Source organism: Pholis gunnellus, assembly GCF_910591455.1.
Source record: "Pholis gunnellus genome assembly, chromosome: 15".
In the NCBI taxonomy this organism is placed as follows: Eukaryota; Metazoa; Chordata; class Actinopteri; order Perciformes; family Pholidae; genus Pholis; species Pholis gunnellus.
The window spans coordinates 7,954,175-8,023,899 of record NC_136542.1 but is presented as its reverse complement, the minus strand read 5'-3'; the positions used below and the strand labels follow the sequence as shown (position 1 = coordinate 8,023,899).

General features: G+C 41.5%; 6 protein-coding genes across 9 annotated transcripts; 5 read left to right on the top strand and 1 right to left on the bottom strand.

Moving 5' to 3' along the window:
* Positions 1–2,143: 2,143 nt before the first annotated feature.
* On the top strand, positions 2,144–11,764 carry lbh (LBH regulator of WNT signaling pathway). The gene is made up of 3 exons (XM_079174125.1): positions 2,144–2,350; positions 7,109–7,211; positions 9,929–11,764. Exons 1-3 carry the CDS (start codon positions 2,322–2,324, stop codon positions 10,145–10,147), a joined length of 351 nt encoding a protein of 116 aa, XP_079030251.1. The 5' UTR covers positions 2,144–2,321; the 3' UTR covers positions 10,148–11,764.
* Positions 11,765–18,299: 6,535 nt separating this feature from the next.
* On the top strand, positions 18,300–28,016 carry lclat1 (lysocardiolipin acyltransferase 1). Of its 2 annotated transcripts, none has more exons than XM_079174602.1 (6): positions 18,300–18,332; positions 22,208–22,375; positions 22,838–23,036; positions 23,213–23,359; positions 24,664–24,780; positions 25,712–28,016. In XM_079174602.1, exons 2-6 carry the CDS (start codon positions 22,208–22,210, stop codon positions 26,236–26,238), a joined length of 1,158 nt encoding a protein of 385 aa, XP_079030728.1. In that variant the 5' UTR covers positions 18,300–18,332; the 3' UTR covers positions 26,239–28,016. The 2 variants fall into 2 exon arrangements, with proteins under 2 accessions (XP_079030728.1, XP_079030727.1); XM_079174601.1 differs by having other exon boundaries at positions 18,307–18,629.
* A 2,165-nt stretch (positions 28,017–30,181) lies between these two features.
* LOC306707799 (protein yippee-like 5) lies at positions 30,182–33,993 on the bottom strand. 2 transcript variants are annotated; one of them, XM_079175413.1, is made up of 3 exons: positions 33,942–33,993; positions 32,321–32,492; positions 30,182–32,206 (listed from the first exon to the last, which is right to left on the bottom strand). In XM_079175413.1, exons 2-3 carry the CDS (start codon positions 32,459–32,461, stop codon positions 31,982–31,984), a joined length of 366 nt encoding a protein of 121 aa, XP_079031539.1. In that variant the 5' UTR covers positions 32,462–32,492; positions 33,942–33,993; the 3' UTR covers positions 30,182–31,981. The 2 variants fall into 2 exon arrangements, with proteins under 2 accessions (XP_079031539.1, XP_079031538.1); XM_079175412.1 differs by having other exon boundaries at positions 33,846–33,987.
* Positions 33,994–35,648: 1,655 nt separating this feature from the next.
* Positions 35,649–51,333, top strand: LOC306706829 (phospholipase B1, membrane-associated-like). The gene is made up of 43 exons (XM_079174058.1): positions 35,649–35,776; positions 38,400–38,446; positions 38,535–38,598; positions 38,722–38,785; positions 38,932–38,966; positions 39,480–39,546; positions 39,702–39,750; positions 40,193–40,258; positions 40,369–40,434; positions 40,515–40,570; positions 40,756–40,825; positions 40,925–41,032; positions 41,162–41,215; positions 41,719–41,787; positions 41,916–42,002; positions 42,091–42,151; positions 42,235–42,293; positions 43,168–43,241; positions 43,406–43,449; positions 44,087–44,195; positions 44,297–44,348; positions 44,447–44,527; positions 44,929–44,994; positions 45,096–45,196; positions 45,278–45,359; positions 45,616–45,720; positions 45,827–45,922; positions 46,022–46,093; positions 46,185–46,262; positions 46,373–46,433; positions 46,515–46,573; positions 46,934–47,001; positions 47,101–47,144; positions 47,269–47,368; positions 47,463–47,514; positions 47,654–47,734; positions 48,614–48,679; positions 48,810–48,904; positions 49,192–49,273; positions 49,648–49,752; positions 49,862–49,957; positions 50,174–50,248; positions 50,395–51,333. The coding sequence occupies exons 1-43, from the start codon at positions 35,716–35,718 to the stop codon at positions 50,653–50,655; spliced, it is 3,288 nt and encodes a 1,095-aa protein (XP_079030184.1). The 5' UTR covers positions 35,649–35,715; the 3' UTR covers positions 50,656–51,333.
* Positions 51,334–52,458: 1,125 nt separating this feature from the next.
* Positions 52,459–63,693, top strand: LOC306707661 (serine/threonine-protein phosphatase PP1-beta catalytic subunit-like). The gene is made up of 8 exons (XM_079175223.1): positions 52,459–52,532; positions 55,775–55,906; positions 60,072–60,302; positions 60,400–60,504; positions 60,633–60,704; positions 60,996–61,147; positions 61,662–61,796; positions 61,933–63,693. The coding sequence occupies exons 1-8, from the start codon at positions 52,481–52,483 to the stop codon at positions 62,035–62,037; spliced, it is 984 nt and encodes a 327-aa protein (XP_079031349.1). The 5' UTR covers positions 52,459–52,480; the 3' UTR covers positions 62,038–63,693.
* Positions 63,694–65,017: 1,324 nt separating this feature from the next.
* Positions 65,018–68,327, top strand: manea (mannosidase, endo-alpha). 2 transcript variants are annotated; one of them, XM_079174253.1, is made up of 5 exons: positions 65,018–65,054; positions 65,845–66,463; positions 66,707–66,816; positions 66,953–67,029; positions 67,178–68,327. In XM_079174253.1, the coding sequence occupies exons 2-5, from the start codon at positions 65,953–65,955 to the stop codon at positions 67,809–67,811; spliced, it is 1,332 nt and encodes a 443-aa protein (XP_079030379.1). In that variant the 5' UTR covers positions 65,018–65,054; positions 65,845–65,952; the 3' UTR covers positions 67,812–68,327. The 2 variants fall into 2 exon arrangements, with proteins under 2 accessions (XP_079030379.1, XP_079030378.1); XM_079174252.1 differs by lacking the exon at positions 65,018–65,054 and adding an exon at positions 65,068–65,283.
* The last annotated feature ends 1,398 nt before the right edge of the window (positions 68,328–69,725 follow it).

Sequence of the window (69,725 nt, the reverse complement as noted above, 5' to 3'; positions counted from 1 at the left end):
GGTCACTTTATGTCAAGGAATCTTTCAAAATAAATGTTTTCTTGCTATGTGTCCATTTTTTGTTAGAGGGTGCCTAACCTGGAGACAGCTGCACACAACACAAGGGATCCAGGGAACTGTTATGTATTTTACTTGGACTTTATGTTTATGTCTACTAGATTAATTAATGTGTTGTACTTTCTATGTTGACTTAATGTAAATCTTTCACTAATGATACTTTGTTTCCAATTGGCAGCTTTTTAGTTTATACTTTTGTAAATTCAGTTTTCTTGTGACTGAAGCCGACTAATTTCTCTCTACTCTTTTGGTTTAACTCTTGTTTATAGTGTCATCAATCATCTTGAATAGACTGAAGACTTCAAAGGCAAACTCCTGTTTCCCTTGATCATGTTATTTTGCGTTTGCAAAAACACAATTTCTGGTACTAAGGCCCTCTGCACAAAAACATATGCACAAAATACAACATATCTTGCAGGAGCAAACACATCATTCAAAACTATATAAATTCTACTAAAATGATATTTCCACATCACAACTTTACATGCAAACACTAAATAAATAGCTCTTTCCACACGTCAACTGCACACAAAGGTGCATTCTGGGTGCATGTGATTGAGATCTGAGTGTGGTGTTTGAATGGCACGGTTTAGCAAACAACACACACAGGATTTGGATCGGTTTTGAATCATGTGTCTAATGTAGACAACTGTTTGTATTTAATTGCAAAAAGTGTGTTTTAGAATGTTAAACTTAGTTTAAAGCAGGCAATGCACTTATGATTTAGTTTACCTGGTCAATAAATTGCAAAAAAACAAACATGTATGTCCCCTTTGTTTTCCCTTTTTTCCCCCACACTGTCAGTTTGCTCTGATTGAAGCATTCAGACCCTGAACACCACGGGTTTACCATTCCAGCAAATGGAAGTATTCTAGATGTCACGTGCATCATTGTTATAGCCAGAATTTAGCCTGACATATTTGATGACTGTGGATAATGTCGGATCTTCATTTCTTTGGGTTTGACCAATATTTTAACAAAAACATTTGTTTTAATGACTGGTTGATTTTGAAGGGGTTAAAAAGAAAACTCTTTGTGCAGCATTTTAGAATAGGATTCACAACATGCTTGTTTCCTCACTGTCTGCCTCCCTGCCGGGCATGTGTGCCATCTGCCGTCACCCAGGAGATTTTATTAAAGGGCATTTGCAAACTGCCAGCTTCGCGGAAGCTGTGAGCTGCATTATGATGTTGTGCTTATGTCACCACAAAAATAATGAGGAGCTATATAAATATTTGCATTTGATCAAATGTCTTCTTCCAAAATGATACTCTCCGTTTACTCTTATGAATAAGACAACTATGGACTCGGTCACGAGGTGGCAGTAGAGGCCCACTGGCATTTTACCATCTACCCTTACAACTGCAGAGCCTGCCTGTGCACCTGCTTTCTCTGGGCCAAATGTACATAAAGTACGCTGCGTGCAGGGAAAAAGACAACTGGGCATTTTATAAGGTGTGAAAGTCAACGAGGTCAACTCTTTCCCAAAGGTCCCGACAATATCATAAACGCAGTGTGGTCCTGCAGGCCTATACTTTGAGCACATCATTTTGAAATTCATGAAACAGTCTGGTTGCATGTGTACTCTGCATTCTCTGTTTTATATGCCATGCTATATTGAAAGGCAAAACCCTGCAGGAGGACCATTCATTGCTGCTGAAACATGCAGACATTGACTTGCCCTTGGAATATATTTGTGAATGAACCGAGGCAGAGGAGCTCTATCTCCCTCTCTCTCCTCATTTGGATAAATGTCACGGATTACCTAACAGGCGAATCAGTGTGTTGTTGTTTTTTTGGTCATTCAAGAGGAGGTAAGGCTGTCGTTTTGTTGCCTTGGAGACTACAAATCAATAGCATCATGCAGTACCTTCTCGTCCACTCCCAATGAGAGGGTTCGGTCGCTGCTGTCGTCATCGTGACTGGGGCACGAGTCACCTGCGCTCTGATTGGCTCCCGCTGATAATGAGCTGCCATTGAGAATTTCTGGCCTGTGCAGAGAGGAGGTGTGTCTCCGGCTGAGCAAGCACACGCCTCTCGCTTAAATACTCAACTCAGCTGAGGTGATGAGCAGAGGCACCAAATTGCGGAGCAGCGCCTTGTACTCAGACTTGTAACACAGTTACTTTAGGTTTACGTAAGCGTGCTTGTGGCGCCTTAGAGAGAAAAATAAATAAATAAATACGAAGTCGGAGAAAGTAGAGAGAAGTCCGCTGCTGTAATTAGATCCCCTAATCAGCAGAATTGACAGCAGGTGTGAATTCATGTCTGTATTTTCCCCGCAGATATACTGGTGAGTACTCGCATCTTTTTCCACTTTTGTTTGTGAGCAGCAGTGTGCGTGATAGAAATTAGCCCACTAAGTCAGGTATCAAACACTACTTTTGTTTGCACCTGACGGGCAAGGACAATGAAGTACTGTATATGTGGTTTTGCTTTTGCTTGGTGAATTCCCTCAGAAGCAGACACCTTTTTTGTTACACCCACACTTGTTTCCTTTTGAGATTCTCTGTGCGGTGTTGCCCTTGAAATTGGAAATGTCATGACACAGATTTTAGGGGAAGAAACGAAAATTCTAGGTCTCAATTTTATTTATTTATTTTATTTTTGAGCAAATGGTAGCCAGATTCCAGCTTGATTGACGTTGCTGCATGTGCCAATTTAGAAAGGTCACCGTGATCACACTGTTGGCTATTCTATTTATTTTTTTTACCTCGCAGCATGCAGGCTTACTTTGCTGTATCCTAAAACATTTGACTGAACTAAGATGCTGCTTTCCCTCTTTGGTGTGTAATGCTGCAGGTGCAGTGTAATTGGAGAAGCACGGCTGCAGTCTGCTCCCATCAATTACTTATCGGTGACATTTTTCAAAATATCCATCTGGCAATCGGCACCCTAACTGGTTGATTTACTTCTTGACACAGGAATACATCTTCGGAGCCGTTCTCTTATCTGTCGACTGTTTTCCTGTCTGTAGAGAGGAGAGGATATGCAATTAGCTTTGAAACATTTGTTTTGTGAACACTGCTCAAACCTCAGCAGGCTTCTGGCTGTCTCTACCAGGAAGTTCAGAGTCGACCTCTTTACGGTAACCACACTTTCGCTCTCTCGTCTGTGCTTAACTTGCAGTAGATCTATGCTCCTCTGTTCTGTTATTGCTACTTCTATGAAGAATATGAAAACAGGCCTTTTTGTTTTGTTTCAAAGGGATGACTAGAAATGTTTGAGCATGGTTTGATTTGGATCTGTGGTTCCGCAGGTTCCACTAAGCCCTTTAAAAGTCTGCACTGTGGCTTTTGCTCTGTGTGAATATAGGAAGACATTTTTCTCGCAACAATAGCAGTATCTCACCTAACAGAGTATGTAGAAACCTTGGTGCATGCTGCTAGATGTATAAGGTTTAGATTTGCCCTCCCACAGCCCATCATTAAGATAAGGCAGTAGAGTGGTAACTGATCCATGATGTGTTTTCAGTGGCAGACTCAACCCAAAGGAATCTGCATACAACCCATTCATTCCAGCACACTACTCGGGGGTCCTACTCGGTCCCCCGCACCACCCACATACCTACAGAGCTGAATGAGTCGTTCAGCAGCTTTGCCCTGTAGCCACACAGGCTGAGATTTATGATAGTAGTAAGAACTGTGGGGTGCCAGAGGGGAAACAATGTTGATAACACAAGATGCATATTCCCCTCTTGTGCTTTGAGGTTGTCGTGGAGGCAGTTGGGCTCCTGTCAGCACCACTACAGTACAAACCGGAGCTAGCATGGCCGTGGCCTTTTTTTTTTTCCATAGTCTTGAGACAGGTGGATGAACCGGTGTCATGCTTAGTTAATGACTGTCAGTCGTTGGGCATCTTGACCTTATTTTGTTTTATAGATGATGTAGAGCCAGTGTGTCGGGTGGCGTTACTGACCGTAAGAACTAACTCTGTTAAAATGTGACTTCATGCCTACTATTGCATAAAAGGAGAGCTACTGGGAGTTATGGTCACTTATAATAAAGGGTAGGTCGATGTTTTACAAAGCAGGAGGAGACGTTGTCTTCTCATGTAGGGTGATTTCTTTTTTTTCTTTTTTTCTTTTTTCCTGCAACTTTATTGCAAAATACTCACGGGCTGCAATAAACGGTTGTTTTCATCATTTATAAATGTGCAATTAATCACGGTCTAAGACGACGTTTCCAAATTGCTTGTTTAGATTGATCAACGTTTCAATATCAAAGACTGCAAACTACAAAATATCCACACCTGAATATTTAAATTATCTGACAATCACCTAATAGACCCGCCGTTTCAACCCTAAAATCTTGTAATCCTTCATACATGTGTTGTGGAAGCACCCCACATGACTGACTGACTGTGTCTTGTACCTGCTGTCCGTCTGTGCCGTGGCATTAGGAAGCTGGCAGGAACAGGTATGCGCTATCTTGACTGGGTCAGGAGGTAAAGAGGCTGCAATCAATCAGTGGAGGCTATTTGACAGAACATGTGACCACCAGATGTGTGTTCTTGATGAAGACTCCAACTACCTGTGGTCCTTGCTGATCTCATGTCATTCATGTACTGATTGCTTACTTATAGAGCACTTAAAAACAAGTCTCTAGGAATCCACTCTGTGAGGGACTTGCTGTTCAGCTCTTCTGCTTGACACTAGATGTGGTGAGGGATGTGACTGTAATCCTTGTTTGTTTCCTCCCAGGTTGACTTACTTGTGCACCCCCACTTCCTCCTCATTGTGCCCCTTTATGTTTTATTAGGCCGATGTTCTGTTATTCTTAGCCGAGCAGGATGTTTATACGATCCCCGAACAGAAATATGACTGGCAAGGCCTGAGTGTTTATCTTTCTTTCCCTTCCCTCCCTCTCTTCCCTTGCTCAGGTCCTCACTGTCACTGTTCAGCCCTCCGTCCCCACCTCTGCTGCTTTTTTGCATGCCTGCCTCACCCTCTCTGCATCCCACTTAAAGATGAAATGAGTCCAAGAGCAGCCCCAGCTGACATTATGTTTTCCATGTCAAACCTTGCGTATCCTTCAAGCCTCCCTCCTTTTTAGTTTTGGGTATCCGTGTATTGTTTCGGCCAAGTACGCCGTGTAGTCGAACTGGTTACTATACGGCGATTCAGCCCAAAGCTTTTACATTTTCTGATTTGTAGTGCTGCCCCTACACCCTGTTGTGATGTCAGTGTTTCCTCATGAAAGAGATGAGGGATGTGTGTAAATGTAGGGATGGAAAAAGTGATTGATGAATGCCATTGCTATAGGGGTTAATGATCTTCTGGCTGTGAGTGACTCATGTCATGCGATTCTCTCCTCCTCAGGATGAATCTGTGTAAAATGTGCTTCTTTATTGAGTCTATACGACTACAACGGCTGTATTTCAGAACAGAACATGAAAGTGACCAACAATGCTTCAAAGAGTTGTAGATGCACAAAGTGGAAGCCTTAAAAATTCTGCAGGCTTTATTTAGAGATCAATGACTGGATCTCTAATCTCCACAGATTAGGGGAGACTCATTTAGTTCTTGTTCAGTTTAAAGTGAGACTGATTGAATGTTGTGTTTATAGTTGCACGAGTAAAGTGTTAAAATGCTAAACTGTAGAGCAGCACAAGTCTCAAGTTTGCTCACATTTGCCACCATTAAACTACTGGTCACACCAGATTTGATTGCTTATGAATTAAAGAGAATATGATTTCTTCTTTCAAAGGTTACATAGTCTTGCTTTTTAACAAAATGAAAGCTTAATTTATTTGTCCGTCACAGTTCGCTGTAATGTAAGCTGAACTTCCATGTGCAGTGTAAAAGAACTATTAACAGTAATCCTATTTTTAAATTTATAAATAACCTCATGAAGAGTATTCTCAGTATGGAGTTTTGTATGAGTCATAAATGCGGACAAAAATACCTAACTGGTTCTACTTGGAAATTCCAGAGACTATTTCATAATGTAATTGCAGATGAAGTTTATTTGTAAAGGGATGTCTGTTTGTTAGATAACTGTAGAAAAACTGAAAATACTTCATCATTTGAATGTTAAAAAGACTTTGAAGCAAGATGTTTTGATGGATTAGTAAAACTGGTGAATTGTGAAATGTGGAACATATGTTTACATAATCACTTTATTTTAAAACCATGTTTTAATCGCTACCAATTCTAAACCATTCTGCCGGCTTCAAGAAAATAGATATCTTATTTTTAAAGATTAAAAGTAGGTCGATCAAAGCCCCCACATCTCTTCCCCCAAAGAAGCCCAAGTCCACGAAACCAGATAATGTGAGTGAGCCTCTTGTTTAGCATTTTCTTTGTTCCACGTAGCTGGTGACCACACAAACCACATGCCTTTGGCCACTGACCACAAGGCACCAGGCTTTAAATAGAGAGCGTGAGAAGGCCCCAAAGCATCATGTCTCAAGACAGTCTATGTCAGTCCTGGGACCTGCTTCACATCATTCTTTAAAGCTTTACTGCGATAATGCTGGACAGCGAATGCTCTGAACATGGATAAACAACCTCTTGTTACTTTAATCTAAAATGGAAAGTTTGGCCTCGCTCTGATGGAACGGAGTGCATCATGTTCCACCCCAGTCAAATACCACAGCACGCCCCCAGCACGCTCTCACAATGACTGTGTTCTCTGGTTGCTAGTGCAAGGGAACATCCTCCTGTATTTAGAAACGGCCACCTTATGCAAGCCACATCATGAGCGGTGCAGCTTTGCAGTGCACTAGCATACAGAGCAAGAAGTGGATCCGTGGTGCGTTGTGGTCAAGATGTGCAGAGTATAAACAAAACTGTCTTAACGTGCAGCGAAAAACAGTCCCGACTTTCAAACTTTGACTGTGTATGAATATGAACAGCTTTACAGATGTGGTGGTTGCTGTTTTTTTTTTTTCAATTAGGAATCGGTCCCCTTGTATATTTAAATAGTACTTCAAAAGGTTGTGTACTGTACATTTTCTCTTGGGATGTCAGGCTCTCCCAATGTAGACCATGATCACCATTGTGCTGTATCTAATCACACAACCTATTCTTTTTCTGTCAACCCTGCAGCCCAGTGTTTGTGCCCGGCCGAGATATGACTGAGGTGATGATCAACAGCACCCCCATGGAGGACATGAGGCTCAGCCCCAGCAAGGACAGACTCTCCTTCCAGGTAGGACACACACACACACACGTACGTATATGACAATGAAACATCACTTCCATCCCAATTCTCTACCTGTACATATTCTATTTTAAAACATTACAAAAACAAATGTATAGTCCTTATTTTTCATACTCTATGCTGGAGACATTGGAGGTTACGGTTGGTCACAACATAAAAAAAGAGGATGTGTGTTTTTGGAAACTGTAATATACTGCAGCCTGTCGCAACAATCAACCCTGCAGATTCATAGAGATGAGAAGCAGCCATCAGGTGGTCTTGACAAGGTGTTGCCAGCGGCTTTGTTACACTGCCAGCTCAACAGGGCCGTCTTGGAAACAAAACTACTTAAACACACAGCCGCTTGTTTATTCTACTGTCACATTTGTATCTAGGGTGAAAGAAGAATTAAAGGGCCCTATGTTAATACTTAAACCATTTTATTGGAGAAGATGATTAAGCTGATTAAATCAAGACCATTTATGATTGTGACCAGGAAGTTGGCCTAATGGTTAGTAAAGCTGCATCTTAACTGGTGGGCCAGAGTTACTGCTGGTGTTGTAAGGTCACGACCTTACAACACCAGTCAGTGGCCACAAGGAAGCTTCACTCGCTGAGGCTTTTACAACTTGCAGGGCTAAAAGGCCATTTCCTTTTTAAAGATAATTGGGTAATGCAATTTATTTAAATGATCATTTATTAATATGAAAGCTGTGCATTCATAAACCTAATACAGTAGCCTATTGCCATGCTGTAGGTAGACGCAAGCTCTGAGAGGATGCACTGACCCAGAGGAAAAGCTGGCTTCCCCTCAACACAGTTCACACCCCAGCTGTGAGTCTGTCTGAGAGGATGAGAGCAGCGGATGGGGGGGGAGCAGGGGAGAAAAGAAGGCTGCCACTTCTCCACTCTTTCCATCCCCACTCTGTATTTCCTCACCGTGGCCTTATGCCCAAGGTCCCATCCTCTGCTTAGAGAAGCACTGTATGAAGCAGCGATGTAGCCGCCAGTCACTTCCTCCATTCTGTGTGCCGCCCGGGGGGCTGTGACACAAATTGTGTGACCATTAGATTACAGCTGCTCCTGTAAAAGGTATTGGAATGACTTTGACCTATAGTAGAGAAGGGAGAGCAAATGGTTACTGATTTATTGAATTATCTCAAAAGGCAATGTCATGATTCAGGCGTATAGTGTGCACCCACCGCGGAGCCCAGAAGATCCTAAAATAGCTCATATTCTGCCGCCTGGCTGATGCGTTGTCGCTTCCTGCCACTGGAAGTGAAACAAGTTCTGACATGTTGGCCAGGGGTCCAAAGGCAAGGTCATTTACTGCCCAACTCCCCTTGGTGCTGACGCACAGTGAGGATTGGTGATGCAAGCCAGGAAATGGATGCACGCAGGCATTAGACGTGAACAGACACGCACACAATCGCACCACTTGGTGCGGTTCTATACGCAGCTGTTTCGGAGAATGTAAAAGTCGCAGAAATACACATGCATCCTTTCATAACCTGACGAATTGTCCCAACCAGAAGCCATATTTATAGCTTTTTGTCATTTTCCTCCTTTCTCATCGGTCTCCGATGGAATTCATGGAGACTTGGACACAGCTGGATCCCCTCTATCTCTCCTCGTCTCAGTCTCTCTCCTGCCTCGTCTAATGCTTTCTTTCCACTCGGCTCTCTGCCCAGACAGCGACATAGCTCCCCCCCCCCCCCCCCTTCTTCCCAATGTCTTGGAAGTGAAATATGCAGGTCTAAAAATATTCATCCACTTTATCCAAACAGCAAAAAAAATGCTGTTCTTGGACCAGGAGTGTCAGGCTTTTTCCCCTGGGCCATTTCTCTGGTTCCTGAGAACAGGGAGTCTGAGGTTGATGTTCAATCTTACCAGGACAGGGAACGCATGTAATCCCTCTTGTCAGAATGTCTCTCATGCCATTCAGTTTAGATCCAAACATTTGAGTGTTGCACGCTGCATTTATGAGCAGAGATATTAGTCTGGATATGCAGATAATGCGGCTGATTTAATGTTCTTTCCTAAACCTTTTTTCTCTAACTCCATCTCTACAGGAATATAACATTTTCAGCACTAAATGCTGCCCGTTAAAGGGATGGATGTTTTTATTTGAACCGTAAACCTTTCACCTATTTTGTGTTTTTTTGCTGTTGAATTGAAATGTCCTGATTATGCTCTTGTATAATCTTCTGAGTAGTGGGTGATGTGGTACTGGATGAGTTTGTAAGCAGCTACAAGCTGGTTGGCACGATGCCCTCCTGAGCATTTAGATTAAACATGATTCAGCGTTTACTATAAGTCTCGCTAGACATGCCTCATTCACCCATACACAGCCACTGGTTTCTTGTGCGACCTGTTTTTGAGTGAGCACCTCTGTGGAAAGCTAGCTTGGCTGTTGGAGGAATGTAGGCTGGGCAAGAGCAGGTATGCCACTGTGATTTTAAGCAATGTCCCAGATGTTTAGTCTTCACATCATTTCCTTCACAGTTGTTTAGCCTTGTAGTGGTGCCTGCAACACTTCTACAAGACTAAGTTCTGGTATCCCGGAGCCTACTGCACACTTAGCACTGATCAGAAATATGCTCACAAATAATTTCTTGTCTCATGACAGCTGAATCTCCTAGCTGGGAACGGCATGGTAATGCGTCAAGTGTATTAATCAAGGAAAACTTAATATCCAGTATTTCACCCTTGTCCTTCCTCTTCAGATCTTCCCAGACCCCTCGGACTTTGACCGTTGCTGTAAACTCAAAGATCGTCTGCCGTCCATCGTGGTTGAGCCGACAGATGGAGAAGTCGAGAGCGGGGAGCTTCGCTGGCCTCCAGAGGAGTTTCTGGTCAGTGAGGAGGAGGAGGAGGAGGAGGAAGAGGAGCAGAATAATGGCAGCATCCAAAACGGACAGCCAACACAGAATTCTCAGCACTAGAGGCTGTGATGCAGCGCCCATACTCCCTTGTTTCCTCTTTCTCTCTGATGGACTCTCCGCTTCCCACACTGGTTACACTGCACCTCAGCACTAGCAGACACACATTCAGTGTCTCTTGATGCCATCTTGTTGCCCTTGACATCAAAGCAATACACACAGGCAACACAATTTCTCACACAATAATTTAACCACCTGGACTGCAAACCTGCCAAATCCCACTTGAAAAGAACAGACACGCACACACCTGCAACCTCCACTCATTTCCTTCCATGCCTACCACCGCGTGTGTCTCGGCCTAGACCGGATGTCCTGTTGGACAGCGGCAGCTCAGTGCTCCATGGACAGCTCTTAAACTGCAGGAGGCCAACACTGCGCTGTACTTTACTCCAAAATGGCTGGCGTCATGACCCCAGAGACTTTGTACTCTCATGCAGAACTACTGTGGTGCCCTTGGGGATTATCGCCTACAGTAACACTGTCCATACTTGTGCTCAGTTTCTGGATTTCTGTTTATTATTGTGGTCGCCACTGCTGTCTATAGATGTCCGTTTCTGAGAAGTGAATGTTTTGTGATTTGTCTGTTTTTGAGAAGTGGGTGTTTTGTGTAAAATGTTAACAGGATCCGAACCCTCGTCTAAAAGATTATTTGACTATATGTCAGGCATTCATAGATGGAATCATTTTAGAGAAATGAGCAGAAATTGAAAGATTAATAAACCAGCATGCCCTGCTATGCTTGTGCATACATTCATTGTACAAAGGCTTGTTGTGCAGTGAGGGCAACGTGATGCGATCCTCTCATCACATTGACCTCTTGTGAGCCGTGTGACAAACCAAAATAGTACAACATTGAGAACCTAATCTGACAAAAGCAGGTTTACTGTTCCATTGGGAAAAGCTGAGTTAAGGACTGCAAATTGTATTTTATTTTGAAAAAGCAGTTGATGAAGCAATGTACAGACCCAATGAAGGATGTGTAAATACTTGTTCCCAATGAGCCGACCCCTGAGGCCTTCTAGTGCGCTGATCTCGTGTGTACGATGGGTTTGGTTTACTTTTTAGAGAGACATAGTGGGAACTGTAAGTCTTTCCTAGTCTTCCTTTTTCTTTTTGAAAACGGCCATACTTTTGACACCGATAAGTTCACAAATAAGGTTATATCTGACAGTATTAAAAAATACTCTTTCACAATAAAATTAGTCGGGACGTTTTGCCGTAAGCTGTTTATTAGAAATTGTATTCGTTCTCTGGTAGCAATGTCTGTTTTATTTGTTTGCAATTTCAGAGGTCGATGTTCTTTTGTTCACTCTTTAAATCACCACTTATTTGTGGAACAAGTCTTGTCAGTCAATTTGTAGAAAATATTTCCCTTTTGTGTACACGATATGAACTCCTGTTGTACAAGCTTGATTGAGATGTTTGTTTGTTTTTTGTAAATTCTCATTTGAGTGGCGTTAGGGCTGTGTACGGAACATCTCTCTTCCTCTTGTCCCACATTGTTTTTGTAAAGCTCAGGGAGATTAGCCGCCATCTTTCTCTTGTTTTTTTTGTATTTAGACCACTTTTCTCTGTGACTATTGCAGAGGCTGTAAATAAACATTTGAATTTGCTATCCAACTGTGACTCTACTGTGAGAATAATTGACTGTGAAGACTTATTGCCATTTTATGGTTCAAGATGAAGTGAATGAATCTTTTACAGGGCTAATCCTTCAGTGCATTTAAAGTATGTTTTGAAGAGACTTTACTTCTGTTTTTACTTTCAATTTGATTTATGTGAACCCCCCCCCCCCCTCTCCCCCTCTCACTTCACCTTCAGTGGTTACAGAAAAGCAGCTTAACTTCCTGCCCCACATCTCACGCATACAGAATCTCTCTACGAATAGAGATCTGTGTATGAAATACCTCTATGTAGAAGCGAGAACAGGCCACATGCTACTTCCTGTCTTCAACTTGCACACACAATCTGACTCCTAGCAAAATCTACTTACTGAGCACCAAAGAGCTTTCATTTCCAGCTTCTTTAAAACACACTTTTTTTTTTTTTTAATATTTGAAAGAAGCTATTCAGCATTATGGAGAACATCGGTTTGACCTACCAATCTTTGGGAGCTTGTTTTTCTTTTTCTTTTTTTTTCTTTTTTTTTTTTTTTAAACTAACAAATATTGAGAGTACAGGGTGGAAACAACTCACGTTCTACCCATAAACACTCACCACAATGATACAAGACTAATAAAATGTGATCGAGTGGAAAAGCTCTAATGGGGAACTGGGGCATTCACAGGAATACACGGAAAGCTTTCTGCTCACTGTTGCAATGGAAACTTCTCAGGTGATTTGCTGCTGTGTACTGTATTAGTGACCCGACAGGTCAAGTTTGATTGCCAAGTACCCGGAACAGTCCACCAGAGTTGCTTAGGTAGGGCCTTTGGAGGGCCAAGAGCCTGACAGATTGTGCATGGTGGTGCTCTCAGGGCCTTATGGTCACTTCCTGAAAGGGGAACAATGAACTGACATTCTATCCTGCTTCCTCCTTCCTGGAAAAAAAAATGGAGCATAAAGAGTTATTAATAGCCCCCAGCTGATAATGGTGGTCAGCAGCAATGTGTGTGTTTGGCCCAGGGAGCCGGTGAGAGCCTTCAGAAAAGAATTGTCCTTTGTCCCTCTCTTTAAAAACTGCTCCTAGATCTCAGTGGGAAATGTCATGAGATCACGGAAAGAAGAAATTCTGAGAAGTTTAAAAAAGGAACAACTGCAGTCCTTGAGCAAGCATCCAGCTACGCAAACCATATGACGTCAGTCAGACACCTCTGAACTTTGCGCTGTCTTTCAAATATTGCTGGGAAGAATGGTGAAAAAGCAATAAACTTCAGTTTTAATAAAAGTGGTCCTGTGTTTCTGGGGCTTCTGGGAGATATGAAAGGAAGGCCCTGAAGCAGCTTTCCATAGCATGTTGACATTTGAGCAGCCCTTATCTTCTCAGCTGATTAAGTATGGAACCTTTGCAATAAAAAACATGTATTGCCATCATCTCAGTTCCAACCCACAGAGAGATCTCTCTTTAAAGGCCCTGGAGACCTATTTTCTCAATCAGCTTCCAATGAATGATGGAGTCTGGCATCAAAACATTTTCTGCAGTCTTTATTTTTTTCTGTGCTTTTCTCACTGGTTTGAAGTTTGGAAAAAGGTACTGTGACAAACAATTCATGCACCAAACAGGATTTAGCAACATGTGAATCATAATGACAGTTGTGGGATATGTTAGCACTATAAAAAAAACTGCTAAGCTAACTGGCTACCGGCTTCAGTTGCATATTTATATTTGCATATTCAGTGAAGTGCAATGTATTTCATATTAAGTGTGGAATCTATCTCCTGATCTAACTCTCTGCAATAAAGCGAATGAGGACTCCTGAAATATCCAACTATTAATAAATAACTATTAAAGATGTTTTCCCACTAACTTTACATGGTATTGCTCATTTAGACATGGCTATTCTATGTTATACAAAAAATGTTAGGATTTAAAATAAACTTTTCAGGGGTTTAATCTCACTTTGCCCTGTGAACATGCCCTCATGTTTTCCTGATTTTCTGAGTGCAGATTTTAATCATTTTATCTCTTGTGTGAAAGATTTTTTTTTTTCCTATCAACCACTCTGCTGGTGGTCAGAGGTGACAGCATTCATTTTGCAAACAGTGAGATGAGTGAGAGTCCCTGAGCACTCAGTGACATAGGGGAATGGAGTGTGTCTCGCACACCACTGTCGACGTGAGACACAGTATCTTTAAAAGTGTGTGTGTGTGTGTGAGAGCGTGTGTGCCTAGCTATGTATTAAAACTGCTGTGAGAGCCCTCTGAGTGAAGTCACTGATAGCTCTTCTAGCTCATTCTTGGAATTCTTTCCAATGGAAACAATCCCATCGCTGATCCCAGTGTGTCAGCAGAGACTGACCTGCCAACCCCTGAGTTCTCCCTGACTCCCATCTACAGTCCACATTAACGCTGCTTCACAGTCACCCCTCTACACATAAACTCACACCATGTACCCATAACATGAACCCTCCGTCTTCAATCTGGTATGTCATGAGGAGAGAAATAATGCTTATCCAGTGAACTCTATACGTTCACTCCCTCTCTTCACTTTTTTTTCCTCCAACGTCGTTGTTTTCTTGTTCTTTCTATTTTTCGCTCTCCCAGACTTTTATCCCATTCTGTTGTTTCAGCAAGTTTCCCATACTTACATGACGGTAGAAATGTACTCTGCATTCCCACAGTGCCTGTTATGTAAGTTAACATTTCATTATAAACAGTGCCCCTGTTCTTATAACCTTGCTATTTCAGTGCTGCAACCTTATTGTATAAGCCACCAAGGTTTCTGTGTTTGTGCAAAGCTTGCAAAGGGGCACATGTGCGTGGAGGTTTCATGTATAACCGTGTCTGTTATTATGATGAGTGCCATGCACGTAAGGGAAAGATTCTTTTCCCATGGTTCCTCAAGTGTGAGAAGAAAGTAGAGCTCTCAGGACATGAGGCAAAAACTCTAGCTAGTTATTTATAACTTGTCTGGAGACGGCCCACCAAGCGTAGACACATATTTGGCACTGTCAACAAGGGAAGAGCTAGAATAAGATACGCTGAGAGGCACACAAGGAGGGAGGATAAAAGGTGGCGGGGTCAGGGAAGGAAAATGAAGGATGAGGAGGTAAAAGAACTGCATGAAATGGATAAATCACAGGTTAGAGACCGGTCGTCTCTCGTGGTCTCCAACTTAGATAACACTTGAGATGAGATAAGGCTAAATGCAGCCATAGCAAAAATGACACTTGGGAACTTGCTTAGTGTCACTACCCTCATAAAATTTAACAAGTGTACTTTCCATATGACACTACAAACAGTCTGGATGGATGGAAAAAGAGAAATGCATGAGACCTCTAGAAGTCACTTTGTTGCAATCTGTCCTTTTCCAGAATGTACTATTTGACATTTGAAAACTCCACAGTGCCATGTGGGAGTAACTACTTACATGTAACAAAGATATATAATTAAATTACATGACAAACGGCATGTTATTGAATTACAGTTACTGAACAAAATGTTGGTGATTGCATCTGAATACATTATTTTTGGTAAGAAGCTTATATGTGGGATATAATGTTCAATCTTAATTTAAATTATATTGAAGAACTTTTAATAAAAGTTTGACAATAATCAGTGCTGAGTATTGTTGGGTGGTTTACACTGCCTGGTTTAAGTTGATGTTTTTAGGACTTTTTAGCTTTATTGCCCAGTTTAAAACATGTATTATAAAAGTAATCAAATTAAATAAGTTAATTGCTTTTCCCAAAGTAATTAAAATAGCTACATTACCTCAACTTTAACAGGGTAACTAGTGATCTTCTTCCCAACACTGGCCATGCGATACACCAATCGAGAACAGCGGACCACAAAGTAGTGATTGCTATTCAAAACAAAGCCTCCACAACATCCAAATTAATCAGAGTTGAGCATACTACAGACGCTGCCAAACTGCTGCATGTCAGCAGACCAGCCTTTGAAAACAGCACATATTTGTACAGACAAGTCTCAGCACCCAGGGACCTATTCTATATTTAACACTCCATCTCATCCTCAAGCCTTTAAAGCTTTGATCAATACAAGTCTGCTGGCGTCCACACTATACTGTAGTTGTGTGTTAACATGCTAAGCCACAGGCCGCTGCTCTTCTATAGGCTGTTGTTGATATAATAGACCCTTATGACCCTGCCACTTTAATCCTTATTGCCTAGAGACCACGATGGAAAAATGGAGAAAAGAGAAAGGAAATAGGATCAAGATATAGACGGAGATAGCGCAGAGAAATTAAGACGCAAAACTGGGATTACAGCTGCTGTTACAGGTGTGAGGCCGGGACGTGTTTTAAATGTGAGGAGGAAGTGAGGTGAAAGAGAAGAAGACTCGAGCTAAATCATCCATGTCCCCTCTTTGAACTACCACCAAAGCACAAGAGGTCACTAAAGGCAAGAATGTTTAAAAAAAACAAACTAGAAGAGTTTGTTCCCCAATAAAGCCTTGTTAAAGTGCTATCAATAGACTCCATTAACAACAAAACAAAACATAGTGTACAATGCCTGCAAAGCCACTCTGTTTCTCTCACATGGATTTTTGTGGAATGGAATGGCAAGTCTAACATGAATTAATGTTGCTGGTTATCTGCTGCATGTCTTGCCTCCCATGTCGCTTTTATCAGCAAACATAGCTTTAAGTGTACATGTTTTATGTTTTTAATGGATTGAAACATCTTCGTGATTCTTACCGGAGGGCTTAGATATTAGGAATTCTCAAAGGGAATATGATTCGGAGTACCTGATCGAATTGCTTTTGCTAAATTATCTTGGACAAGCGTCATTAATCATGTGAACGTGCTTTTCTTTTGAAGGTGAGTTGGCACTAAACCGAAAAAATGAGAGCTTGTTTCAAAGCAAAGTTTTTCCGTTCCACTTTTGAAGTGATGCGTTGACCCTTGAGAAGTTTATACTGACAAAGCTATACAGTTCACTCAGTCTCTCAGATAGAGTGCATGCCATAGGGAGCAGGTCATGGAAAAGTCTTGAGTTTGACTAAGTGTACTCGCTCTTTTACCTTGTCTGTCAGTCTGACTCAACCTCACACACACACACACACACACGCACACACGAGAGAAAATGTGCAGGCTCGGATATGCTCAGAAACATTGACCAATCTACGCACACACACATCACTGACTGCTGAGGTAATTTGTAACAGTAGAACACCTCATAACTGTGGGTAAAAGAAACAAATGACACATGCTAGGATTTATACTACTTTAAAAGGCATTGTTGGGGGGACTCAGTCGAGAAGTATATCATCAATACCACGCTTGAGATTTGAATGAGATCTGACATATTATAAACATGGGGATCTCGAGGAAGAACACCGCAATGTGAGCGAAATCTCGGAAAGGATTATTGAGAACAAAAATGATTACAAAAGTGGGCATACCTTTCCTTTCATTTGAGTGAAGCATGATTTAAAGACACGTATGTCTATGCAGAGGTTACATTTCCCGAAATTAAGCAGGCTATCAGGTAGAGTCTGTTCGAAACAATGTGAAGACTTCTGGGTATTTACTCTTAAACACTCCAACAAAAGGGCATGAAAGATTAACTTCTTAGTGTGTTGTAAACTATTCATGTTCATTGTTAAGATGTATTAATAGAAGAAGAAGAAGAAGAACAAGAAGAACAAGAAGGTGGTATGGGCTACTTTATTAATCCTGCAAGGGGACATTCAATTTGTTTTATACTTAAAAGAATGATATTTTGATAAGGTATTCCGATAATTCATTTTTTTAAAATTCTCACCCGATTATGAATGTTAACGCTAATTCAAATGACGATGCTGTGATAGATTAACTGTATTCATTAATTTTTGGGGGGACTGCCAACTTAATCTCGATGTCTAGGTACAACTTTGAGGAACTTGGTCTTGATTATTGTCATTTTATGCTACTTTATTCTTCTACTACTATCTACTATATTTTGAGGGAAAATATTGACAGCTATGGTTAAATGTTACTTTGAAGATTATGATCAGATTCTAAAATATGAAGCAACATTACAGATGGAACTATAAAGTAGCTACAAATAGCTCCACCAGCTACAACATTTAAAATCCTGCTAGGCATTAATCCAACTGTAGTTATTATAAGCAAATAATGTGACAATAATAATACAACACTCACAGGGCCCTTTTCCTGCATAATTAACACGTTATCAATACTTTAACTTTGGCAAGGTTGAAGTGCATGACTTTTATTTGTGATGGAGTGTTTTTACACTGTGGTATTATAATTTTACATTGTTAAAGATATGAATAGGCCTACTTCCACCACCACTGGGACTTGCACTAGCAGTGCAAGCATGGAGTCCCCCCAATTGTTTACCTCTCTTCCTCCTTTGCACCTCCTACAAAGACCTTGAGTGCAGGTAGTTTGACTGCAGCTTAAAATATAACTAATACCAACAACCATAGCCACTCCACATGCTGCAGTTTACTGTCATCTCCTCGACGAATGTAGCTTGCACAAACCGCACCCCCTGTTGGTGTCTGGGTGTAAGGACAGGTGAGAGGTAACAAGTTGAAAGGTCGTGTTAGCAAGACGGTAAGGCGGCTACACTTTTGCTGCAGTCATACTAAGTAAAGGCAATTAAAGAAAGCGAATTTTTCCGTGTGCTAATAACTTGCGAAAAACGAATCGATTGGGAAACGGTTCCAACAGGCGACAGCTTTCAGGACTAGTAACGCCTATGAGCGTTGCTCGCTAGTTAGCTAACGTTAGCAGGCTGCTAGCTGGCTTGCTTAGTTGCTATGTCGCAACCAAGTGCTTGGACTTATTGGAGCTAACATAGCTAGCTCACCTAACTGAAATTTACTTTGATTCTGGAGGAAAACAAGAAAGGTGGGTATTTTGTGTGTAATATCTATTAGACAGTAGTCAGCCCTGTTGACACGAGCAGGTTAACTATGGCTAACAGGAGCTAGCCTATGTTTCATGTTAGACGAGGTGAATTAGCATTCATAAAGGACTGTCATAGCGGAAACTATTCCACCAGCCATCTAGTATGAGTCCACAGAATCCTCACCATTGTTTGTCTTAAGTTATAGGGTTGTCACTTATTTGCATGTAGGGCTGGGGTTAAGTAATTATTTACGAAGCAACGTGCTAACCGAAGGGATTATTATTTACAGACAGAAACGTGACGCGTCTAGTGTCGGGCCTGCTTGTGTAATTGAAGCACTTATTTTAACGTTAACTCGTGTTGTCTTTCTGGTTTAAATCGTTATTGTCATGGTTGTTGGTGGATATATTGCATGTGTTTCCCCACCTGTGTGCAAATAGTATGCATACACAACACACATCACTCCCTAAAGACCTGCCTGTGAGGGCTCCTTGAAAGTGGTTGGACACTTTCTTTAGAAAGGGTACTCCAGAAAAACTGGAGTACCTTGAATATTGCCCAGTAATTTACATTATTTGTTGTTCTGCCATTCAGGCTGTCTGCTTGTCAAAGGATATCAAAAGGTTATGTAAGGATTTTTGGAAATTTGGTAGATATTGAGACACTTTATTATACACACACCTACATACTACGTGAATAAATCCTATCAATTTCTCATATGAGTGATGGGGACAATGTGTTTGGATATCACAGCAAGTTGGAGAGTTGGCCAGTTCTGGAGCAGCTTATGTTTCTCTCCAAGTAGACCTGCATTTAGTTTTTGCAATTAATTTTGCAGCATTATCTTTTCCATTCTTCCCCTCACTCTCTTTTGTTCGATGTCTCTCTGTTAACACACACACACACACACCACTTTGCTCATTGTTTAGCCCAGACATGCTTGACCTCTTCACTCTGCTCTTCTCTGTTGGGATGTCTGGTCTTGGCTTAAAGTAAGGAATGCAAAATGATTGCCTGAGAAGACAGACTTGGACTATGAGGAGTATGCTTTGCATTGCGTGTGGTGGTGGTGTGTTTGGGCAAGTGCTTTCAGGATCATTGCTATCTTGATTTTAAATAAATGTTAAACCAGCCTAAATGGATGGGACTAAATCAAACCACAAGTGGTGCTTGTTTGTATGGAAACAAAAAGTGTTTCCGTGGATGCTTTAAAATACATGGCGTTATGTCCCAGGTGTCCACGCCGAGTGGAAGAAAAACATGTTTATTTAACACCTAAATGTTCATAGTTCCATTCACTTTTCACAACACTGGCTGCAGGTGTGTCGTGCCTTTTTGCTGTATGTATGAATAGGCTTGTTCCAGGAGCCACCCAAGGGTGTGCTTTTTGTGTGTGTGTGTGTGTGTGTGTGTGTGTGTGTGTGTGTGTGTGGGGACACGGCCTAATTGTGCTGAGCGAGCATGTTTTCTCACCTCTCTCGTGCCTCACACTTTTTCCGTTGTTAAAACCAGTAACCCATAAACCCTTATTGCCATCATAATCATGCGCACAAACACACGTGCATCTTTTTAAATGCACCTTTAGCCACTTTGGTTGCTGCTCTGAGACTTGCTGCATCATGGTGTAGACGAGGGCGAGGTGACTGGAGTGTTTGGGGGGGGTGGGGCAGGTAGTTCAAACTAACAGCTTCATAACAATAATTGAAGTGGAAAGTGTGAACCGCAGGTCATATGTAAGGGAAGAAAACACCTGCTGAATGAAAATGGCTCCCTGTAACCAGCTCAGACTCCCTGCGTCAGCAAGGCCAGGGCTCAATCAAATTAAGACTCGCTGTACATCCACTTTTAACCGGTTATCTCCAAGGACGTTCTAATTTACTTGCTTTAGTGCTTAGTTTAATTTGAGTTAATGTCATTGTGTGGTTTGAAAAAAACTTTTTCTGAACATGCATGCCATTGTCAGCAATATTCTGCTTCTTATTTAACTACACAAACTAGAGCCAACTTACATGAATAGACACTTTTTTTAGTTTGTTTTTCAGTTTATTTACTCAGCCCTTCATTACAGGTGTCTCAGCATGTAGCAAGTGCAGCACATCAAATCATTTGACATTTAATTGACTTTATCAAGAGCAATTTGACTTGGTTCCTTAGACTGTTATTCATCCACTAGCCCCAGTTTTTAATATTTTTGATTTGACTACATGGAAATAGTATTTTTGGGCAATGATTCTGGTAACTGGAGTTCAAAGGTTTGGTGGGGTCACACTAGGAATTTCACCAAAGTCTCTGCACTAATGAGGTACAACTAAACAGGTGCAACAAAATGAGCAGGAGAGAGAGAGAGAGAGGGACACTAGCCAAGCACACAGTCCTGAGGAGAGGTCTAATTAGGCTAAACAAGTGGAAACACCTGTGTACCATACGTAGGACGCGTTCCATTACCATTGGAAACTCAAGTGGTCACCACTGATGTCATTGAAATGACAAGGGACTCCCATTGGCATGTCCAGATGAGCCCTTTAAACTTATCTGGTATGTCATGGACGACTGAAGGTCTTGTTACCTGGTTTTGGATTTCAGAAGGCTCATTACAGGCTCAGTTCAATTCCCTCCAGGATCTAATGACCATGTCGTGCTTCTGCCGTGTCGCAGCTACTGTTGAGATCATGCTTAACTATTCTTAGTTCGTTCTACTTAAATGGTTTCAATTTACGTTCAACCTAGAGCATCGGTGTCTATGCTGTTTATTTGTTTTTATTTCAAACCAGTTGCCACATAAGCTGTCTTAACTTGGCCTAGTATTTCCTACACCTGTGTGAATTGTGAGGATAATTATCAAACCAAGAGATGAAATCAAAGCACAGCAAAGTTTAAGCTCATCATTTCTATTCTACCTTCTTTTTTTTTTGTAATTAATTCCACTCATAATATCAGGGTAGATGGCGCTCAGAGATAACCGTCATAGCGTCGGGTGCATTCAATGTATTTAGCAACTTATTTATGAAAAACATCTCATATTGTCCTGCTTTTTTATCTGCATCGTTGCCTACAAGTAACCCACAGACATTGGAGGGATAGCCACCACGGTGCAGCTAAAAGTTATTAAAAAGATTATACATGGATATAGCTGAGATATATTTAATTTTACGAATGTGAGAAAATGTTCCTCAAACGTTTAAATGCCACTGAGCAGACGTAACAACATAATTTGGAAGCCACAGCCGCACTTGATTTAATGACCATGCAGCCAGTGTTTGTCACCCTCAGTCAGAGAGGTTCCCCTATTTACATTCCCCACTCGGTATGTCTGTCCTGGACGTTCCACTGTTTGTGGGGAATGATACCAGAGGAACAACAGAACAGCATTCTTTGCTATTGATGAGACTATTGATAGTCCGATGTGTGTCATGTTGCAGAGCTGCTCCCCTTCAGCTACTTTCCACAGTGGAAATCCAAGTCAGGAATGAATTCCATGAATGTCATCATTTTATTTTTTTAACATAGTCAGCTCAAACTGACGACTTGCTCGTGAGCGTCTATCCAGGTTAATCTCGTCTCCTTCCTCTCTCCTCAGATGGCGGTGTCGGTGCGAGGCCTGTACTTTGTGGTGACCCTGTTTTTGGGTAGCTTCTTCGGAAGCGTCTTCATGCTGGGTCCAGTTTTGCCTCTCATGCTGCTGTCCCCCGCTTGGTACCGCTGGATCACCGATCGCATCGTCGCTACCTGGCTCACCCTGCCTGTGGTGTGTACGCCAGCTTATTCTTTACTTAGCCCACTAATGTGCTGGCCAGATGGTCCTAAGTTTGCCCGTGTTTGACACACACTCATGGTCGTCTGTTTCATCTCGGTTGTTATTTTTGCCACCTTATGTAACCAGATTTTCATTTTTATCATAAGTACACGTCATTTACTTAGATTGCCCCTTGAGAACAATTATGCAGAACTTGTTTATAGTGACCCCATAAATTGAAGGCATTATTTATTTATTTTTTTCCTCACTTTTGTCTCTCTTAAATCTATCGTACCACCTTTACTCTTCCCAGTCCCTCCTCTCTCCCTCTACATCCTTTTTCAATGACCATTCCCTCGATCATCCACCTCTCCATTTTGCTCCCTCTCCCTGCCCTTTCCATTCTTCCCTCTCTTGTACTTCTTCTTCTTCTTCTTCGTCCTCCCTCCGTCCCGGCGTCTCTCCCCTCTGCAGTCGTTGCTGGAGCTGGTGTTTGGGGTGAAGGTGGTGATCACGGGTGACGGCTTTGTTCCGGGTGAGCGCAGTGTGATCATCATGAACCACCGCACCCGACTGGACTGGATGTTTCTCTGGTGTTGTCTGCTCAGGTACAGCTACCTTCGTCTGGAGAAGATCTGCCTCAAGGCCGCCCTGAAAGCTGTGCCTGGCTTTGGTGGGTATACAGTGGGTCAGCTGTTTTTTGAGAGCAGTACATTACGAATAATGGGTGGGGAAATTATTCTGGGAAACATAACCCTAACTCTGCCTGCTTTTGAAAATGTTCTTCCGAATCAGTTGAGCTTGAGAAGTAATCAATTACACGTTTAAGACTTTGTCTGTGTTTTCCAGGCTGGGCTATGCAGGTGGCCTGCTTCATCTTTATTCAGCGCCGTTGGGAGGACGACAAGAAGCACATGGAGAACATGCTGGACTACTTCTGCGACATCAGAGAGCCTCTGCAGCTGCTTATGTTCCCGGAGGGCACAGACCTCACCGGTAATGTAATAAACAATGCGACACGCCATCCACTCAGGGGACAGTTTGCCCACATTTCAGTTGCTCTTTCTCCGAATACGTTACCCATCGACCAGTTTCCAGAGCTCAGTTTGGCCCGACACCTGCCCAACACCTCTGCACTGACACGCAAACACAGTTTCCAAGTGACAAGGCAGAGCGAAATCCCTCGACACACACACACACACACACACACACACACAGTCCTTTCTGCAAGAACGCTCTGATCTCTCGACGCAAGCACCTGCGACACCGGTGTCTAAAGCCCTTTCAGACCACCACTAAGCCAATCAAAGTCCCCGAGTAGCTTTACTGGGGGAAGCTTAACTTCCCTATACATGCCATGATGTCATGAAGGGGTCCAGTGAAGTTGCATCATAATTGGCCAGCAGATTTAGGGCTTTAAAGAGCACTTCACTTTTGGTGTTGCGTTCGTTCCTGCCCGCGCACAGACGTGTGCATTTAAGCCTCTTAAACCTCGAGGCTTAATCTGACGCAAACAAGGGGACGTATACAGCATGTAATGACGTCCTATGCGGAAGTCGTCCTGTTTCTTACTCTCGGTAACACACAGACCTCCATCTACAGGATCGCTTTCGGAGTGCACTTACTGTAAGCCGCTCTAAACATTTCCATGACCCCCTTTTTTGATGCGTGTCCAGCTTGTGTGAATTGAATGAAAGATTGTATAAGAATGACGAGTCACGGCTTCGAGCAGAGCCCTGATCACCATAAATCTGTCCAGAGTCCTTTTCGTCCTCCGAGCCGTCCTGAAGCTACTTGTTACATAACCTAATGAGTCATGATATAGTTTCCATGTTCCTGAGGAATGTTAATAAATAATCATCTTTCCTGTGTTTATATCCCCCGGTGGTTTGCACAAATGTGTAAGCGTTTGTCACTGATCGATGTGTTTTGTGAATGTGGAACATTATTATTCATTTAACTGCTATTTTGACGACGGCATACTTAGATTTCTGCTGTTGTATCTCTTGTCAACCAAGTTTGGCTTTTTGTGATTTTGTGACATTTCACAATACAAATTAGATTGTAAGGCCACTCTGTATGTCAGCAGCTGTTAAGTACAAAGTGTAAATGCATCCAAATAGACACATTGGATGTAGATATATTGCATGTAATAATTTTAATTATTAGAAAATGGAAATAACATTTTCAGTTGTGCTTTAAAATAAGTAAACTGCTATATAAGGGTGTCTTTTTGATTTACAACGTAATAGTGATTTCCGTTGCCACAGGTTTATTGTGTATGTGTGTGTCTCTTGCAGAGGATACGCGAGCAAAGAGTGACGTGTTCGCTGCCCAAAACAACCTGCCGAAATTCGAGTATGTGCTGCATCCCCGCAGCACTGGATTCACCTTCATCGTGGACCGACTCCGAAAAGGTTCGTGGCCGTTTCTGAAACCATGAAATGTCTATATTAAATATGAAAAACAATCCACTCGTAATGCAGATGTTATTGTTGGTTGGCGGTCGAACGGCAGCATTTTTTCGTCGATTGGCACTATTTGGTCGCAGTCATCATGATGGAAACATTTGATCAGCAAAACCTCTGGGAAAACGAGCTGCTATCGTGATGATTGCAGTTAATCCACTGACGCAGCTTGTTTGGGAGGACTCGCACTTGTTATTCTTCGGTCTCGCAGGCCTGTGCTTCATCCTCATGCCAGCCATTACAACACCCGAGAGATTCTCATGTTTCCCTATGAGCTAATTGTGGCAGTCCTCCAGAGTTCTTAAATACCACCTCTGGTTCTGCCGTCTCATCCGCCACCTGCTGAACACGGCACCAGCTCTCCACGCAGGTGTTGTGAATCCGAGCGATCTCGTCAGGCTAATTCCCCCCTCCCCGGTCTCTGTGCCGCTGACGGACACGCTGTGCACGTTGCCTTTTGTCCGAGTCCACGGTGCCCCTCACAGCTCTATTTTTTACCGCGGTAGAGCTGAGCTGTAGGTGTCATCCTGTCCTCTTGATATTTCATTCAGCTCTATACGTGCGTCGTAAGGGCACTGCGGATCAGTGACGACGGTATAAAAGCTTGTGGTAGTTTTGTGGGCCGAGAGGGGATGAAGCTCTAAGGATAATTAGAGGTACATGTGTAATGGAGCTCAGGGCTGGGATTTTGAAAGGTGCATAAAACAGTTCCAATAACCGGTGTGGATGTGGGGAAAGGGATAATATTAAGTTTCCCTGCAGTGTCATGTCGGGAGGAGTGTAGTTTACAGTAAGCTGGGACTGTTCTTTTACGTTTGCAGTCTAGTTCAATGACTTGTTTTGTTGTTCAATCATTTAAAACTGCATCCCTTTTTTCTAGGAGATAACTTGGATGCTGTCCATGATATTACAGTAGCCTACCCCAAGAACATCCCTCAGACAGAGCGCCACCTCATCCTGGGACTTTTCCCCCGTGAGATCCACTTCCACGTCCGCCGCTACCCGGTGGCTTCCCTGCCCGCCTCGTCCTCCGACCTGGAGTCCTGGTGTCGGGACCGCTGGGCCGAGAAAGAAAGCCGACTGCGGGACTTCTACTCGGGCCAGCACCGGGGCTTCGACAGGGACGGCGTTGTGCTCGTGCCACCTTGTAAGACGGAGCTGCGAGTGTCTCTGATCAAAGCGGCCTCGCTGCTCTACTGGACCAGCTTCATTGCTCTGTGCTTCACCGGCCTGTGGCTGTGGGCTCCGGTCAGGCTCTACTTCCTGGTCATGGTGGGAGTGTATACGGCCCAGCAGAAGCTGATCGGCGGGGTGGAGCTGCTGGAGTTGGCCTGCCACCGGTACTGGAAGACGATGGCCGCCACTGTGGATGAGAAGAGTAAGGTGCAGGCTGGGAAGATGCAGTGAGGATGGAAGACACACGGTTGACCTGGACAATGATACGTTTCCACCTACGCTCAGCATTGACACGGAGGACTCGGTTGTCTTGGCCTGTTCAGTCCAGAGGGCAAGAGGATCCTGACGAGGGACCCGATGCTCCACGCCTTAGTAACGGGAGTCATGAGTTAACTTCCTCACGGTGTGCATGGCTTCAGTGGAGAGAGCGTACCTTTCTGTCGAAGAAGAATGTCATTTACATTTCTGTGTTGGATTCAAGGAGTCCATCACACGTACTGTGTCTCTTGCCCTTTGTACGTCTCTCCTCGTATGAACGCTGTTGTTTAGCTTGCTCTTGGTGCATTTTATTAGTTTATGTTGTTTGTGTTTTATTGTACTTGTTTGTTCAGAACCTCTGTGTGGACATGCGTCATGAAACAATGCGGTTAGTATTCGTTATACTGTTGCCATGTCTTTGAAACTTGTTTTATTGTTCGCTATGTTGCCCTTGGTTTTATATCCGTGTCATAAATTTTGGAGCAGAGCCATAGTACAGCGCACCTGTACATAGGATGACTTGACTCTAACCAATATTCAAATCAGCACTGCAGTTAGCTGGATCAGACAGACGGGACTAGTTGAATGAATCTGTTTCACTTACTAGTCTCTAGCGAGGAAAGAAAAGGATTGATCTAATTCCCAGAGAATTTCAAAGGAATATACAGGTATATATGTGTACCATTGTTTACCTATTGTGGGTCTAATTACCCTTTTGTACAAATTTGGGAATGAAGTGTTCCCCGTTAGTCATTATAGATAACTTGTGTGACAATGTGTTATCACTGTGAAGGTCTCCAAACATAAACTTATGTTATTCTCTTTGTTTGCTCAAGTAGCTTTTGCACATAAAAGCCAAAAGGTGAGAAAAGCAGATGTGATTTTTAAAAAAAGAAACCAAAACAGAATGTAGTCTGTGTTGTTAGGAAAGGGGACCCTCTCCCAGCCATGAGGTAACTTCTGTCTGTAGAAGTAGATGAGCTTTGTGCCCTTTTCTGGGACTGGAGGGGCTGCCTTTTAGAGGCAGGATGTGGGTGGTTGTGCCGTGGTGGAAGAATGTCCTGTTGGGACAACATTGCCCCTCCATGTGCAGGGTGGCATGGAGGACCAGACTTGGAGTGGAAAAACTGGCCATGAACTCGACCTAATCCAAAAAAGCCCTGTAATGCCCACCTCTGCCCGTGTCCCTCCGTAGAGGGCTGGCATTGATGCGCCTGCTAAACTCGATTAGCAAGTGACAGCTGAGACGGCCGCTCCAATTGTGCCAAAAAAGGACAGAAATTGAAAGAAGATTGGAGCGGCGCTTCAGCCACACTTCTAACCACTGACTCTCCTTGCCACTCAATACCACGGGAGTCTGGAGACGTGTGTGTCAGACAGTCTACAGCATTTCTGTAACACTGTGCGACACCCATTTGTCTTTGACTGAAACGTCTTTTTTTTTGTTTGTTGTTGATATGAATCAGAAGCTCCTGTAGTTCATGTGTAAAGAGGCTGTTTCCAGTCACTGTGATCCAGCTGTGTTAATACCTTTTACCATCAGCATGTAGTAGTTTACCAAACATGGTCCTATATCCGTCTCATCAACCCCTGAACCGGCCACAATCTCCTCGTATTACTCTGTAACCGTCTTCTGTTGCTCATTTTACAATCACTCGCTGATGCTGGACCTCTTCAAAAGTCACTGTCCTCAGGTAAACAAGAGTCGGTCTCTTACAGGAGGAAATATATATATATATATATATATATAAATAAATATACTATACCAACTCATTCACGTTTCCAGTCGTTCTTTCGAGTTTTGTTGCCAACCTGTGAAATGTCTACTACTGATTCTACGACTAGTAACGCTTGCATCTTTTGATTGATGGTGTAATAGCTCACGTCTTCAGACTGACGGTATTCGGCTTACGTTGCAGACATTATCGTGTGACGTTATTGCGTTACGTAGGAAGCGTGACGGCGCATTAATGTATTCGTCGTTGCACTCGTGTAGAACATTTCCATCACCCTGATGTTTTTTTTTTAAGTTGCTGCAGAGCGTCTTGTGTATTGTCTGGGCAGCCCCATTGATCTAGACTGTACTATCACAATCCCCACACTGCAGTGAATGAGTCAACAAGACCTTGAATGCTCATGTTACACAACACTGGGGCTGCAGTTTGCACACACACACACACACACACACACAGATTCTGGTCTACTGTAGACGACCAAAAAGGTCAGGAGCTTTTGAAGGTGAAGTGCAGTCGCCATAGAAACCACTGTTGACTCCCCTGTCTCCTAGCAACGGGATGTAGAGTGATGTCAATGGAAAGCGTGCTATTTTCTTCTGCTGACAGAATGATGTCACGTGTGTGTGTGTGTGTGTGTGTGTGTGTGTGTGTGTGTGTGTGTGTGTGTGAGCAGAGAGTGGTGGAAAGATGGAAGTTTATTTCTATATTCTATATGCTCTCCTGTGGGGGGGGGGGGGGGGATGCTGACATCCCATAGAATCAGAGACAAAAGGCAGGGGGTGAACTAAAATAGCTGTCCAAGGGTGATGACTCACAGGCAATTATACTCCTGGTGCTTTTTTTTTGGGCCTCCAAATCATCCTCCGGCATCTGAATATAACTTTTAAATTTGCTCTGAAGATGGATGACAGACACGCGAGAGCATCACTTCACTAGTGTGTCTTTTTAGATTTGGTCCTAAAAGACTGATTCTAGATAGTAACTAAATGGCTAAAATGGGAAGCCTTTAGGAAAACTCAATGCCCTGCCCAAGAGCACTGTGGAAGTGTCTGAGGTGTAGTGGGAAAAGTAGCTGTCTCTGTGAACACACCTAAAGACTGTCTGAGTTTGGGCCAGATTGCATGCAGACTAATAGCATCAACAAGGCAGCGTAATTATCTTATCTGGCCCGGTGGCTTTTTCAATAAAGAGAGCGGATAATCCTGAAGTTACACGGGGACAAAGTCAAAGACTACTGTCAATTATACAGCAGGACAGTGAGTTCTGTGGTGGTGCCTCATAAAAACACCAATCTCACCGGGCTGTTGCGGTGAATGCAAAATTAGCTTTTTTTTGGTGTTCAAAAGCCTTAATTAATATCGGTGTGAGCAGACTCAAGTGCGGCTTGCTCACTGCAAGGCGGCCTGAGGAGTGACTGCAGAAAAAAAAAACAGACCTGTTCCACCGCTGTGACACAGACACACTAAAGAAAGAAGCCTTCCAACAGGATCAGAGCTATAAATAACTCTACGGCAGCGCTGCAATATTAGTGGGTGGATTAGGAGAGAACCGTCACTGCCTATTTATAAACCCAATGCAGTCAAAACCTCTTCATCGTGGGTGATTCATGGCGAGTACTGAAAAGGTGGGAGGAAAATTGAATTCAGATGTCTATTTTTTTTTCCATAAATATTTGCTTTCTTCGTTCCGTATTTGGCTGTGTTCGGAATGAACTCTCCTTCTGCTACACTGAGTAATATATCCGACATAGATGTTCCAGACTGCAGTGAAGCTCCACAGACCCTGACAGGCAGGCGAACGTCAGAGGCAGGTAAGGCTGCTCATCATGCATCGTGCATCGTGGAGGAAAGTGTCTTCAGAGGTGATCCTGTCTCTCTGTGTCCTGCTGCCACCTACAGGCCAACACATCCCTTTCTGCTTATGCATGAACATGACAAACACTAAATCTGCTTATTTCCACTTTTGTCTTGAGCACCACATTTTGAAATCTAAAATACAAACATTTTAAGGAAGAAGTGAAAAAAGAGGAGAGTATAAAAATGTAATTTGTCATGAACAGTGATTATAGCCATGTGTTGAAACATCTGTCCAAACTTTGATTATTATATGACTCTATTGCACTTGCTGACAACAATAACTGTGTTCTCAGCTATAAATCAAGCATAAATAAGACAGAGAGATGCCAACAAGACTACATGTTTATTTAGAAATCACATCAGAGAAAACCTCGCTATAGTCATTCAAGAAGAAACCTTTTTTTTCTCTCAATCCTCCAATACAGAAAATATACAATAAAATAAATGTATCAGTCAATAAAATAATAATCATATAGAGTAAAGCAAATAAAAACAATGGACAATATTCTGTCACGTCCATTGACTTTAGACTGCGTGGACTTTGGGGGTATGGGTATACCGTCAGTGTCATTTGTTTTGTAGAAGGGCCGGAGCATTCTGGTAGCGCCTGCAGGCTTGCACACTCTGAAATGGCACAATACAAGCCACTCCAAAAATAACCTAAAATGTCAGGGACATCGAGATGTTTTTGTTTTGTTACAATTTGACATTTTCATTGAAATCTCCACAGGACACTGATGATATAAAACGGAGGCTCTGGCATAGTCAAAAGGACAAAGACTAGACTAGAACTCTATTAAAGCTCGTTCAGCTTTGTGTTGTAAGAAACAAGTCATCTTATGACCAAACGTGCCCAAAGCCCGGGACTATAAAAGATGGAGGATGGGTCACTATCCCAAAAGTAGTTCAACAATGAAAACTGTTTAAGTATATGGAGTAGAGTCAAACTAAGGCTGGATTTAAACATATCTACAGTGTGTTGTTTCCAACATTGTAACGTATTAACTGGTAAGAGAATGTCTGCTGTTGGTTATAAACTTGTCTCTCATTGTCTCCCAGTACTCACCACTCTCACAACCGTGTCCTTAAAGGGGCAGGCAGCCAGAGAATGTCTCCATCACGTCTTAAGACCCACTCCTCTTTCCGCCACACTGAAGAAACATGGCTGCAAGGTACACGCTCTTCATAAGTCACCAAAGCAACACGTCGCCCTTCACACGGCACACCACACAAGACACGGAATCCACGGTCACAAGACAACTGTGGGACAACTGTATTAAACTGTAGGATGGATTTTCACCACGTTGTGCTGTTCAGGAGCTCATCACCACACTATTAATGGGATACTTAACGCCCCTTTGTGTACATTTTAAGAATGCAACATCAGTGTGAGCCACGTCTAAATAAAGTTCCCGTCATGGTCAAACACATACTTAAATATGACATCATTCTGTGCGGTCCTTATGGTATCATTTGGACATGAACAAATATTTTAAACATTACATTCATTACACAACTGGCTAATAAAAGCGTAACTGATATAGAAATAATAACGGTCGTGGTCTTAATTGCATCCAGTGCTCACCGGAGACAAATACAAAAAGGTCACAACGAAGAAGCACGAGCCCCACGGAAGCAACTATGTAGACAATCGGTTCATTTAACATCGCTTTGCTCCTGTCTGGGTGATGAACATATTCAGCTCTACTGCCTCCAGTTATCTAAATAAACAACACAACTACGTGTTTTTTGTGTGTGTGTGTGTGTGTGTGACTGACCATGTCTATTATCATGCAAGTGTTTAATTACCATGTTAAAAAGTGTGGAGCATGCCGTGTGAAGATTCAGTGTGTGGTGTGTAGTCCCCAGCTGTTTTTTGGGGGGCGGTGCCGTGTGACACATAAATAAGGAAGTACTTTAAGGAAGCCTATTCAGCAAGAGTAGAGCCCAATCTTCTAATCAGCGGAGGTCTAAGGTCATAGGCTAGAGACAGGGAAAGGGTGTGGGGGTGAAGCCAAACGTCGCTGACCACTAAGTCTGCAGGTGGTGGTGTGCAGCACAAGGGGACACAAGGAGAGGGATAGGAGGCGGGAGTGAGCTTCAAGGTAATCCACGGTTAGCGGCTCATGAGTTGTCTGAAGGGACGTGCTCCTCGAAGCCCTCGCTCTCCCTAACCAGCGCCCTCTCCAGGATGACACGTCCCTCCTTGTAGCGCTGACTGTCCTCAGTAGCGAACTCGTAGATCCAACCCAACTTGCTGTTGCAGTTCTTGCAGCTGACGTCCCTCACCATGTGTCTGCCGGTGAGCATCACTCTGTCCTGCACCTCGCTGTACTGGAGGTTCACCACCTGTGGAGTCGAGACACAAGCGCACACATTTTGAACAAGACATTGAATCGGTGTGTGCCCCGTTTTTATTTAGGAGTAAACGTTGTACGTGTTATGCCGCTATTGTCTCTGTACCTTGTTGAAGAGGAAAGCTCTGCCCGTGGCTCCCGTGAAGCGCGTTGAGATGAGCTCAGACCTGTTGGTCAGGATGGTGTCACAGTTGGCGCAGGAGAAGAGGCGAGTTCCACCAATGTGGTCCAAGAAGATGCGTCCCATCCTCAAACCTCTGGGAGTGACTGGCCTAAGGCTATAACAAGACAGAAAAAAGAGCAAACTATGTATTGTTGAAAGACTATAAACAGTAACACTTTACAATAGAATACCCTATGTTACCCTATGGTAGGCAATATAAAAAGGTGAACTCTGAGAGATTTTTCCATCACGTTTATAATGTGGTGGCTACTCCTTTAACACAGTGAGGCTATTATGGGCTATGTTGTAAATTAATGAGCAGTTTGTGACTGTTTTATGGTCACACTGGATTTTTAAGTCTGCAAAGAGTCTTTAAGTCATCCAGGCCGTGGTATATGTAGAAAGAGTCAAAAGGTAACTGCACTTGCTTCATGTAACCACAATGAAATAAGGACCAAGTGGTTTCTGTTTAGTTTCGCTTGTATGCATCAACTCTGTCTCTCTCACGCTATCTTTCTCTTGCTTGTTTCCTAACAATGTTGTGAGGCTTTTACTTGTGTTTTTGGGAGGATAAATGGAGTGCCCCTGAGTCATGTCATCTTGTAATGTGCCACCATGTGTCTCCACGGCCTTTCAAGTGTGCGTGCTGGTGGGGACTGAAGAAGGTAATTTCATTTAGCAGGTTCATTTACCTAGATTCTACCAAATCAATGTGTGATGATCGTTGGCCTTAAACAACACTACAGAAGTTAAATGCCTCACTAGTGAATAATGTAGAAGCCTTTTAAATGAGGGGTGAGACATCTGAGAGAATGTAAGGCATTGGTGTGATTATTTTTGTTTCTGAAATTAGCATTATTTCAATCACTCTCCAGAAAATGTACTATGTTGTGTGATACATATCCATCATTAACTATTAAGTTACTTTGATAAGCATTTTGTCTATATCACTCATCCAAACAATATCCCTTTTCTGTGTTGAACATATATGATCATGAGTTTTACCCATGTTGCTGCTGAAATTCAGGTCTTAACCATCTTTAAAATGATGCATTTTACATTAACTGTCACAAAGGAAAACATATCGAGTTCAAATGTGTATTTCCTGAACTATATGTTAGGCTTTCTTGACACCTCCTCTTAGTCCTTAGCTCCTGACTGGCTTGTCGTGAGGATTGTTGACTGTAGATGGCAGCTGAGCTTCGAATACAGCTGGAAATAAAAGCCATTGAGAAGAATAATGAAATAAATGAAAGTACTTTTGACTAACTGTCAACACGTTTGCTGTTTTCCCCACAGGTTTTGAACATGTTGGCTGAGTGGTCTCGAACTGATATTATCAAGTCGAAAGAAGCTAACGTTACATTAGCCGTCGAGCCAAAAGCGACAACGACGGCAAGCTAGGAACAAGGCGAACAACAACAACAACACGTATATTTCTGCTTAGCTCCAAATTACAGCTTCTTACCTTCTCAATTTTGTTTTAGTGGCACAAAATGTCCCCACCAGCGACAATGTCACCGATGTTTCAGGTATATTTTAGACACAAATCTGTTGTTTTTACCGTCGTCGCGGCGGCTTTGTTGTTCTTTTTCAGCTGTTCCTGTCTCCGAGCTAGTATCAACATCCGGTCATGACGTCACATCCTGTGCCGCAGCGGCCCACGGTGCTCCACTAGGAGTCAGCAGAGGTTAAAAAAACCTTCAGTTGAGCATTACAAATATGTTCAATGAAAAGTAAGTATATAAGTACTAGATATATTTGACTCTGTGTTGAAAAAATAATACGGTTTTTACCAGCAAAATGTTATCTTAAATGTACCAATAGTTTTACCTCGACACTGTCCATCGTTAACGTTATTAGTAACACCTGTGCTTGTCTCGCAAGTATGGGCTGGATCCTGGAAGAGAAGAAAAGGACAGTGTTGAAATAAAATATACAGAAGAATAACAAATAAAAGGAAAACAATACATGCTGTTAAGTCCCTTAGTAAAGTTATGAGCACCCAGAACATTTTGATGCGTAGGCCTACATTTATTTGGATGCAATATTGTTGAAATCATGGAAATCAGATAACTCCACATCATCAAGATAACTTGTGGTTTTACTCTCTGTTGACTCCAAGGGTCAGGGTATCAGCAAAGCCAATCTGAGTACAAACTCATAAAGTATATAGCAATCTAATCCTATCATCACATCTCCAAAACTGAACCTGTACAGTTTCACTAAATTGCTGGTTGTTAACCTATAATTATAAAACCATATCTTATGAATATTGCAGCACTAGCATGACTAGAAGTTAAAGATCAACACATAAAAAATGTGTTGAAACTAGAATGTCATCTTTATGATTTACATAGTTCTGTCAATATTGATAATGATGTACTTCCTCTCTGTAAACTAGATAACCAAGATTATTAAGAGATTAAGAGGCAGAACATTTATGGTTGTTTGAGCTTTTTACACTCAAATGAGTTTTGTTATGAACCACAAATACATTCATTTCCCTGGAAAATCACTCTGGTTACTATCACTGTGTCCACAAATTCTGTCCTGTTCTTTGAAATGGAGCAGCTTCAAATTGTGTCTCCTGATGGCGTGTCTTACCGCTAATGGAGATGTTTATGTGGGCGGAAAACAATTATCTAAGCTCTCTGAAATAACAGCAGAAAAATGAACAACAGCTAAAAACAAAACAGAAAACAGCAAGCTTAGAGAAGTTACATCTCATCAAATATGATTTTAAAGGTGTCTGTCAATTCAAATGGTATTTGGTGATAATTTTATTTGGATATTAGGTCAAACAGTACTGTCCAGCTGTCACAATTCAGAAACAAAAATATGATATTGGTGTGGTTCACGAAGGGGTTGTGTGTTTAGTCCCTTTCATCCATTAAACATATGATGTGAATATGCTTTATGATTTATCACAGTGAGTCAAAACCTTCAATAATGTGTCAGTTGGTCTGTTGCGCGACATGTGGACGTTCTTGAGTTTTACAAGAAAAATAGCAGGCGACAAAGATACACATGGACAAAGGCAGGCAGAGATAGTGAGGCAGTGGTATGACTTGTAATTTGTCTGATTGTTATCCAGATAAACTGATAAGAAGAAGATACAACTGAGAATAAAAGTATAATAATAAAAGTAAAAGTTTTCCTCTTCTTTTCCTTTAAAAAACTTTGCCCTCTTGGGAACTTGTTTTACCTCCTCCACACCCTTTACAGGTACAGTGCAGTCTCACAGTCAGTGAGAGACTACAGTCATTCTCTCACTCTGAGGCTGAGAGGAAACAACAGACTTGTGGTGTGGAAGGCTCTCAGTATCTCACCTCACCATGACTCGATCTGCACTCCTCATTCTGGCAGCCCTTGTTGGATCCTGCACTCAGTTTACAGGTAGACATGCTTATATTCACATTCATCACTTTGACAAAATTTTTAATTCATTATTTACGATTAATTATTTAAGTGAAAGGTGGCACAGTACTTATGTTTAACAAAGTAAGATTTCTCTAGATTATGTGATTCAGGATATGAATTGCTGTAAATTTACGATGGATTTAAAACGGTATTTTACAGTATTTCATAATAACTGTAACATACAGTTAAATGTTCATCCCTCGCATGTAAATTAGCAGTCAATGCCGTCAATTAACCATAACAGCAGACTACTGTAATTTATTAATACAGTATTTTCTGTGAAGTGGTGGAAATACGCTTCTCTATACAAGTTCAGTGAATCACAATCCATCTACATCGTACTGTCTATTGTAGGTTAATATATCTGTAATGGCGATAGAATATTTTATATTATTCAAACTGTTCAAAGTCATTTTTGAGTGACAAGACGTGACCGACTGTTCCTGAACACTTTGGCCAACAGCCAGTTCATCCTTCTGAGCACAGCCATGTGGAGCTCAACCGAGGAGCCGAGTTAACGTTGCACTTATCATCCAAATTTCAAAGTCTCCAGTATTGTTCTGTATGGAAGTCCATTGCCGCCAGCAAAAAAAAAGATTGTTTTCTCCTCGCAGGCCTCAATTTTGCTCGCGCGAGCAGAGATATTCTGCGCAGAGTGATGTAAAAGCGCTCGCAAAAGTAAAAAAAAATGGGCTTCTGTAGTTATGTCTTCATGATTATTGAACCGGTAACATCTCAGATAATGTTTCACTTGGTCTGTTTCATTACATTAGGTTGCTAATATTGGTGGAGCTAGCTCTATAACGTTAGCTAGCTCGAGCTAAATTAACCTTTGAAAGGTTAGCTAGCTAACAGCATAGCAAGTTAACATAAATAAAGTTCATCATCAATTACAGTGTTAAGATGTAACGTTAGTAACCTAACTTGTGTGTACTTCTGCTATTATTGAACTGACTGTAGGACAGCAAACGGGACGATTATTAAAATGGAGAGGGGACCAGAAATTGCTGACGTGTGTTCAAGACGATAAACAACAACAACACTAACAGTAACGTTACGTGTGTGTTATCCCAAGAGCAACATTAAAACCAGATCAAACTCATTTTAGTGAGTGGTCCATCTTAGCTTCATTTCTTCACCTAACTTAATCAGCTCATCACATAGGCAAGTCTGTTAATTTAAACTGTGTGGTATTGTATTAGCTTTTTGCAAAGACTTGCACTGATATGTTAACATGTGAGGCACATGTGAACCTCAGCAAATAATACTAAATCACTTTATTTTCATTTAAAAAGCCTTTCATATATCCGAACAAGAAAATGGACAGGATAAAATAGATACATTCCTTTATTTATGACAATATGTTGCGCAACTTTGTCAATAAAGTCAAAAAAATCAATTTAAGGCATTACTGTTCGTGAATCAAACCAATTTACATTAAATGTACATGTGCATCAAGAGATGGCACTGATGTGACAGTGGACTTTCACTTTCAAGCGGCACCTGCCTTCAGCAAACATTGTGCCGTTGGAAAACTAGCGGCATACCACTCTAGGGATAGGTACATCCCACTGAACAACATACCAATCTAGGGATAAATACATTCCACTGAACAAGTAGCATACCACAAGTAGCATATCATTTCGGGGATAGGTGCCTACCACTGAACAGCTACCATCGGCCACTTTTCGATCTCGGCGCTACTGGTTTGAGGTTATCCTCATGAGTTCAGTTAAGCAGGTCATTAAATATTTCATGATTTTATTTGTTTTCTTCTAAACATGCAGTACATTGTGAGTTTTGTGATGTAATACAAATGTCCCTTCATTATTTGTCTTGAGAACATGTATTAAACTGCAACAATTATGTATTGAATGTCTATTGTTATTCTTTTATTTTTTGGGAATTAAATGCAAGAGTATTGGGTTGTATTTCCCTTTGTAAATAAATGGTAACATTCTGGTATATTCCATAAAATGACCGTAAAACCCAGTTATCCTACTATCACATAACGTAATCCAGTATACGGTAAAGTACCGTAAAAGTAAATTACATTAGCTTCACCATAAAAAAACAGTAAATTACAGGTGTCCCTGCTGCTAGTAAATTACCGTTATTTTACCGTGAAATTATTTAGAGTGACACGTTTTTTGTTGCTCATGTGCAGAGTCCAAGAGACATTTACAGCATCTCTTTTAGTTACATATACATATATCCACTGTGCACAATGTGTTTAGGATGCAAAGTCAAATAAAGTCAAATGAAAAAAAGGAAATTCAGTCATCATGAATCTATTCTGTGTTTAACTCTAAGGTAATTCAAATGATAAGAAACATACTAACATCCTAATAGAAATTGTCCTGCCAACTATGAAGAGCCTTTTTAGATTTAAATAAGCTGCTGTATTTTAGTGGAAACGGGTTTGAAATAGAAAAAAAGAAGGATGAACATGTTTTTATTCTTACCTGTTAGCTTTTAACTTTCATTCTTAACAGTTAACTTGACAAACTTTTTACATAACGGAATGTTTAAGATTAAAATGTTCCCCCTTTTCCCCAAATGTATTAACTTATTTTTTTGTTTCTAATGTCACGTTTAGATGCTGTTAACATTGATGCCGGAAAAAATGAACTATCAAAAGAGAAGGTACAGTGTGACATTATTTATTAACAATGTGCTACACACTGTTCTGATACTATGACTGAGTCTGAGGAATTGTTCTTCTGTGCTACAGACAGACAGCTTCATGGACATACTCTGCTCACCAGTACTTGCCCTCTTATCCCCATCCTATTCAGGTACAGCACTCAGCAATTATGAGCAATAATCATATTAATATTGTTTTCTAAAACATGTTATCTATGTTATCTAGTGTTGCACCAGTGTTGCACATTTCTGACTTCCTGCTTCCTCTCCATCAGTTCATAGTCTCAGACCTGTTGATATCTCAGCTCTTTATGTCTTGGGAACTCCTCTCTCACACAGGTAGACAGCCACAAATACAATGCAGATATACTTCCGTAATACTCAAGAAATACACAAATGGGGCGTCCTGACTGAGATGCTAATATTTTAAAACATTTATCAACCCTCTCTTACAACTCTGGCAACTTGTCTGTCTTCTTCTTCAGGGATGAAGCATCCAGAGTCGTCAGTAAAGTCACTGGTAAGTCTATAAACTCTCACTCACATGCCTCTCAAACACTCACTTAATGTTTCTACAATCAAGTAGAAATTGAGAGGTGTATGATCATCTAAAATACCAATTCAGTGTTTGGTTTTGAAAATAATTCTATTCATCTAAGACAATACATTTTAATACTTCATACATATCAGTAAGTACCAGCACCATCCGTATGCTTAATTTAAATGTTCCTTTATCATATTCTCAGACCTGGTTCAGGCCAAGGAAATGTCACAAGAAATGCCAGACACAGCGCACACTTTGTAGAAAAGATCTTAGAACAATGATCTTATCGTTTTGGTTAGTTTCTCTTTAAAGATAAGACAGGGGGTCATAAACACAGGTTCTTGACCTTCATTTCACACAAAGTAGAACACAACATAAGTGGAAGCTTTTATACCATCAGCAGTTATCACATAATGTACATAATCCACCGTGGGATTGTAAGGTGTTTTACGTACTGATTAAGTCTAATTGTGTCTGTGTGTTGAGTAGAGTTGCTGTCCATGTTTAACCCTGAAGTGATCACTCAACATGTGGATCAGACCACAGTGCAGCCCAGGTAACACACACGTACACACGTACACACACACACACACACACACACACACACACACACACACATAAATGCTGTATGAGGATATGACTGCAGGTGTGTGTGTGTGTGTGTGTGTGTGTGTGTGTGTGTGTGTGTGTGTGTGTGTGTGTGTGTTGCAGAAGCTTGTTGGAGGAAGCTGAGGAACTGTCTCTCTCCCTTTCAAATCAGGTACACATTAACCCTCTTATAATAATTTAAAAAACAATAAGACTCTAACTGTGTAAATTGTACAACCTGTATTTCAGAGGTGGGACCAAGTCATGTAAGCCTTTGCAATCAAGTCCAGAGTCAAATCCCAAGTTGAGACTGCCAAGTCCCAAATCAAGTCCCAAGTCCTAAACTTTGAGTTTAAAAGTGTTAGTGAGTGTTAGTCATAATGCGCTCTTCACCAAATATAATGCCGTTTACATCTCCGTATGCATACTGCAATTAGTCTTTTTGTTAACCACCGCATAGTTTCTGAAAGCAAATAAAATTATTGTTGGTAATTTTTTCCCCAACTGCCGAGTGAAGTCTAGTCACTGGTGTTCAAGTCAATTGAAAGTCTTTTTTGATTTTGTCAAGTTGAGTTTAAGTCATGAAATTTGTGACTCAAATCTGATTTGTGCAGGTGACATACTGGAAGCTTGTGCTGCTGTTTGCCCCGGCAGATTCCCTGTGTGACTGTTCACCAAATGTAAGATGCCTAACAAATCACAAACAAACTAACAAATCATGTTTGATGGAGCAAACGTACGACTTAGTAAATGATGTTAAGAGTTTATAACTGTTTTTTTTGTGTTTCAGGTTGCTGCAGATGTTAAAGCTGTTGTGCAGGAAGTGGAAGCATCTCTGCAGTTGCTGCAGAAAAGGGTATTGTACTTTTTGTTGAATACAGTTTTGCCATAAATGGTGACTAGAAAAAATCTAATTTGCTGGGTGTATGTTTACAGTTGCATCTCACTTTGGTTCACGTCGTGGTCTGGAGCTCAAATCATCAGCAGGACAAGTGAGTATTTAGAATTTTAGGTATTAAAAATCTAGCAAAACACCTGATTTAAACTATATTTAGTCATTTATTTTGACATGAAAGAAATCCCTTTCTTATGCACTATATGTATTCTATCGTGTTGTCAGCCTGTTGGTTGTAAAATGCACGTGGCAGTGATGTGCTCGCTTTTTGTTTTCTGGCAGGTGTCAGTGCATGAGAAATGATAGCATAGACCAGCGATTACGTAAAGCAACTCTTCTGAAAACACTGCAGGTAAAATACATGTAAATAAATGGCAAATGTGTGGCTCATCTGAGTCATTCATAAAAATTGGCGACCTGCTTGACACATATCCATTTTTCTTGTTTTCAGGACTCTCTAAGTCATGTCTTGGAAAATCCAAAGTGGAACAGTGAAAGGGCCGACTTCAGTGCTGTGCTGCTGTCTGAGCCAGTTATCCTTGAACCCATCTCAGATTCAGTAAGTAAAGAACATTATTTCCAGACACCAGTTATAATCAACAATAAGTTATTCTTTCCAGTAACAATGCAGGAAAAACCCTTGAAATGGCTAATGTGTAACCAGCATATCTTGTGTGCTTCTTTGTAGGAGAACACACGGTCTGACCTTAACCAACTAGCTGTCCAGATGTGGAAAAACATGGTACGTTCTTATTAAGTCCTTGATAACATTTACAGGGTAGGTTACTGTGTATAGGCTGCGTACTTTAGGCTCTGTCTGACAAACCAGCTGGCTGTAAACCTTTTTGATCTCTATGTTGTTCTGACATTAATGTTGTCCCGCTCCCTCCCCCTTTCCTGTCTATCTCTGTCAGTACTATAAAAAAAATCAAAAGAAAAGAAGAAGAAAAAATGATTTAAAAATGAGCAAACAGCTAAGAGTTATAATCTCTCCAAGCAAAAATAAGATGGAACAATGATTAAAGTGAACGTTTATAACTTTATCTGAGATTAGATAGGAGATGTAAAGATTAACTAGATGAGATTGTTCTACTGGATGACTCTTTCCAGCTTTGCTCGTTCTGCACAAATCTTTATGCAGATACAAGAATTGTGTAAGTATTGTTTGACACTGCATAGTCATTGGCTGCACAGAATGGCCCCCATGAACCTAAAATCCTACGATCATAACTTTTCCTCCTCCAGCTTCAGCCGTCAACAGGTGAGGCAGAGGTCAAGGACACAAGTGTCATTACTTCCACATGCCCCGCCCAGGTGAGGCACTTCATCCCGTAACACTGCTGCAGAGAAATGTTTCAGCACTCAAGATACAATCAAGGTCATGATTTTAAATCCGATACTTATTGTTTGAACTGCAAACTTCTTTTCCATTCTCATCCCAGAAACAACTGTTCCTGCGTACAAAGAAGAATTCCCTCACTAAAAGGCAAGGCATAGTTTACAAGAACGCCTCTACACTAACAGATCCTGTAAGTCTGTGCAGTCACCCTCAGAACTGAAGTGTAGAATGGCAGCACATACAGTTAAACTTACTCAAATTGACTGTATGTTTTTCAGGTTATGGGTACTGAGATACCTTGCACAGACCGAAGTCCATCTCCCACTACACCCACTTCAGGTAGAAAAAAACCTTTTTGCTCTTATTCTGCTTCTGTGTTTTGGGAAATGTAGTTCAATCCAACCGCTTTGTTCTCGGTGTAGTTCATGAACTCCGACCTGGAGATATCAAGGTGGTGGCAGCAGTAGGCGACTCTCTGACAGTGAGTGTTTCCCTTCTCCTACTTTTTGTTGCTATGGCCTGAATATAAAAAGATACTCATCCCAATAGGCACGAATAAAGATGAAGACCAGATATACACTTTATATATATAATGGTGCTATTGTGTTTGTACTGTTTGTGTGTGGATGTGTTGTCGTAGAATATTTATATGCAAATCAAAATAATCCAAGTCTCCAAATCATTCAAAGTTGTCCTTTTCCATTTATTCTTTTGCAAGAGGGAGAATCCCCCAACACAGCTCTTCACACAGAGACTGCTGGGAGCATTTCTTCAACATCAGTTCAAATCCTCACACACTATATACTAAAGCAGGAACAGTCTCCTCCTTTAGACAGGTCAAAGGTGTCTCACTCTGGTTTATCTGAGCTCCCATTTTCCCTTGATCTCATTGTCAGAAACATTTACATTAACCTAAACATCCCCAGGACAGGAACAAACCCCCAGTGTGACCCTTTCTGACCTTCCTGTGTCTCTCTTTACGGCCCTCTAAAGTAAACAGTAAATCTCAGTTCCTGATCTGATCATAAATCATGTTTACACAGAGCTATCTGTTCTTACCCCATGTTTGGACAGAGCTAAATGTCTCTACCTCTATTCTTCTAATTTTTCTAACCATTTCATGATACTGATATATATTTTTTACCATTACAGTGTGCAGACATGCAAACTCAACTACCAAGAGATGAAACACTGGGAGTTAGGGTAGATTATAAGGCTCAAACGGCACTCAAAATGTAACTCTAATACAGAAAAAGTACTTGCAGATCTCCACAGCTGCAGGATCTGGCTCATTAAAAACTTCCTCTGGTTCTATACTCTGCTCTTACGATCTCACATCTGCTGTTTTTCTGCAGGCGGGCAATGGTGTGGGCGCAATGAATGACAACCTTCTGTTAGTGATTAATGAGTACAGAGGACTGTCATGGAGGTAGGATAAGCTAAAGCACACAGGTGAAGTATTTTCCCACACTATCAAAATAAGAATAATGGTCTTTGTTCTAATTTTGATCGTGTGGGAAAATACTTCAACAATTAATTTGGTAATTCTGTGAGCTGCATTTGAAACGAACAAGCTGTTTCTTCAATTTTCAGCATTGGTGGTGATGAAAACATTACCACTGTGACCACTCTGCCAAGTATGTTTACTTCTTATTTATTTATTCTTTAAAATTGTAAAAGCCTTGCCTAAAATTAAATGACATAAAAGCACTTGCTTAAGGTTTATCTAATCAAATATCAGATGTCCATCATTGGCCAATAGTAGTCCGTGATAACGTCTATAATTATGGTGTTTTATCACCATCACTATAGGCCTCTGCAGTTCTCATTTTTATGTCCGAGTGACCTGAATCAACTATATTTTCTAGGATACCTTTGATTATCAATATTAACATTCTACATCCTCAATAGCCATAAAACATTTACATAAAGTATTCAGAAATATACCAGAAGCTGGAAATTGCTTGTTTAAATAACACTTCAGAAATCCAATAAATCAAAGAATAACATGGTGAATTCAACTGGTTTGACAAAAAGAAAAACGTTAAGGTTCACTTACCTTCATGTCGGGGTCTTGAGTTAACTGAAGATTTGATTCAAATTAACTTTCATACTCGGTTTTACACTGATTGTCCAATATTTTTGATGTTTGTTTGAAACAAAAATGTTATGATATTAATAACCGCATCTTCTACAAAATACAGAATGTGCGCAATTATGTGTATCAAATGTATGTGTGCTTTTTCTAATCTTCCCTATGTTTGTGGTCTGCAGACATCCTGAGGGTGTTTAACCCCTCCCTGACTGGCTTCTCAGAGGGGATAGGTAAAGAGGACTCTCCCAAAGCCTTCCTCAATCAGGCTGTGGCAGGAGCCAAGAGTGGGTCAGTCACAATATTAGTATTATTTATTTTTTACTCTCACCCTTTGAATCTTGATAAATCAAACCTTAGCAGTACTTATGGAACACAATGTCTATTTTCAGGGACATGGTGCAACAGGTGCGCGTCCTAGTGGACAAAATGAAAAATGATCCGGTAAGGCAGTGGTAAACTACGGTAAAAATGCTTTGTCTCAGTTTAATATTCCGATTTTTCTCAATTAACGGAGCATTTACCTCTTATCTCCTTTACAGCGCATTGACTTCCACAATGACTGGAAAGTGATCACCATGTTTATTAGTGGCAATGACCTATGTGACGCCTGCACAGACAGCGTAAGCACTACTCTTTGGCATTATGCTTTGCTTTGTTCCCATGTGATTGTTGAACTGTCTTACAATATCTGCAAAATTACAGATTTAGGATTTGTTGACATTTCCAAAAATGCTGTTCAAGATCTACTTTATAATTCCTTTTTCATATTGAAAGCCCTGATAATCCAAACCTTAATAAGCAAAGCCTTTATATTTGTTTTATGTTTGCAACTGACAATTATAATCATTTGTTTTGTCAATAAAATGTCAGAAAATACTGAAAAATGGCCATCAACATTTTCCAGAGCTCAAAGTGACGTATTCAAATTGCTTGTTTTGTTTGATCAACAGTCCAAAATCATCATAAATGACTAAGAAAACCAGAAAATCGTTCATGCTTTGAGTCTTGTGTACTTCCACAGATTGTTTTCTCACCCAGGAATGTGGTTGATCGTATCCGCCAAGCTCTGGACATACTCCATAGTGAAGTATGTTTTTGCCTTTATCACACAAACATACAACCTCACTCTATGTGAGCAATTTTAAATCCATAATCCAAATGACAAACTTTGTGTTTTGTATCATCCAGGTGCCTCGTGCCATTGTCAATCTGATAGAGCTGTTAAACATGTTACCATTGCGTGATCTGCACAACGATAAAACTCTGGGCTGTCCCACCTGGTTTGTAAGGTCAGCGATTTTTATTTTGGGTGTGTAAGAAAAAAAAAAACTAACCAAGTCATTCTTTAACAGTTGATGTTTGTGTTTCAGGTTAGTTTGCCCCTGCATACTGAAGCCCAAAGAGGGATCCTCTGAACTCCAGAAGGTCAATGACCTCAATAAAGCCTATCAGGTACACAACAAAGGAGAGGGTTTTTTGTCCATATTTACTTCACAGACACAAATTCACTCGTCTTAATTTGACTTTGAGAACATAATTTAACACCCATTCCAGGGGTTAAATCGTCATCATCATTATAACTAACTTCAACAATATGTTTTAGCATCTACTGCATTTTTATCTCAAATGTTATTATTTTTTTAAGTGGTTATTATTATTCATTATTAAAATATGTCACTCAAAGATCAAACCCTGTCTTTCTGTCTAGCATGCTATGAGAGAGCTAATTGACTCTGGGCGGTATGACACACACAACAACTTCACTGTGGTGTTGCAGCCTTTGCTCAGGGAGGTTGTCATTCCCAAGTTACAGGTAACACACCTGAAACATTACATATTCCTAGTGAAGTTTTATTCATTTATTTTTTGTTTGTTTTAACATTTTCTAAAGTTTCCTCCCTCTCCTTTCTTTTTAAAAGGATGGCCGGCCTGATCGCTCCTACTTTTCACCCGACTGTTTTCATCTCAGCCAGAAAGCTCACACTCTCATGGCTCAGGCTCTTTGGAACAACATGGTAGGATTTTCTTTATTATAAGACATTTCATTTATTGTATGTGGTGTTTGTGTCTGTTGTAATGATCCAAAATAAATCACTGACTCTCACTATCTCTAGTTAGAGCCAGTGGGAAACAAGACTTTTACACAAGACTTCTCAGCTGGCATTGATCTGAAGTGTCCCTCTAAGGTGAGTGAGTCCAGCAACAAAAACGACATACTACATAATGCTGTTTTATCATTTTTGTGTGCTGACATGTTTTTTATTATTTCTTTATTAGACCAACCCATTTTTTAGGACTGCTGTCAACAGCAACTACACCTTTCCAGGCCCTCCCCCCACTCCTGCTCCTGCTACAGTAGGTCATAGTTTCTGCCTTTCATACTCAGCACCACATTAAAAGGGAAAGTAATCATTATTTATGCATGATGCCAAAACTATAAATCCCTAAAACATGTTATTCTTTAGAATTGGGGCAGTGACTTCTCCTGCGTTAACACAGCTCCATCCAACTCTGTGCCCACTTCAGGTAAGCATTTCAAGGTGTCGCTATTACCTAAAGGCAAATAGAGAGGTCAGATGTAAAATAAGCTCATTTTGATATTTTTAGCTCACAGGTTACGACCAGCAGACATCAAAGTGGTGGCTGCTGTGGGAGACTCTCTAACGGTATGTTTGCACATGTGACCAAGGATTGTGTTCATTTTGCGCAGTAAAAAGATCTCAAGGCCCATGTAATATTGTTTTCCAAAAATGTTTGGTTTTATCTCACTTGATATACTTATTGATCCTTATTTTCTATATTTCTTTATCCTGTTTTAAAATGCATTACTTCACAAGTGGTGGCGCAAATAATGCAATGATTATAGAAAGAGATGGAATAGATTAGTTTGTGCAATAAATGAGAATGTAATACCAATTTTAAACTTTTTAGCCGTAGCTGGTTGAGCATTTTCTTTTCTTGTGCATCATTTTTCACACACATGAGAGAGAAACAGAGAAATGACAACCATCATTTTCTGCATGCAGGCCGGCTTTGGTGCTAAGGCAAAGAACCTCCTGCAGCTAAGAACTGAGTACAGAGGGGTGTCATGGAGGTGAGATACTGCACACAAACTACATACACAACACATATATGTATACATAACCCATTGCATTGTAATGATTTTATTAATTGTTTGCTTTTCTTTAAAAAGCATTGGAGGAGACAAAACTCTTGAGACTGTCACAACAATACCCAGTAAGTCCGAAACCTTTTCTGTTGCTCTATTGCTCTATAGTGCGTAATAGCCACTAGATGGCAGATTTGGACTGTAACACAACTTTGTCTTTTGTGCAGTAATTTTCCTACTTTTTCACATCAGATATCCTTAAGAAGTTCAATCCTAAAATCAAAGGGGTGTCAAAGGGACAAGGGACAAGGCAGACTGGCTTCAACATGGCTGTATCAGGAGCTAAAATAGCGTGAGTTCCAACATTTCTTTGATCTGTTAGCAGGTTTGAATGGTTTACTCGTGTTATGTTTTAAGCATTTTGTCCATTTGAAAATTTCATACAGAGAAATCCCAGGGCAGGTCCGACGCCTGATTGATACCATGAAGAATGACTTAGTGAGTTTAAATTCTGGTTCTATACTAAAACATGCACTGATGTCGTTTTGTGACCACAAATTTGCACGAAAAGTAATCTTTGTTCTCTCTTTCTCTCTCTGTCTTTCTTATCGTTTCTCCATCGTTTCAACAAAAATAGACGGTGGATTTTGAGAACGACTGGAAGCTGGTGACCCTCTTCATTGGAGGCAATGACCTGTGTCAGTACTGCAATGATCGGGTGAGTTGCTTTAACAAGTCGTCACAAAGCAGGAAAAGCAGGAGGAAGGACATTTTCAAAGCACTCCTTCCAGGTTGAAAGATTCTCCTGCCATGGCACAGTTGCCCAACATCCCGTAGTGTTGTGTGATGCCCTGTGTAGAGCCGTCTCATGATATCACTGTCCAAATGGGACCACGCACTGGAGCAGAATAATCAAGCTTTGTGTAGCAGCCCTCCCCTAATTGTTTTATTGTGTCAGAGTAAGATGAGAGCAGACATGGTTTCTTTTCAATGAGCACATTCTGTCACACAAAACACCCCCCTCCCTCCTCTATCTCGGCCTCTGTCTCCATGAAACAAGCACACGAGGCACAGTGACAGGCCTTGTTCTCCAAGAGGCATAAACAACACAGAGGTCAACCCAAACCCTCTTCACCCTGTCTCTCCTAGCACTCCTTCTTCTTCCTCTTTCTTTCTGCTTTCTCATTTTGCCTCCATTTCTCTTTTTATCTCTCTCTCTCTCTCTCTCAATTACTCCCCTCGCACACCACTGGCAGTGTAGTCTCCCTTTTAATGTTTGTGCTTTGAAGCAGAATATCAAAGCACAGCATCAATTTAAGATGAGCTCTGAGACTGTGGTAGTGACAGCTTAGAGTTAGTTGTTGCTCGTACGCTCATACATGTTGCATGGCGTCGGCTCTTTTGGTTGATTTGCACTTTTTAGCTACAAACTTGGCCACTTTCCCCTGAAATGTGCCTTAATTATTCTGCTCGTCTGTGGCCACAACAGAGAAGAGTTGTTAATGACAAAAACAGCATGAGAGTGTTCACTATTGATTAATAAAAAGACTTGGGCTTTGTGTGTAATTGTATTATTCTTTCGTTCTCAAAACTACAGGCCTCTTTGTCACCTCAGAACTACAGGCTTCATTTGATGACAAGCTTGGATATGCTTTACAAAGAGGTAAAATAATGATGTTATCAACCAAGAAATAACTGTTCATTACACAAAAAATACTGTAATGGACAAGAAAATGCACAGTTTCATCTCCCAGATTAAAATAGGTTTACATTTTCTTCTCTTCTGACTGTAGGTTCCCAGGGCAGTTGTCAACGTCGTAGAGATCCTAGAAATTGAAGGCCTTCGCAGGCTCAAAAAGGATAGTCTCGGGTGCAATGTGTTACAAGAGTACGCCCGATCGACCCACACATGCAAAATCAATTCTGTGGATTCAGACCACTGAGTCCAAGGCACATTTGCTTCTTTGAATAAACAGCATTTCTCTTAATATTGATCTAATACCTAGTCAGTCCAGCAAAGAAATATATTATGATTTGGTGTTTATTAAAGAATACCTCATCCCTGAATCAATGACACATCATATCATGTGCTATGCAAAACACAGCACTATGTATTCAGTGATGATTTGATTTTGCTATCTAAATCAACTCTTTATTTTCACCCCTGATCCTCAGGCTTGTCTGCCCATGCTTCTTGTTACCAGGAGAGGATTCCCCAGAGCTGGCTGAAGTAAAACGGATCAATCGAGCTGTACAGGTGAACAGACTGGAACTGTGTGACCAGCAGTTAAAGTTCACTTGTATAGTCAGAATTGTAGACTTTGACACTTGGTGGCTGTTTTCACATTCATCTGCTGAAGGGGGGGGAGTCTCACCTTAAATCTGACTTTTAGAGAAGTACCCACAAACATCACAACTAGTTTGGAAGCCAATCATGGTCCAATATGCAACATACAATAGTGTGATGTGGACAGGTCTTTCAGCGTAGTAAGAGACATCTTATCTTGAGTAGTTAAATGTTTGTGGAAAAAATATTAGCATTTTCATAGATTCTGGATTTTTTAATGAGTGAGAAGAAGCAGATGTTTTTTTTTCAACAATGCATTTGAACTTTTGTGGTCTTTCTGTCAGGTTGAGACGGAGAAATTGGTGTATGGAAGCCGCTATGAAGAGAGAGAGGACTTTACTGTGGTCGTGCAGCCCTTTTTTAGGAACACCATCGTTCCTTTGAATGTTGTGAGTCTTCCGTGTACCCCTGAGCCTCCACTGCACTCGACAAAAACAAACATATACGCTAGCTTTAGTGCAGTAACAAGCCCTTGATGTTGTATTATTTCTTCTCCAGGACGGCACTCCTGACACCACCTACTTCTCTTTGGACTGCTTCCACTTCAGTGAACGAGGACAGGCTGACATGGCTGCAGCTCTCTGGAATAACATGGTGAGTCCGGCAAGGAGGGCAGTTAATGGCTAACGGTTTGACAGGGGAAGGGTTGTCGATAAGTCCATGGGTGGATGATGAGACAATGGGCCCCTGGGCCCCTAATACTTGTGGCGCCGATCAGTTATTCATCCATAGATAAGTCTTTCTAAATAACCACATCTCTCTGCAATTTAGTCATGGTCTGAGCAAAGGTGTACTCTGTTTTATCTGTAGTTGGAGCCAGTGGGTAAAAAACAGACGTACAACAACTTCACAGATACCAGAAATAACGTCAAGTGTCCCACTGAGGTAAGGAATCTGCCACACAAGCACTTCTCACCTGCTGCTGCTGACCCACTTGAGATGTATCCGTACAATTTGTGTATAATTGCAATAATGGTTCATAAAAGTGTGTGTGTGATTAAATAGAAGACCTTCCCTCTTATGCGTTCCAGGAGAATCCATACATCTTCACAAAGGTGAACAGCTTGGCCAGTTCGACCATCACCACCACCCCAGCACCCACAACTCACAGCACAGCCCTGCCTTTCACCCCCGGTTGCACAGAAAGTGTGCCAGTGTGGCTCGCTGCTGTACTGGCCGTGACAGGTCTTCTGATTGGCTGGTTTGTCACCTGGCTCCTCTTCTCCTGCAGAGCTAAGAGACGCAAGCGAAGGATGACGGCTACAGTGGAGATGAAGGGCACTTTGTTTTAAGGTGCTACTTACTGAATTTTTCACTGGACTATTGAAGCACCATAACTACAAAAAAACATTGCAATATTTAAAATGATTGTGGTCACAATACTAAAACAGTTTTTCACAATAAGATATGATAAGATAGCCCTGTCTGCTTCGACCAAGGTAATTATTGTCCTTGAACAACTATTAATGGATGCAAAGGTGGAACGGTACACCAGTCTTCACCTAAGGAAAGCAATAAATAACTCCATTATAAGTCCTGCATTATACCTCATTTAAGTGAAAGGCGTATTTCAATGTTGTAGCTGGTCTTACAACTTAATGCAATGCAGTCACCAACCACTACAAATCAAACACAGTAGATTTCATGTGCAAACGTAAAGGCTGAAATGACTACACATGAACTTATTACTGCTGTTATAACTGTATAAGGGTCCAAGGATAGAGGGTGTCGTTATCTGTGCAGATTGTAAAGCCCATTGAGGCAAATTTGTGATATTGGGCTATGAATACAATTGACTACTTAACTTAAAGTAAAATATATTTGCATTCAGTGCTGTCATACTATTAACCAGCTGTGGAGTACACTCTGAGTGGATGGAAATATAAATCTTGTGAACCTTGTGTGGATTTTGTGCAATGATGAGTACTTGGAAAGACAATGTAATCCTTTATGCCTTCTTCTTTTTTTATAATGCCTTTGATTGTAAAAATTCTCAATGTTTTTTTTGATTATTTCGAATAAATAATTTGCAATAATAAATATAAACTGTGATCAAGCATGATTGTTGAAGTGACATCCGGACAGCCGGATAACGACCTGTCCTGACATATTGTAGTCTGCCAGTCCAGGAAACCATTACTCCTTAATGGTATTTATTTTAGATACACAGGAAATACAGAATATCACCATATCATAAATTACACAAACCACCCATGCATAGATTATTCTACTTGGGTCACAGCACACATCAGCCTGCATGCACTACCTTCATCATTACCACCATTGAGAAAGCCCACTGATGAAACATAAACGGGCTTATGTTCGGCCATCCGAGAAAAAAGTTGTGGAAAGTCTCAACTTCTAAAGTACAATTTTAAATTATTTGTACTTTACTTAAGTATTTTCACTGTGTACCGTTTTATAATTCTCATTCACTGCATGTTAAACATTGTATTGTAACATTGTATTTATTCAACTAAATGTATTTGAGAGCTGAAGTTAGTACTTTCTAGATTGAGCTTCCACCAACAAAACATGTGACTTTATAGAATATGATTTATTGCTATACAACAATATATAAAAATAGGAATATTAGCCCCAACGTAAAATTATTCTTGACACGTTTATGCATCAGTAATAATAATTATTTAACTATTATATTATAGTCTACAATTTACAAGCAGGATTATACTGCTAATGCTTTTCATACTTCAGGACATTTTGTATCTAATAATACTTTTCCTTAGATAACATTCTAAATGCATGACTTTTACTTGTACATTTTCATGTATCTGTTATGTTTACAATGTTGTATGGCTACTGCCGCTTGAGACCAGGATCTGAATACTTCTCCCACCACTGCAAACATCTTTTTTTAATATATAATATGTGTGCTGGGTGACATTTAGTATGGAATATACAGTATGTCTGTCACCTTGTGTCACAAATAAACTCATTTTATGTAATACAAAGGTGGTTAAAGTGAGTTAAAGTGTGGTCGCTCTTCACTAACGTCAACCTCATCTTCATCCACCGGTACTATTTTCACGACAACAGCGCCTCCTGGTGTCTGTAGGGGGAATCGAACCGGCCAACCACCACCAAATCAGTTTGAAGATGGCGGAGGGTGAATTGAACGTGGACAGCCTCATCTCTCGGCTTCTGGAAGGTGAACAATTTCAATACAGTCTCGTTATGACACACAGTCTCAACCGTTTACGTTCATTAAGCCCGGTCCGATTTGTGCTCTGTAACTACCGCGGCTGCCTCACAAAACGCAGGTAATATGTTAGCTTGTGGGGCTAACGCCAGCCAATCGTAACGGTGTATCTCTAGCTCTGGCTAACGTTACTGTTAGCTGGCCGTGTTTACTAACACTGTCCGCGGTGAACGCCTACGTGTTTCAGTTGTTCGCAGTAATTGCGACGTTACTCTTGGCAAGTCATTTCTATTGTGCCGTGGCCTTTGCTTTAACATGTCATTTAACTTTATGACTCGTGTTTTTAGCATATATTCTCCAAATGATGTACAGCTATGGCAGGGCTGGGACGTTTGTCCTGTAATTACGGTAATACAGCCCAGAAGCAATTGTCGTGGTTGTAACTGTTGCGCACGTTAATATTCAGCAAGTTAAGTAAGTTAATGTTTGTTAAACAAAGGCATTAACATCGATTTTCACCAGCGCCCCTTACATATATCCCATGAGATATCGTTATGATAAACTATTGATATTAACTATTGGTGTCATACGTTATTGAAAAGGGCAATTTTACTTTTGACAGATTGGGTAAAGCTCTAGAAATAGCCTTACATTCCAAGTTAAAACACTAATATATGCATAACCCTGTCTTGTCATATTGTATTCTATGCCCTTATCACCAGCGTTACATTCTAGGCTATAACTTGAATTGTTTTGTTATTTTTTGTGAAGTAGTTTTATTTGTTGTGTCTCACTCCTCTCTGGGTTTGTAACTCAGGTGTGTGTTTAGTGGGCAGATTGCTGGGATTCAGTGTTATGCACGTTGGGCCCTTTTAAAATCTCTTCGTACAGGTGAATAACTAAACTACCTAACTAAAACTAAACTAAATTAAAAGAGATGGAGAAAGTACTGTGCGTTACTCTGACTTCTCCACAAAAAGTTCTTATCTACAGTTTAAAGTATGTCATCTTGTGTTGCCGTGTTCACCGTCCCATTATTGCTTTTGTACTTGGTAAATAAAAGGACTTTTGTTGTGCTTTTGGCAGTGAGAGGGGGGTGTGCAAAAATCCTTTTGTGTAGGCCGATCACCTGCACAAGAGGCCGGGAGTTTTCTGCCCCCCCCCTGTCGTATATATCTCTGAGTCAGAGCACACCACTAAGGTAAATTCAGCTGTCCTTGGCATACTTTCCACCAGTATCTGTGACTCTGCTGGAGGGATGAGACACCAGCATGCCAGGCACTGAAATGCTAAGATTGGTTATTTATAGAAGCTGCTGGAAAATGCCGTCACACTGCAGATGACTTGTGTTTCTTGCAGTTTGCATTGCTACCAAATGGTGAAATGAATTAAAAATAAATGATATCATTGATTCATAGACTGCAATCAACTTTTTGTTTGTGTTCTGCGTGTGAAACTTTTATATATTTTTCAGCTGGAAAGCTTGTTGATCCTTCACACACTGCGTTTCTCTGTTTCTCAGCTTGGACTGCAGTGACTTGTTGATTGTGTTGCACATGTTTTGAATACGAGGTGGACTTTGCATCTCTCACGAGTGGTCAGTGTCGCTGTGATCTTGTTGGTGCAAGATGGCTCTTCAGACAAGTGATCACACACACATGAATACAATGTCATCATTTCATAGGCTTCTCACATAGTAGTTCAGTGTAAAAAATTGGCGTCTCTTTTTATTGTCTGTTGTTAAACCAAAGCCAGGCTTTCAAATTTCAAAGTTTTGTAGGTCCCACCTTTCAGTAATCCGTCTCTTTTACTTTCCCAGTATCCAGTTGTAAGTTTGTTTTTGATAAAGGACGTATTCTATTCGCTGTAAAACACATGCACATGTTTTTGTTGTTATTTTCTGATGTTCAGCACGTAGTTAACATAATTCCCTGGTGCTTAATTTGAAAGGTCTTACTCTTAAGCCCTTATTTTGCATCCCAACATCGCATAAATAGCTTAACTGTATGTTTTGCAGCCTCGGGGAAATTTGGTCTTGAGGAGAAGCCAAGTGTCAGTGAGAGTGCCTATTCATTGGAATTAGTTGTGAAACACTGTGCCACTTTCTCACGCAATCATGCACGCACACACAAGCAAGCAGTGATTTGGTTAATGACGGTTGCAAATCCTTGTCATTGCTTCATTTTAGCCTTTTGCCCCCTCGATGTTCTTAAGAACGTAATCTCTTTTTAAAAATGCCAGGCTGCAGAAGTGCGAGCAGTGAAAGGTTCCGTGTCAAAGCCGGGCAGGCTAAGCTTCCGAGCTTAACTAGCTCGGCTCTGATGACGCTTGGTAGTTGAGTGAAGAGCCCCTACTTCTGCAATCCCATCCTTTCACACCGTGGCACAAATGAAGCACTGCCCTAGAATAGTTTTTTGGCACTTGGATTCACCATCTGTAAGGCTCCATAGATTTGGTTGGATTACATGATGAGTACAATGTGTAAGTAGCATGTGTACATGCGCACGTGTGCATTTATGTATGCACAACAATGCATGCTCTGAGCTTTAGGAAAATCACCAATATATCAGTTAACCCATTTTGAACAGCATCCTGTCTTTTTTGATCATTCCTGGCTAATGTGTCATTCTTTAAGGAAACAAAAAGGCAAAGTGCTTCAGGAAACTTCCTCTCTGACGAAAAGCGCAAGTCTCAGCGTTCCTTTATTGGAATCTTAATTATTACATAATTCCTCAGTCATGGATATGTTCATTACTTGCCATCTTTCAGAAACATTGTGGTAATCAGGCTGTCCAACAGGGTGTGAAAGTACAGACTGAAACTAGATGGATCTTAACTTTAGTCTACCATAGCAAGGAAGCAGTTTTTAATGTTTAATCTCTCAATTATTTCAACCGCTGACTCTCGCCAACGTTTGCAATTCTCACTCTTCTTCTTCTTCTCATCGTTTGTGAGATAAATCTGCTTCCAGCGCTGTGGCACGACGCCAGAAAGTAGGCTTAAGCTAACAGTGCAACTACACGGCCAATAAACCCGCACCGGTGCTGAAGATGCAAGCTGCTCTCGTAGTCTAAGTATGGCTGAGATTTAGCAGCCGTGAGCTCCAGAACCATCACGCCCACAAGCTCATCAGATTTTAAGATTGCCTTGTGATCCTCCTGAATGTGTTTGGGGTCTGCCGGCGCAGCTTTGTTAACACTGCCAATGAATCTAACCCGACAGCACTGACGGTGTCATTCTCTCCTCTCCAGTGCGGGGATGTCGCCCGGGGAAGATTGTGCAGATGACCGAGGCGGAGGTGCGCGGCCTCTGCATCAAATCCAGGGAGATCTTCCTGAGCCAGCCCATCCTGCTGGAGCTGGAGGCCCCCCTGAAGATCTGTGGTCAGTGTGTGTGGTACATGTGTGGCCTCGTAGTAGGCCGTTCTCTCACAACCTCATGTGTGTTTGCCTGGGTCATATTAAGTCACCGCTCCTCTCGACTGGACTACCCTGTGTATAAATATAAAAGGACGCATATCGGGGAAATGCACACATCCAAACAAATTGTCTCTGCACACTCCCATGTGCTTTATGTCTTCCCTCCAGTGCAGCGCTGCGACTGCAAAACAACTCCGAACTGTCTACTATACGCGCCAGTCCTTGAAAATACAGTACACAAGCACACACACACACACACAGAGGCTCAAGCCTACACACACGGTTCATTTGTGGCTGTCCTCATACCAGTTTCCGCCCACACACGCACGTTTACTTTGAGATTATTGTTCTGTGGACCTAATACTGTGTCAACCTCAGATGGCAGCGTTTGTATTTCAAGTGATAATGTGATCATTTAGTATTGAGACTATGATGTTATCCATATGTTGACATTAGTATGATTGACTTCTTAAAGGCTTCAAGTGGCTTCATGCATGTAGACCTAACCCTGGCATATTACTCAAATATATTACTCAAATATGCACATGTTAGAGGTGTTATTTTGTTGTTGTTGTTGCGGTACCCCTATCCCCAGACTGATTACTTGCCTTTTAACCCACGGCTGTGACGACAGGCTTTCAGAACACCAGCACTGAATATAAAGACAGTGAATGCCTTAAATTATTTACTCGGGCCACATGGATCAGGTTCAGCGCTCACCCTCTCTCCCACATCTTAATGTCTCAGGCGTGCTTTGGTCCAAGCCGGCAGCTTTGGACTTGTTTTTGCTTTATCATTTATTTAAACACGGTACAATGTATTTTTCCCGATTAGAGCGTTGTTGACAATGGTGTTCCTTGTGCAGCGACGGGGATGATAATAACCAAACCCTCTTTGTGAGGATGGGTGGACCACGAGCATGCACTCTGATGTTTGTACTGTTTATGTGTAGGTCTTTCATACATGTTCATGGTCTATGTGTCATGAGGTGTTATGTGTATTCATAAGGAGATTGTTTTTTATTAAGTTTTCAAATCCAACACATGATATACAATACTGCATATAGTATTATATCATAAAGTATTTTTGCTATTTTTATGTGTCATGCCATCTACGGACTGTATTACAGTCATGGACCGTAGACTGTATCGCTTAGTGTTTTTGTGTTTATTTGTTGTTTTCATCTTGAAATGTGCTGTGAGCAGCATTTTCATCGGCGATGTGTTTTTGTGTGGGTGCTTTTGAACCTGTTGATTATCTAGCTAGACGAGGTCAGGCAAAAGCACACTTGATTGTAGCCGTGTTCCTTTAAGCACCAGTGCCCTGATGGTAGGTTAATCATGCATAGACATTGTTATTGTTTGTTTCATTATTTTCCATCTGATTTGTCTTGTGGCCTGATCTTTCAGTGTCCTTTTTAATATTTTAGAGTCCTCTTATCACCATCGTGTTTACATTGTGTTGTCTTCTGAGATAAGTCATATTCATTTATAACACTGACCTCAGGGCAATTCATGTTTTTTTTACATTTTTTTTTAACTTTCAGCCTTTTGCTCAGCTTTTTAAACCTTACATCTGTTGAACCACTGCAGTCAGTGCTGCTGAGTAAATAATTCACTGTCATCCTACAATTTCTTTAGAGACGGCAGGCGGGAGGGCCTGCCAGCCCGGTAGAAAAGCCCGTCTTTGGTGAAGCTCACGAATTCACATTCAGTCACGCAGCAACTCTTAGTGGGGAAGAGTAAAACTAACCCGAGGCAGACATTTTCAAACAGACAGCCAATCAAATGGTGGTCGTTTGCTCTGCTTTTACAAAGTTCACTCACCTCCAACTGTCTGTGCAGAGATTACAGTCTATGTTGCCATGTCTCTGTGTTCACCATTCTATCAAATGTGGTTTTGTTGCTGCATTTCATTTACTTTTCCAAGCAAACTGCCACAAAAAAAACAAAATGGCAAAGCTAAGCAAGAATTAGTGTTCTGTCGTCCTCTGTGTTTACTCTGTTGTTCAGTGTGTGTTGCCTTTTCGCCTGCCAAGACTAGAAAAGTCAGTGTTTGTCAAAATGAGTATATTCATAATTGTATGTAGTATTTGTAGCTTATAGCAGCCTTTAACTTTGCCTAGATTAGCACAATGCAGACTTAAAGTGGTATGTGCAAGCTATGATTAAGGCAAACTAACACTGAAATAATGTTAATTGGAACACAAAAATAAATGCTAAATCCTATCCAATTTCAGGTCATCTGCCACCATATAGATGGGTTTTTACTTGTATTAAGAAATATTGTTTTTAAAAATCAATTCCACAAATTAGGGATGTACGCTGCATGATATATTCCATAGTTCTACTGTCTGGTACCACTGACGGAGTGTTTACGACCATTAAGCGTCGGAAGTGGAAGACCAAAAAACGTTGAATGGCTGGTAAAAATATTCAGTGATCTGCATTAAGAAGTTAAAACTCAAAATAGGGTCTGAAACGGCAACTAAAATAGAAATTGTTGTGAATGCTCACGAGGAGTCACTCAGCAGCTGATAATTAGCTCATCTCAATCAGCTGCTAGACAGACGCAGCTGATTGAGATGAGCTAATTAGTGCAGCACATGTTCAGGCTTTTCTCTACTTATTTATATGGTCAGCAGAAAGAAAACTCCATTCAAAACGTTCGCATTATCGGTATGTTTAATCTTTTTAAAGCCAGCAATAGTGCTAAATGTCTTCAAATGGTTCAGAACACTCTAGAATCTTAACTAAGACTACAGCGGGCCTAAATGGAGCATATGAACCTGCCCGATCTCCTTAAACCTTCTGCTCCAATCAGGACTCTCCTCTCTCAGGATACAGGCTTTTACTGTCTGTCCCCAGCGTGAAAAATTCAGATTCTTTGAATTATTTTATATTGTATTATTAATGTGAAGGACTTTTGAAGTTGTTAGCATTACCAGTACTTGCATCAAAACTAGATGGCAAGCTGGGGCAAAGAAAATGACTGATGGTGAAACACAAACCAACCGGCTAACCAGCTGAGCACCGAGCATAAGACCGAGCCGGACTTCAAACATTCAGAACTGGTCTTTTAATCATTCATTTGCACGTTAAAAAAAACGTGCAGTTTTTACATGCCATCCTAAGAGACAGGCAAAAATAAGTACAGGCCTGTTGCCGTATAGGTTAGATGCCAGTCGTGGTTTGGGTTCGGTGCTTAGATCACTGACGGGCACCATGAAATACAAAAAAAATCATGCCAGATGCTCTCATGATACAAAGTTGTAATTTTTGTTGGTCATTTTAATCTCAGCGCCAGAAAGCTGCAAATGTCAACTAGCCCTATTATTTCATTTGAACGTGTATTTGGTGCCATCTTGTAATGAAGCATTGGCACGTGAACTTGCTTTTCCGTTTTGTTCAAAATAAAGCCTGTTATTATTGCTCTAGTCTTTTTGGTGAGACTCACTGCAGTCACCTCTGTCTGAAGCACTTAGCCCGAATTTAAAACAGCTCTTGAGTTGGTGGGAGAGGATATAAAAACAGAAAGCAGGTCTTGGCTCGGTGAGGAAGTGAGGCCCCCCCCCCCCCTGCAGAGATCCTGTGCTTTTGGGAAGAGCTGCTCCGGTACATCCCTGACTGATGTCAAGAAGAGAAAAGATTGACCCCCGAGTCCTGGGAGAGTTTTTAAAATGAGTTTTTGTGGATATGTGCTTCCTTTTTGTGATTAACCTGGATTGTCAGCGTTCCCTTGGGCCATGGCATCGATCTGGTGGGCAGTTTGTAATAGCTCCCTGTAGTCCCTGTGAAGCATATGCACGGTCGTATATCCCCACCAACCTACATGTCTGTGCTCTGAATATCAAAATGGATTCAGAGAGACAGGAGTTGGTTGTGTGGGGGTGAATATGTGGTTTACAGATCTGTAATAAGTCCTCCAGGGTCATTTTCTACATCTTGTATCACCGCTGTTTGTGATGAGCTCTTCCCTTTCGCTCCACTACCGTTTTATTCTTTTCAATGTTTCACTATCTGTAATACATTCATGTTGAGCAGCCTGTCCTTGTGACTGCACTTACGGAAAATAGTCAAACTAACGCCTTGTCCCCCCCCCCCCCTTTGCCTCTCTCCCCCCTTTTTAGGTGACATCCACGGGCAATACACAGATCTTCTGAGGCTGTTTGAGTATGGGGGTTTCCCTCCAGAGGCAAACTACCTGTTCCTGGGGGACTACGTGGACAGAGGGAAACAGTCCCTGGAGACCATCTGCCTTCTGCTGGCCTACAAGATCAAATATCCAGAGAACTTTTTCCTGCTCAGGGGCAACCATGAGTGTGCTTCCATCAACCGCATCTACGGTTTCTACGATGAGTGTGAGTTGAAGTAAACTAAACCTGCACACAAACGAGCAATGACGCGTATGTGTAGTTTGGGTTTTTTTAATAATGTGTGTTTTATGTGTTCCACCAGGCAAGCGCAGGTTCAACATCAAGTTGTGGAAGACCTTCACCGACTGCTTTAACTGCCTCCCCATTGCTGCTATCATTGATGAGAAGATCTTCTGCTGCCATGGAGGTAGGAGAACTGTCTGCACGTGTTTGATCCCCTTGCCCCAATTGTAAACCAAACATTTTGATGCCCTGGTTCGAAATATAATCGCAGTAACTCCGAACAGAAGTAACCTCTTTTATCTTCTATTTTAGGGCTATCGCCTGATTTGCAGTCAATGGAGCAGATTCGAAGGATCATGAGGCCTACAGACGTGCCTGATACAGGTACTGTATGTGTGTGTGTGTGTGTGTGTGTGTGTGTGTGTGTGTGTGTGTGTGTGTGTGTGTGTGTGTGTGTGTGTGTGTGTGTGTGTGTGTGTGTGTGTGTGTGTGTGTGTGTGTCTCTGCATGCTCACACTGACCTACTATAAATGTATTCTAGGGAGAAATCCAAAGGAAGTGAACTTACGTTTTCCTGATTAAATGACTTATTACATCAGTAGACCTGCTGTGTTTCATCAGCAAAGTCAGGATCTTTGTTCTTATCTCCATCTCTCCTCTCTTTGTGTGTCTCAGGCCTGCTGTGTGACCTTCTGTGGTCAGACCCAGATAAGGATGTACAAGGTTGGGGGGAGAACGACCGCGGGGTCTCCTTCACCTTCGGAGCAGATGTGGTCAGCAAGTTCCTAAACCGCCACGACCTGGACCTCATCTGCAGAGCCCACCAGGTAATTCTGCAGGGAATGAACGTAGAGAGCCTGGAATGCAGCAAGTGCATGGCAAGCAAATGGACTTTGTTTTTTTCTTAGAGACGTAACATTGGTTGGCCATGCACTTTAATGAAAGCTCTATTAGTTTGTATGTCTTTGGCAGAAGTAACTCGACACAGACACAAGAGTTAAAGCACACATTAATAGATGTCGTGCAGCAGTCTAGCCGAGTGTATTTCTCCATGCATCATTCATTATAACTTTGTTAAATACTCAGTTATTGTATAGTAAAATAAAACTGAGAATGAGATGCTGGCGTCAGGTTCATGACATCGAAATTGGAAAGTATAATTTTTCTGTTACGCAACAGCTATTTCGGCTCTGCGTTGGGCGTTTCATATTGACTCAAGTGTGGGTAGTTATGGACACTCGACCACGATAGCAAAATTGGATTCTGAAACGAGCTGAAGATCTGTTTTTCTTGGTATTGATCGCTGTAGGCGGTGGAATAATGTCATGCGTCTTCTAACAGGTTGTGGAGGATGGATACGAGTTCTTTGCCAAACGCCAACTGGTCACACTTTTCTCTGCTCCAAACTACTGCGGGGAGTTCGACAACGCCGGCGGCATGATGAGTGTCGATGAATCCCTCATGTGCTCCTTCCAGGTAGTCTAAAAGCTTTACACATGCACATGAATGCCGATCGACTTATCTCAGAAACACTTAACACATGCGTCTCTCGCTCTCGCTCTCTCTCTCTCTCTCTCGCACTCTCTGTGTGTTCTTTTGTTATTATTCAAAGATCCTAAAGCCGTCAGAGAAGAAGGCCAAGTATCAGTATGGCGGTGTGAATTCTGGTCGGCCCGTCACCCCACCCCGCACCACCCAAGCCCCCAAGAAGAGGTGAACGTACAGCCTTGGCTCTCCCCCCCCCCCCCCCTCCTCCTCCCCCTGTCCGTCCCTGTTCTGCGATCATGGCAACCCCTGTAACTCCCCTGTATAGCGAAGATACAGGGCTTATCTAATGGCCCGACTCTTTCTCCTCCTTTCTCCCCACTCACTCACCCACCCACGCACCCCAAACTCCACTGACAGCTCTTTTCTTAATGTGTATGTGTACATAAATTTGCTGTGACCCAATCTGTTTTATTTTTTGCCTGTTTGTCAGTATTTTTGATATTATTAACAGATTCTCTTGTTTGTGGTTTTACTTCCAATGCCATTCAAGGTTTTCTGAGGATCTGTGTCGTCTCTGTTTAGAGGGGCAAAGTGACTGAGTTAGAGGAATTATTTTTCAGTTTAACAGAAAAACCGTAGAGATTGAACATTGTTTTTGCCTTGACCTCTCAAAAAAAAAAAAAAAAAAAAGAGCAGAGAGAATCCTTCCAATGTGTTTTGATGAGACTGCGGTGTGTCCGTGCTAAATCCGTAGACACGAATAACGTTTCTTATATTCCGGTTTAACAGTTTAAACACATTACAGCATATGTGGTGCACTTGCGGTTGTTGTGCAGTGGCACATTTGATATATTTAACCCCTGAAAAAGTGCACCTCCCCATGAGTAGCAAAGAATGTGAAGAGACCGGCTTGAATGGAAAAAAAATAGAGGATAAATCGGATGCTGCTGGCAGTGGACACTCCCCGAAACACAACGCCCTCTGGGCATCGATTCCTCCGCTCTGTTATGCCTCCCTGTGCCTCGACACCCCTCGACATCACAAAAGCATGCCGCTCCTCACGCTGAGCTGGTATTGACATTTTCCTGGTTTATTGTTTGTTCTCATCAAGATAATTTCCCCCGATATTATCCTCTGGTGTACTAAAAGTGCTTCTGAAATTGTCCTTTCCTAGTGTTTGTATGAAGAAAGGATAGAACATATCTTAACAGCACTGGTTGCAATTTTGTAAGTGTCTAACGTATCTTAAGTAAGCCGTACAGTGTTAAAAAGACCAAATACAAATAAAGCAAGCTTCACATAATGCTCGACAGTATTTGAATTGTTTAGTGCTGTGTTTATAGAGTGCATAAAAACATAATGAAGAACGGTTTCTCTTGGAAGCTTTTAAGTAAAACGACTGCTACCCTCCTGTCGCATCAGCCGAATCCGTTCTGGAGTATGAAAACCCGGAGGAGTCGGAAGGGCGTGGGTGGCAGGACCAGGCAGCGATGTTTTGGGAAGTGATGCCACCTGGTGTATAAATACAGTAGTACAGTACAAATCAGATGTGCATTTCAAACGGCCCAGGATGGGCTTTTCACTACATCGCTGGTACAAAATGTTGCCGTTCACCTTGAGGAGGTACTGGCAGATATCTAGTCTACTGCAAATGAGATGCAGCTGACTTTGCGGAAAACAGTTTATTTTTTTTTTGCTCTTTGTGGTATTATTCTTTCTGTTGTATTTCTATGTTCTCTATTCACATTGCTTACTTTTTATCCACTTAATTTATTTCCTAATACTGATAATAACAAAACAAGGAGGTGTTACCAAAAGCTGTTTTGCAATTTGTACAAGTTTGTTTGAAAGTCTGTAAATTCAATAAAATGGATGGAAACCAAAATTGTTTCGTTTTGTCTGTAATGTCAAGAAATTTGAGACGTTGCAACGATATTCTCTACAGTTCTTTATCTCAACGTACAACTGATACTCTGGATGTCTTATTTGTAAAAGTGATTGTAAAGCAAAGGGACTCTTTTTCTCTCCTGTTCATCAGTGAACCTAGTGATGGTTTAAGCGGCCGGGCCCCGCATACGCTTCTTTGCCCAGCTCAGAGCTCTGTTCATCGGCCTTGAATACAACCAGAGGACCACTGGCAGGCGAAAACATGGAACACTCAGGTCGAGGTGGGACAACATCCATGCCAAGATGAGCCACAGTCCCACTTTTAGAAATAGGAGACTGTAGTAGATGATGGCCTGTGAGGAGTCGAATGTGGAGTCGGCCTAAGGACAGATTTAAATGTATTCATTTGATCAGGCTATGATGACTGTTAAGTTTAGGTATATGTGAACTAATAGCCTGTCTTGCCAAACCTGTAAATCCTGTACTTTCACTGCATCAGTCATGATCGTATCATCCCTGTTACTAGACCTCAGGAAGTAAGGGGTCCGATGGGAGAGAGTCCTCTTTTCCTTCTCCATGCGCCCAGAAGGCTTCCGTGGCTGTGGTTCTTCCATTGCCAATGTGTCTGCCCAAGAAGATGTTGGGTTTCGAGCACTCGAAACAACTATGGAACATTATAAACCAAAATATTAAGTTAAAACAGATCTATCCTATTGATCAATCAAATCAAATAAGCTTAATGGCTTTACAGTTGATGTTACATAATTGTCGAAGCTCAATTTCATATGAATAAATATTAGATTTTATGACAACACAACAAATTCTTTAAACATAGACTAAGTCAGAATTACGAATCAAAGTAGAAGCAAGGAGGAGACTCATGTTTTCTCTTAGTTTGTGGAAGCATATACATATTTTTTGTAGCCATATTTATCAACATTAACATCTGATGTATCTGCTTCACTTACCATGTACATGAGATTGTGCCCGATGATGGAGATGAACAAATGTTGTTTTCCCAGCTGTAGATGTGTCTGCAAACTAACCTTGGATTGTTTTTTTTCAAAACAGGAATGTTATGATTTTAATAATAGTATACAAACATACAATCTTTCAATTGATTGTCCTCTCTAGTTCGGATTGTTTTGTGTAATACACCTTTCCAAACACACGGGGGCGACATGTATCCCTTTGATTCAGTGAAACTGCTCCTTTGACTGTCGTTGACTGGACGGGACGCAGCGCGTGACCTCAGATCTGTATACAACACGGATGGGTCACGGTCACTGCGCAGTCGCAGTGGGAGCGATTTACACATCAGCGACGTTTTTCGGGACAAGCTACAAACCAGAAGTGCAGGTTGTGTCCCCGTCCTTTGCATCTCATACAAACGAAAATAATTGATGAAGAGTCGCCGGAGCTGCGCATACTGTTTGCGTTTAACTCTAAAGCTATTTATTGTATTTAAATGAGCGTAGTTTGAACACGGAAACAAGTGACGTGTTTGACGGTTGGAGGCTAAAACTCATATTGTGTCAGCCCTGTTATCCTCAGCTGCTGTTGACTAGTCTAAAGTTCTTCACTAGAGGTAGAGTTGAAGTGGCTAACGTCGTTAGCTTGTTCATTGTTTCTGAATGCATTGCTAAACTGTGTGCTAGTAGCTACATGTGATGTTGCAGTCATTGAGGACAGTATAGCTTACTCTCTGTGTCTTTATGTGCCTCTTGGCAGCTGATTTGAGCATTTTTAACATATTTTTCTAAACATGTGATGGTTGCAGACTCAAAAACATGTGAGAATTTGCTGATTTATCGTAAATTAGAGCTGCAAAAATTAGTAGTCGACCCACAGGAAATTATTTGGCAGCTCAGTTGATAATCTGTTACTCATGTAGCCTTGAACAATGTAATTATTTGCTGCTTTTCCAACATTGTAGTTTATTTTGGGGGTTTTGGACTGTTAGTCAGACAAACAAGGAAGTTATGATATTTCTCTTTGAGTCATGGGAGATTCTGAATCCCATTTTCACTATTTCCTGACCTTTTTATAGGGCAGAAGATTAGTTTATTAAACAAGAACAATTATCATTAGTTGCAGCCCTAATGTTTCTTGTGTAACACTGATATTCCTTGCTTCCTCAAACCTCCAGGCTGAACAAAAGCTCCCTTTCGGAGCTTCAATGGCATCCTGTCCAACGACATTCCCAATCCGCTGTCTCAACAATGACCTGTGGAAAGCCTCAAGCACTGACTGAAGAATGGCGAGGTTTAGGCGCAAGTCTTGCATCACACTGGTTGTTTCGGTGCTGCTTGTGCTCATAGTGACGGTGGTCTTGAAGTCACTGACACCGGAGGACTCTCCGTTCAGCAGCCCTGGTGGCGCGGAGCTGTTCCCGGACAGAAAGAGTCCCACTCGCATCCAGAAAGAAAACAACAACAACAACAAACCTGACCAGCTCAAAATGAGTGACTCGGATCAGTCAGGCAAACTAGAAGCTGCACTGAGGAAGTTCCCTCCTCCGAACTACTATCTTCATGCTTTCTACTACCCGTGGTATGGGAACCCCAAGTTTGACGGCAAATACATCCACTGGGACCACCCGCAGCTGCCACACTGGGACTTAAAGGTGGCTCAGGGGTATCCGCAGGGGAGACACGTCCCACCTGATGACGTCGGGGCCAACTTCTACCCCTCTTTAGGGGCCTACAGTTCCAGGGATCCCTCCGTCGTAGAGTCTCACATGCAGCAGCTGCGCACAGCAGCCATTGGTAAAACAAATGAATCTAAACAGGGAATCACACAGTCAGTAGTCTTATATTTAAAGTAATTATCACTTAACAATTTAACATACATGATCTATATTTTTGACTGACATCAGGAAGGTGATCATTTCTGCCCCTACTGTACGACTCATTCAATGTTAACTGCAGTACATTTACACTATAGGAGTAACGTATTATATTTATGAACAATTATCTGCGTGTTTGAACTGTAACTGTGTTCGTACTCAGGTGTCCTTGCTGTCTCATGGTATCCTCCTAATACGAAGGATGATAATGGTGAGCCAGTGGATGACATTGTGCCTTTGCTGTTGGAAGTGGCACATAAATACCATATTAAGGTCTGTATGAAGACAGCGGTCAGTTCAGGAGCCTTCTGTTTTGTATTTAGCAGGAGAGAAAATGTTTGATGTTCCTTAACAATGTCTTCATATTCTGAAAAGACATTTAGTGTTGCTGTCGTTTCTGTGTTCACAGGTGGCGTTTCACATTGAACCCTACAAAGACAGAGATGAAGTCAACATGTTCGCTAATGTCAAGTACATCATTGAGAAGTGAGCGTGTTTCTTCAGCACCATAATCTTACACTCCCTCTGGAAGTCCTTCAGATTTATATAGTTCTCATCAGTCTTTTTTTATTCCTGTAACATTTCCCCTTTTTTTTTGCTTGTTCATCTTGTGTTGTTTACCTCCTCCTCTCAGATACGGGGAGCACCCTGCTTTCTTCAAGTACCGGACAAACACAGGCAAGCTTCTTCCCCTCTTCTATGTGTATGACTCATATCTGATGAACTCGGAGCAGTGGGCCAAACTGCTCAAACACACGGAGAGTAACAGCATCAGGAACAGCCCGTATGACGCCATCTTCATCGCCCTGCTGGTTGAGGAGAAACATAAGCGGGATATCCTGACTGCCGGGTTTGATGGTGTCTACACCTACTTTGCTACTAATGGGTTTTCCTATGGCTCCACTCAGCGGAACTGGGACTCTCTTAAAGCTTTCTGTGAAGATAACAACCTGATATTCATGCCAAGTGTGGGCCCCGGGTACATTGACACGAGCATTCGGCCCTGGAACTTCCAAAACACTCGAAACCGCATCAACGGCAAATACTACGAAACCTCGCTGAGTGCTGCGTTACAAGCCAGGCCTGATTTCATCTCTATAACATCTTTTAATGAGTGGCACGAGGGGTCTCAGATCGAAATGGCAATTCCCAAAACAGGCCAGACTGTGTATCTGGACTACCTGCCCAACAAACCTGCAATCTACCTGGAGATAACTCGCAAATGGGCTGCGATCTTTGGTGGAGAGCGACGAAAATGGCAGGATTGAGCTTACTAAGAGTTTACTCACGGTTGTATAAAAATGATTACATGAAAGCTATATGAAGTTGTAGTTGCAGAATGCACAACAAAATGCAAAATGAGGAGTAATTTTCTGAGCCAAATGATTTTTAAAGCCACAAGCAAGTGAGCTAAATTATCTTTATTTGGGCTGCAATGATGTATGTGATTTTTTTACATTTTGGTAAATTATTGTTAATTTAACTGATGTCTTATTACTTATGTTTACACAGCCGTGCACATTTTTGGATTTGTAACGTAATCAGCATGTCTTATCACCGACTTTAAAGTACCCAACTAAAACTGTTGATAGGCTTGTTTTACCATGCAGAAATCTGTGCCTCTATTAAACCTCAATAGAAATAAATAAAGTGCACCCTGGAAAGGAGTGAAAGTAAACAAAGCCGTCTGCTGGTATAAAGCTGTCGCACTCGCTCTTCTTCCATCTCTGCCTCAGCCCAGAAACAATACAAGAAAAGGCACAACATAGATCTTGATATTAGAAAGGAGAACGTCAAATCTGAGATGAGTTCTAGCTTACCTTTTATAATAAAGGTCTGACACCAATGAACATGCCAACTCTCTGTTTATTTTGGAACTTCTATGCTGCAAAAGTTACATTTTTTTAGAATTTTTTGCCACCAAAGTCGTGTTCAGGCCACCCGGCAAACTCTAATATTGTTTCTCTCACAGTTTGTTTTTTGATCGACGGACGGATGAGGGAAATATCTGGCTCTTAAAACGGCTAAATGCTGCACGGTGTTCACCAGCTATAGTCGCTAGCTGTGTCCAGTCCGCTCTGTTTAGTGCTCAGTAATGTACAGCAGGGTTTTCAGAGCTTTTAGTCGGGAAGCCGTAGGCATTTACCAGGCAGAGAGGGGGTCTAATGAAAGACACTATTGAGTTGCATTATGGGTATTGGAGGTTGCAGTGTTTTTGGAGCTTGACCCATAGAAGGGACAAAAAGCGGTGATGTCTCAGCCTCCACTCCTTTGATTTTGACTGCTCTTTCTTTTGTTGTTGTTTTAATCTGTCTCTCACATGTCCCCCAACTTTATGGAAGAGCAATAATACATTGCAGGAGTGCCACTTTAAATGATTAGTTAATGAGCTAATAGGCATAACATGCGATGGTAAAGGTGTAATAGTGCTAATGGTAACATGTGGAACCCTTAAGCACCTTATGTGCTGAGACAGTTCATATCAGCGAGTAATGTAAATTACATAAAACATGGCTGGTCATAGTTCATCACTCACACATAGAGCTCCCATTGTTGTGTTATTAGGATAAAGACACAGGCCAAGAGAGAGGGGACCTTTTCACCCACAGCAGCAATGATTCACCTGTTTATTCAAAGGAGAACCATAAGCAGATGACTAAAGTGTAATATGCACTAACGCTGAATCCCAGCATCCCACACACACTGGAGCTCCGCCACAGCCTGCAGCTGCATTGACGGTAAACAGAGCAAGGTAGCGCATGGGCAGCCAGCAGGAAATTATTCCACATCGCATCACATCACTGGGCATACATGGCGTCCTCACACACCGAGCCATGAATATAGTGTGCAGGCTGACGAGGTAGCAGCCAATTCTACTCTTCTTTCTTCCTTTTTTTTTTTTTTTTTTTGCAGCCATCATTCTTTGCGTCGGTGTGCAGCAGCGGGGAAGATTCAGCGCACATTGCTACAGTAGGTATCTTTTTTTTTTTGCCTGGATCAAGACGATGGATGTGGGCTCATCCGGATCTATTCCTGCAAATACGGCGGACGGGCGCGACTTTTTATTCCAAACGCATCCGCATCTTCCGTATGTTGCAAGGTGTCTTTGAAAAAGCGTATACGGACCTCTGGAGGAAATGAGAAGAAAGGTCTATTTTGACTCACGCCTGTCGAGATGGTGA

Coding starts and splice junctions, on each gene's coding strand:
- LOC306707661 (XM_079175223.1), top strand. CDS start 52,481: ATGGCGGAGGGTGAATTGAACGTGGACAGCCTCATCTCTCGGCTTCTG. Junction 52,533..55,774: donor CATCTCTCGGCTTCTGGAAG/GTGAACAATTTC, acceptor TCTCCTCTCCAG/TGCGGGGATGTCGCCCGGGG. Junction 60,505..60,632: donor GATCTTCTGCTGCCATGGAG/GTAGGAGAACTG, acceptor CTTCTATTTTAG/GGCTATCGCCTGATTTGCAG.
- lbh (XM_079174125.1), top strand. CDS start 2,322: ATGTCTGTATTTTCCCCGCAGATATACTG. Junction 2,351..7,108: donor TTTTCCCCGCAGATATACTG/GTGAGTACTCGC, acceptor TCAACCCTGCAG/CCCAGTGTTTGTGCCCGGCC. Junction 7,212..9,928: donor AGGACAGACTCTCCTTCCAG/GTAGGACACACA, acceptor CTTCCTCTTCAG/ATCTTCCCAGACCCCTCGGA.
- lclat1 (XM_079174602.1), top strand. CDS start 22,208: ATGGCGGTGTCGGTGCGAGGCCTGTACTTTGTGGTGACCCTGTTTTTG. Junction 22,376..22,837: donor CCTGGCTCACCCTGCCTGTG/GTGTGTACGCCA, acceptor TCCCCTCTGCAG/TCGTTGCTGGAGCTGGTGTT. Junction 23,360..24,663: donor GGAGGGCACAGACCTCACCG/GTAATGTAATAA, acceptor TGTCTCTTGCAG/AGGATACGCGAGCAAAGAGT.
- manea (XM_079174253.1), top strand. CDS start 65,953: ATGGCGAGGTTTAGGCGCAAGTCTTGCATCACACTGGTTGTTTCGGTG. Junction 66,464..66,706: donor GCTGCGCACAGCAGCCATTG/GTAAAACAAATG, acceptor GTTCGTACTCAG/GTGTCCTTGCTGTCTCATGG. Junction 66,817..66,952: donor CACATAAATACCATATTAAG/GTCTGTATGAAG, acceptor CTGTGTTCACAG/GTGGCGTTTCACATTGAACC.
- LOC306707799 (XM_079175413.1), bottom strand. CDS start 32,461: ATGGGACGCATCTTCTTGGACCACATTGGTGGAACTCGCCTCTTCTCC. Junction 32,207..32,320: donor GAGCTTTCCTCTTCAACAAG/GTACAGAGACAA, acceptor TCGACTCCACAG/GTGGTGAACCTCCAGTACAG.
- LOC306706829 (XM_079174058.1), top strand. CDS start 35,716: ATGACTCGATCTGCACTCCTCATTCTGGCAGCCCTTGTTGGATCCTGC. Junction 47,145..47,268: donor GACTGTCACAACAATACCCA/GTAAGTCCGAAA, acceptor TTTTCACATCAG/ATATCCTTAAGAAGTTCAAT. Junction 48,905..49,191: donor GGGTGCAATGTGTTACAAGA/GTACGCCCGATC, acceptor CCTGATCCTCAG/GCTTGTCTGCCCATGCTTCT.